This window comes from Salvelinus fontinalis, chromosome 18, assembly GCF_029448725.1.
Source record: "Salvelinus fontinalis isolate EN_2023a chromosome 18, ASM2944872v1, whole genome shotgun sequence".
NCBI classification, from domain to species: domain Eukaryota; kingdom Metazoa; phylum Chordata; class Actinopteri; order Salmoniformes; family Salmonidae; genus Salvelinus; species Salvelinus fontinalis.
In genome coordinates, this window is record NC_074682.1 from 42,183,775 (window position 1) to 42,244,722 (window position 60,948).

General features: G+C 43.6%; 4 protein-coding genes and 2 pseudogenes across 6 annotated transcripts; 4 read left to right on the forward strand and 2 right to left on the reverse strand.

The window, feature by feature from the left end:
- The first annotated feature begins 28,289 nt into the window (after positions 1-28,289).
- Positions 28,290-29,960, forward strand: LOC129816039 (olfactory receptor class A-like protein 4). The gene is made up of 4 exons (XM_055870224.1): positions 28,290-28,553; positions 28,918-29,181; positions 29,351-29,605; positions 29,748-29,960. Exons 1-4 carry the CDS (start codon positions 28,290-28,292, stop codon positions 29,958-29,960), a joined length of 996 nt encoding a protein of 331 aa, XP_055726199.1.
- A 1,137-nt stretch (positions 29,961-31,097) lies between these two features.
- Positions 31,098-32,245, reverse strand: LOC129815574 (olfactory receptor class A-like protein 4; annotated as a pseudogene).
- Positions 32,246-35,166: 2,921 nt separating this feature from the next.
- On the forward strand, positions 35,167-38,623 carry LOC129815573 (uncharacterized). The gene is made up of 2 exons (XM_055869510.1): positions 35,167-35,511; positions 35,761-38,623. The coding sequence occupies exon 2, from the start codon at positions 35,943-35,945 to the stop codon at positions 37,056-37,058; it is 1,116 nt and encodes a 371-aa protein (XP_055725485.1). The 5' UTR covers positions 35,167-35,511; positions 35,761-35,942; the 3' UTR covers positions 37,059-38,623.
- A 415-nt stretch (positions 38,624-39,038) lies between these two features.
- On the forward strand, positions 39,039-43,759 carry LOC129815575 (RNA polymerase II subunit A C-terminal domain phosphatase SSU72). Of its 2 annotated transcripts, none has more exons than XM_055869511.1 (5): positions 39,039-39,328; positions 40,366-40,509; positions 42,085-42,224; positions 42,393-42,511; positions 42,852-43,759. In XM_055869511.1, the coding sequence occupies exons 1-5, from the start codon at positions 39,249-39,251 to the stop codon at positions 42,951-42,953; spliced, it is 585 nt and encodes a 194-aa protein (XP_055725486.1). In that variant the 5' UTR covers positions 39,039-39,248; the 3' UTR covers positions 42,954-43,759. The 2 variants fall into 2 exon arrangements, with proteins under 2 accessions (XP_055725486.1, XP_055725487.1); XM_055869512.1 differs by lacking the exon at positions 39,039-39,328 and adding an exon at positions 39,335-39,832.
- A 1,078-nt stretch (positions 43,760-44,837) lies between these two features.
- On the forward strand, positions 44,838-52,989 carry LOC129815576 (transmembrane protein 240-like). 2 transcript variants are annotated; one of them, XM_055869513.1, is made up of 4 exons: positions 44,838-46,100; positions 48,002-50,562; positions 50,796-51,004; positions 52,151-52,989. In XM_055869513.1, the coding sequence occupies exons 2-4, from the start codon at positions 50,408-50,410 to the stop codon at positions 52,294-52,296; spliced, it is 510 nt and encodes a 169-aa protein (XP_055725488.1). In that variant the 5' UTR covers positions 44,838-46,100; positions 48,002-50,407; the 3' UTR covers positions 52,297-52,989. The 2 variants fall into 2 exon arrangements, with proteins under 2 accessions (XP_055725488.1, XP_055725489.1); XM_055869514.1 differs by lacking the exon at positions 48,002-50,562 and having other exon boundaries at positions 44,838-45,705; positions 45,994-46,100.
- A 102-nt stretch (positions 52,990-53,091) lies between these two features.
- LOC129816040 (ATPase family AAA domain-containing protein 3-like) lies at positions 53,092-59,060 on the reverse strand (annotated as a pseudogene).
- Positions 59,061-60,948: the final 1,888 nt, after the last annotated feature.

The window sequence follows — 60,948 nt, forward strand, 5'->3', positions numbered from 1 at the left end:
AATAATAAGTGGTGGCATTTTGAACACTAGAGCAAAAGTTTAAGAAACTTATTACTTAGGTTTGATAGGATTGGATATTAATCCAACTGGAAGACATTTGACTGATTACATGTTATTGTACAGCAGTTGATGTAGGGAACATCATTTGACTATCATTGAATATTTCTGTGACAGGAGGCCAGGTATTTGAGGCAGAATGGATACATAGGGCTGTTATTAAAAATTAAGATTTAGTGATCTTGCTAATGTTGTCAGGAAATAACCCATGTGTTAGTGTGTATGTCCTCAGGAAAAAACAGCCAGAAATGGAAGGGCTTGGGCTGCATTCTGGAGACTGAGTGTACATCAAGATACACCAGGCTGGTGGTATATTTCTTACAACACTGCAGTGGTAAAGTTCTTCATGTCTCTCTTTGGTGGGTGCATAAGTCTCACGAGAAGTAAGGTCCAGCTGAATAATGGGTGAGCTTGAAAACACCATGACAGAGGATGTGGAATCAGAGAGAGAAAGAGAGAGAGACTAGATTCCACTATAGACATACTGGGTTGAGTTTGGAGGCTACTTGTTTTATTTTTAATACATCATGTGAAAGAGAATGGATGATAGGATATTATACTCTAAACAAACATGTTAAAGGGATTGATATGAAAGCATATACAGTGTTGAATTAATTCAAGAAGAGAGAATGTTAATTGTAGGTTATGCACATGATTATCAGTTGAAATGGAGTAGATGGGAAACTAAGTAAAAATGACATGATTTGGGAACACCTCTCAGAACCTGGGGCCGAAAGGGGAAGACTGGGTGGAAGCATGAGGAAGCTTTTTAGGGCTTTTATTTTTGTGGAGTCCAGCAGAAAAGTATCCTGGAGGCATAGAGTCAGGTAAAGAGAGAGTGGGAATTGTCATGGTCTCAGATTTCAGTTTGCATGAATATATTTATGCATAACACATAACATTGTCAATGCTGTTATGTTTTGTCTGTTGTTTTCCAAGTCTTATGTTTAGGAAACCAGAAGGAGAGGGGTTCGCCAGCTTCAGTTGGAATGTCTGTTTGTTGTGTGATGAGTGATGGAAGTAAGAGGATGTATGGTGCAATCATAGAACAGAGGCCATAAGTCTCTAAGTATGAATGCTTCACAGAAAGTAGGCAGAAACCTGAACCAGGATGAGAGGTTCTGCGTCTGATGATCCAAGGGGACCAGAAGGACCTCTCCCAGTGATACCAGGAGATCTAGTCCACGTTCGAGGGTTCCGGAGGAAGTGGGATCAACCGAGGAGAGATGGACCCTACGAGGTGGCAACAGCCACAAAAACAGCAGTCCTAGTGAAAGGAAGCCAGACGTGGTACCATCTGAACCACTGCACACGAGTCCCAACAGAGAGAAGGATACAACCACATAGAGATGAGGACACGGAGGATGCTGATTCACCAGGAGGGAGCCTGGAGGGAGCAGGAGCAGCGGAAACGATTGAGACGCCAGGGAGGAGCCAAGAAAACAGCAAATCAAGTGAAAGCCAAAATACGACAAGTGCACCGACTAATGCACCCAGAAGAGGAGAAGAGGCCTCACAAGGAACAGAATAAGAACGTTTCTTTCCTAAAATTGAAAGCCTTCCAGATGGAAGCTAAGTCCGGCCTGAGGAGGGAGCCTCAGGTGAAGAAAGAGGAGGAAAAGTCCCGCAAGCTGAAGAAAATGGAGATTACCCTACAATTGACTTTTAAACTTTTGAATGGCCTCCTTTACAGACAATTGATGTTAGAACAACAAAAGAATAATGACATTGACATAACAGAAGTAACAGTGAATGCTAGTATAGAAACAACAGACTAATGCACAATCAAGATGTATTGTGGGAGCAGGAAGAGAAGAATGGAATCAGCCAAACAATCCAAAAAGACTGACAAGGTTAGAATCTATGTTCCACCTCAATTTATAACAGAAGCAGGAGAACTGAAGTCCATCTCAATCATAAGGATCAAACCCTTATCGGAGATTGCACTCTGTGGATGGACACATCACCAAACAAAGGGAGAAGTCGTTTGGGACCCGAAAGGATGTGACCTGACATTAATCAAAGAAAAAGACGAGTAGGTGCTCATCATGAACAAGATTGAACCAGTGGAAGGTGAAGACCTACCCCTGCACCTGAACAGGAAGAACCTGTGACAACAACAAGGGTGGCGGCTGCTGTGACGACCACAGTAGCTACCACTAGATGACATCGACTGCCCTTACCAAGCAGACCACCGTACCAACAAAGCAACCTGAGACATCAGAGTCAGGAGAGTTTTTACTGATATTTGAAACTTTCTGATAAACTTTAATGATCTACCTCAAGATAAGAACATTGAAAAAGCAACAGAATTAGATATATCAGAATCAGAACCACTCAAGGACACCACATGAGAAGAAGTAGTGAAGAAGGAGTGATACGAATGGGCTAAGTATATGGCAAACAGACACAGAATGGACAATTGTATTTTGTGAAGAAAATCACCTTTGTCTGATCTTTTAATAGTTTCTGAACCAGCATCATTTAAAACCTGTGTAAGTTGGAAAAATGACTATTGTACCAATAGAAAGTATTCTATTCCCTTGTGTGACAAAATGTAGGATTACTCTGGGTAAGCACTAGGGGTAAAACTATGTTGAATGAGACCATGATGGGAGACAATGATTGTGTTGCCTATAACATTAGAACTGAATTAAATGTACCTTAATTAGATAGAGGTACCGTGGTTAAAGGAAAATATGAATGTTGTTACAGACACCACACCGAAGGAATTGATGTAGGAAACACCACTGTAGAATGTGATACTATTTGGGTGTTAGAGAATGCGGGAGTTCGTAAAAGTAATGATAAAGGGTTGATTATGAATAGAAAAGGGTTGTGTGGTCACATAACTCAGGTTGCGCCATCTCTTACTATGTTGAAAATTCAAGACAGAAGTATTGCTGATAGTTTCTGGATGTGTGAAAGAAAAAAAAACTAACTGTTGAATGTATTGTCTGATGGATGGATTGGTCTTTGTGCCTTAGAGCAATTAAATAGGTTACGATTATTAAATCACCCCATGATGACTATGTAAAACCTAGAGTTAAAAGGGCTTATGAGAAGGATCCTGAGGTATACCTTAATGCAATTGGACTGCTTAGAGGTCTACCTAGGGATTTCAAGGCCAGAGATGAGGTTAAATCAGGATTTGAATCTATATTTTTGTGGATAACACCAAATTAGAACTTAGAGTGGATTAATTTTATTGGCTATAACCAACAGGGATTCATTAACTATACTTAATTGGCTCTTAGTGGAGAAGGGTGGAGTTTGTGTCATGTTTGGGGATGACTGTTGCACCTTTATTCACAGTATTGCTATGGCCAAATTCAAAGGATTATGAGCAGAAGTAAAGGCTAATGCTGATGAAAATGTAATGAAAATGTTTAGACTCTCATGTATGAATTTGGTTGGATCTAGCGTTAAGAAAGTGGGAAGTCCAGGTAATTATACCAATAAGTATGGAAAGCCTTGCAATGCGGTTGGAGGACCTCTTGTCTGCCCTTTGGTAACCCTAACTGTCTCTATGAAGTGATTGGGGGTGGGGGAGGGGGGGTCATGCGTGTCATGGTTTCCATGTATATGTTCAATTACCCAGTTCAGATGAATGTTTACTCATACATGTCCACAAAAAGTGTAATTTGCGTCACAATTGCAAGTGGTGTACAAAAATTCATGAGGATGGTCATTATCATCACCTAGAACCTTTTTTCTGTCAAAATGTCAGAGGAGATTGTCTTATATGTAAGGATGAGGACTGTGGTCTTATGTAAAGGGGTTTTAGCATATCTATTTTGCCTAATGCTTTGTGTTCTTTGTAACCTCAGGCAGGGCTTCATACTACATGCTCATGCTTCATCAAAATATAATGGTTGATTATAAGTGTTTTTTATTTTTACTAACTAGATCTTTCACTCCTATTTTATGTTATTAATTGGAGATGTTTGGTCTAGTTGGGTTTTGTAAGTGTATTATGTTTCAATTGGATCTTTTTCTTCCTGTCTGTGTTTATGTATTGGAGATGTTTGGTACAAGTGATTTGTAAGCTTTATTTTGATGATGTATTAGTCAATTGTTGGTATTGATATCTACTCGCTATATGTCATTTTAGTATAGTTTTTGAGGCTAATTACCCTCAAGAGGAGGGATTATGTAGGAGTAATTGATACATATGTAGTTAGATATCACACTATTAAAACAATAGACAGGTGTACACTAGAAAATAGGAGAAGAAGGCAGACGTGAGTGCATTTGCCATTCGGATAAATATAGGAAACCAAAGATTAGCAGATGGCCAATGTCATACGTGCTTTAAAGTGCATGTATGGAAAAAGCAGGACACCATTATGAAGATAAAATTGACAGGAACAGCCATAAGTGCTTAGGGTAAAAGGCCATAAGTGCTTAGGGCAAGATAGACATATATTAATTTTAGGGGACAAGGGGGTCCTGCCCCCATTATAATCTAATCAAGAGCGGATACAGGCGTTATTGGGCGTAGACAAGCAGGAAGCCTGAAATGAAGGATAATGGTGGCAGATGACCATAGGAGAAGTAATTTAATTAATGTATGTAATGATCTCATGTGTGTGGATGTGTATAAAGAGCGAACCAGTGCTCTGGGAAGGGGTGGGATCCGCGGATCGTTCCGGCTTGTGATACATGGTATTAAAAGTCTATTTTGATTTCACAAAGTTCTTAAGAGTGTTATATTTCTGAGACGATTTTCCACGACAAAACGCAGTATAACCAGGCGTTGCGTCACCTTGAAATTGACAAAAATTGACATTTTTGGGTAAACAGTGTTTACCCAAAAACATGACACAATCAATGAGTTTTCAATATTTCCCTATTTTTTTCACCTTTTCATTGTGCAGCTCCGTTGCCCTGCGCTCTTGTTCGTTGAGCTGTAGATCCACTCTGATGTCTCGTTGCTGCCTTGGTTAGACAACTCAAGTTTGCAAAGCCAGTGTGGCTCCAAACACCAAATCGATCACTTGCAAATAATAGGCATTCCCAGCAGTACAGTTTGCAGTGCTTCTCGGAGCCTGTGAGCCATTGATAGCGTTCGTAGTTGGAACTTTGAAAGTGGCGGACGAACCCCTTTCCCGCCTGTGACAGGCTTTGTAGCGTCGGCGTCGGGCAACCTCTCCTTACAATGTCTAACTTTTCTTGAAAAGTTCGTCTTGAGAATGGCGTTATAATTATATCCTCGACCAAATCGATATCTTCTCCTCCTTCCGCCATTGTGGGTTGAAAAAACAGCTTAGTAGTACGTGAATTAATTCATTTATCAAATTCAGTTTCCTAGTTCTGAAGTTCTGCATAGACCTGCCCATAGGACCTGCCTCTCAATATTGGTAATCCAATCAAAAGACGTGCACGCACTACGCCTACTAGCTGGCTCCTGTGTAACACTGGAGCCAGCCAGCAGGTGTACAATAGCCAACTCTAAAGCTGATTGGTTGACACTAAATTTTCATTTCAATTCACTTTAAGCTACAAGCGCCCGCACTGTTGATTCTGAAGGCCTGAGGGAAGATTTTAGACCCCTGGCAACACATGATGGCTAAATATGATTGGATAAAAGATCTAATAAAAAGACCAGCCCTCCAAATCTCAACCTGGGGCTGGAAGCAGTGCAACCAAGAGGAAAGCTATGAAATGAAGAGTATAACTCTTACTCTGGGGAATAATTTAATACATATTTGTGGGAAAATATGTTTAAAAAAAATATATATTCTGATGATGTTTAGTCCAGCAGAGAAGGCCTTTCTGGCCCTGACGGCCCACCACTGGATCGTTGTATAATTGCTTCTTGCATCTACGCGCTCTTCTCAGTGTAACGGTGTAATTAAATTGTTAAATTCCTGCATAAAATGGTTATTATGCCACCTCCTGGTAGATTAGTGGGTCTACATTGGCTAATACACACAAATGTCCAGACAGAGGATTGCGTTCACGAATTCCCGGTGTATAAACCTAACTCAACATAGGCTACTGTTTGGCCGTAGCCCACGCCAAATAAACCAAGGAAAACAGTATCTAACAACGGTGACCATTCTCTTGTTAAGACCAGACATAAAGAGGGAGAACAATGGCTAAGCATGGTCTTAAACTTGTGGTGCTCCACCCCCTTCCAAATATAATACACATGGAAACTATGTTTTTATTTTTATTATAGTAAATTAGTTAAATCCACTATACGATCACAATGACTTTGATAGACATTTTGATAGTTTTTTTTGTTAGTATAATATATAGCAGATTTATGGACAATTGCTGTGGGAGTGCTATTTATATCCCGTCACCTACTGACCATCATTGCAGCTTTGGAAATAAATTAACTCTCCATCCATTGCTCCTTCCTGTGTTGACTCACTAACTTGAGGGACGGGACCAGGAAGGTCACATTGGTGCCATGACCCGGATCATCAATCAAGATTGGTGTTCCTCATCAAACTGGGAGCTGTCCTATCTTCTCAGAGTCTACAGGCAACGAGAAGAAATGTAACAAGCTGTAATGTTGATGCAACACTGTCCTCTGTCTCAGTTATTTCTGTCATTCTATACGTTGTTTTTTTACTTTCATTTTGAGCTACTACAATGAGTTTCAACCGTATTGGTCGTTCAGATCTGCTTACACCTGTCAATGTTGGTAGGGGAAGGGGTGTGTTGGGGTTACCTATTCCTTTCCCAACTGGTAGTCCTAGCATGTGTGGTGATGTCAATGGTAGTGGAAATTGCAGGGGAAGTTCCTTTAGTCATGGGGACAATGCAGCATCTCATGGTCATCATGCAGTCAACTCACCTAGGCCCCAGGTTGTTAGCACCTCCACTCCTAACACAATAAAGATGCAATGCTAATAGGCCAGATGGGTACCATAGGTCCAACAGATAGGACAGCAGCTAGCTGATAGCATTACCATGCACTTCAGCTCTAGTAGTCCAACAGGAGCTACAGCCACTAGCCAAAGTGAACCAAGACATAGACCTGACCCTCCAGTTAGCCAAGTTCTATACTTCTCCCAAGTCCAAGTAGTCACCCAAAGAAAAGTCAAAGAACCAGCTTACTTTAGCGGGGAGAGATCAGACAACTACCTTTGATAAATGGGAAGAGGCCAGGAGAAACTTTATTAAAAAGGGACACATGAAAATAGAGGAACAGGCCGAAGAGATTCTCATCCATCTCAAGGGAAGAGCAAAAGATGTAGTCAAAATCAGAATCAGGAATAGTGACATTGACATCCTAGCTAACCCAGATGCCATCTATAACCTCCTCAGGAAGCATTCCAGCTGCAGTCAATACTTAAATATCTCACTCCAAGATATCTACATGACTCTACCCAAAGAACAGGAGGACCCAAATTAAAACTGGCAAATTAAAATTAAAGACTGAACAGTGCAGCAGACACTGCTACAGAAGGCCTGAAGGAACAGGATCTTAGCACGGATATCACACGCATGTTCATCAGGAACTGCCCAAACAAAGAACTAGCCTTCACGTTCAGAGCCAAAAAATAATCTGTCTGTAAACTATTGTTGGAAAAATGACTTGTGTCATGCACAAAGTAGATGTCCTAACCGACTTGCCAAAACTATAGTTTGTTATCAAGAAATTTGTGGAGTGGTTGAAAAACGAGTTTAATGGACTCCAACCTAAGTGTTTGTGAACTTCCGACTTCAACTTTATATATATATATATATATATATATATATATATATATATATATATATATATATATATATATATATATATATATATATATATATATATATATATATATATATATATGTATATATATATGTATGTGGGTATGTGTATGTATGTATATGGATAAATATATTTACCAAAAAAACATTTGGGGATTTGAAATGATGCAGACAATTACAATGATGGAAGCAACAATCTATCCCAATATTAAAGCTGATCCACCCACAAATAAAAAGAAAGAAAATAAATAAACAAAAAGAGGACAAGACACATACTGCGTTTTCATTCTCGTTTGGACTCCATGAATACAATAGGTTACCGCAGGGCCTATCGAACAGTCCAGCAATGTTCATGCGCATGATGATGTTTATATTTGGTGATGAGAACTTCACAAGCCTACTGTGCTATCTTGATGACGTAATGGTCTTTGCACCTACTGAGCAGTTAGCAATTGAATGCCTCCAGATGGTGTTTCTCGTCTGTCAAAACACAAACTGAAACTATCTCCCAAGAAGTGCCACTTCTTAAGAAGATCTGTCAGATTTCTTGGTCACATCATCTGTGAAAATGGTGTGCAAACAGACCCAGAGAAAGTTGAGGCCATCAAAAACATTCAGAAAGCTGAACTAATGGACTCTGATGGAATAACACCGTGTCATAAGAAGATCCGCTCGTTCCTAGGAATGGTTCTCTACTATGGACACTTCATAGAGACCTGTTCAGCCAAGGCCAAGATGCTTTTCAAACTCAAAGCCAAGCCAACCAAACATAACACAGCGAGAAGAGGATGAAAACCTAAACAGAAAACAGCATATGTCATGCTCTCACCTTCTGACTGGACTACAGAGTGCCAAGAAGTGTTCGAGACCTTGAAACTTGACCTGGTGACTAGTGTGACCTTAGCTCACCCAAACTTCAATGAGCCGTTCATTCTTGCTGTTGATGCTTAATTTGATGGAATTGGAGGAGTGCTTTCTCAAACACCCAAGGGTGAAAAGATAGCCAAACCCGTGGCTTTTGCCAGTAGAACACTCTCCCGTTCTCAGATGAACTAGTGGGCAGTCTGTGACTAGTTTTGCTACTGGCTAAAGGGACGACACTTCACAGCCTGGACTGACACCAACTCGCTAACATACATACTGACAAAACCCAGACTCAACGCATGTGAGCAAGGTTGGGTGTCTAAGCTTGCGTCGTACAGCTTGTCATGTATGAGCCACCGCCACAGCCACCACAGCCATATTTGTCTCTCCTAGATCGAGTCAATGGAGTGACCAATAGGACTGTACAAGACACCTTCAGAGCAATCAACAACTGCCAAGCAGTGGTGGGCCCACCAGACGGAGACTCACCTGTAGGGAACACTGATAAAGTCCCTTCACCTTCAACACATGGTTCCATTATCGCTCAAGAAATCTCAGCTATCTTGGATGCTCACTGCACTGGTAGCCTGAGTCAAGTACTGGGAAAAGGGGCAGCCATTCCTCTGCTACAACAGAAAGACCACACCGCTGCTCTCCCTCAGAGTAAGCTCTTAAGCCTACAGGAGCAAGACGGTACTGTGAGTAGAGTCCTATACTACGTTCAGAGACATCAAAGACAACAGGCGTGAGCGTGCATCTGAACCCTGCAGCGTGATCAAACTACTGAAGCACCTGAACAGGCTCACCATTCACAATGGTATACTGTACAAGGAGAAGATACCCCATCACATGAACAAAAAGCTCTTCCAATATGTTGTACCTGATTTACTGAAGCAGCAAGTTCTCCATGGCCTTCATGATACAGCGGGTCACCAAGGGCGCTCTCGAACACTATCTCTTGCAAGACAATGATTATTTTGGACTGTAATGGAGCGTGACATTGAGAATCATGTGAAGAACTGCCATCGACGCATTGTTGGAAAGACTCCGGAGCCCCATGCTCGAGCTCCACTTGAAAACAATTGCACCTCAGAAGTAATGGAATTGGTTTGTATCAACTTTTGGACTGCAGAACAGAATGACAATAAGTCCATAGTTGTTTTAGTTGTAACTGACCACTTCACAAAAACCGCCCATGCATTCCCATGCAAGAAACAGTCTGCAAAGCAATTAGCTCGTCGCCTGTGGAATGACTTCTTCTGCATATATGGATTTCCGAGGTGTATTCACTCTGACCAGGGAGGCAATTTAGAAAGCAGGCTGATAAAAGAAGTGTTGGAGTTAGCTGGTGTGGAGGAATCACACACTACTCCCTACCATCCTATGGGGAATGGGATTACAGAACGCTTCAATAGAACCCTTGGTGGTATGATCAGAGCTCTGCCTCCAAAGTCCAAAGCCAAGTGGCCCCAAATGCTACAGATGTTGACCTTCTGCTACAACTGTACAGAGCACGAGACAACTGGCTTCGCACCATTTATCTCATGTTTGGGAGGATCCCACGACTTCCTGTTGATGTTATGTTTCAGAATGTCCTCGCAGACAACAGTGTAATCAACCATCTGGAGTTTGTATCACACTTGAAGAAAGACCTGAATGAAGCAACTCAAATAGCTCAGAAGCACAGCCTTTATGAACATACACGCCATGAAAAGCTCTAGAACCGCAAGGTAAAAGGAATCAACATTGATGGTAGGAGACAGAGTGGTACTAGCCAACAGGGGTGAAAGAGGAAAAAGGAAGATTGCAGATAGATGGGACAGCCCTATATGAAGTGACATCAGTGAAACCAGACATCAACGTGTACAGGATCAAGGATCTACAGACAGCCAAAGAGAAAGTTGCTCACAGGAATCTCCTCCGCTCTGTAACGTTCCTTCCACTGGACAGGGGAATTGACGAAAACTCTGAGGACAATGTGAAGCCATCTGTGGAAGTGTACCTGAGATACCTGATGAAGAAGAGGACTGTGATACACGGACAGTAAACTGGCTCATGCAAACCGCTGAAAGCGATGAACGAGACTTACCTGATGTCTTAACTGATGCAGTTGAGAATACTCCTCATCCAGTTGAAGAAATGGCAAGCCACCTCAGTGATGTAGTGATTTACCAAGATAGTGATGACCCCAGTAGTGACATTACCCACTCATCTGTGGACAGTGTGAATAACTTTCACATCTCTGAGCCCGCCCAAGATAATGACCACTCAGAAGCATCCATTGACAAACCAGAGCCTGTAGTTTGCATTCAGCCTGCTACAGCCAAAACAAGAGTTGGCAGATCTATTAGACCTCCAAAAATGCTTATCTGTGAAATCAATGACGAAGTTATAGATGATTCAGATTCGTCAGTTAGCACTTTGCTTTCCTTCGTCATAAGCGTGTTTGCAGTGTAGAGGAGTAGAGAATGTGTCAAGAGGATAAGCAGAAGCCAAGCTAACACAAATAAAGTGTTTTCCAAGTACTTAAAGTATTGTAGTACGTCATAGTGTGAGAGGTGTACAAGGCATCTCTTTAGTCAAGCCAGCAGCATACCACCCTGCATACCACTGCTGGCTTGCTTCTGAAGCTAAGCATGGTTGGTCCTGGTTAGTCCCTGGATGGGAGACCAGATGCTGCTGGAAGTGGAGGGCCAGTAGGAGGCACTCTTTCCTCTGGTCTTAAAAATATCCCAATGTCACAGGGCAGTGATTGGGGACACGGCCCTGTGTAGGGTGCTGTCTTTTGGATGGGATGTTGTCCGCAGCCGGACAACTTTCTCATGGCTTCTGGAGGGAAATGCTGTTGGAATGCTCAACCGGTGTCGCTCATTCAGCCGACAGAAACTTTCAACCGGTTTTCCCCATTATGTAGCGAGTCTGAGTCTGAGTCTTCTCTTGTCTCTACTCCTCCCGTTACGGGGTCTGAGACGCCGAAGGCTCCCACCGTTAGCTCTGACAAATTGAAAACCCTAGTCATTGGCGACTCCATTACCCGCAGTATTAGACTTAAAACGAATCACCCAGCGATCATACACTGTTTACCAGGGGGCAGGGCTACCGACGTTAAGGCTAATCTTAAGATGGTGCTGGCTAAAGCTAAATCTGGCGAGTGTAGAGAGTATAGAGATATTGTTATCCACGTCGGCACCAACGATGTTAGGATGAAACAGTCAGAGGTCACCAAGTGCAACATAGCTTCAGCGTGTAAATCAGCTAGAAAGATGTGTCGGCATTGAGTAATTGTCTCTGGCCCCCTCCCAGTTAGGGGGAGTGACGAGCTCTACAGCAGAGTCTCAGCACTCAATCGCTGGTTGAAAACTGTTTTCTGCCCCTCCCAAAAGATAGAATTTGTAGATAATTGGCCCTCTTTCTGGGACTCACCCACAAACAGGACCAAGCCTGACCTGCTAAGGAGTGACGGACTCCATCCTACCTGGAGGGGTGCTCTCATCTTATCTACCAACATAGATAGGGCTCTAACTCCTTTAGCCCCACAATGAAATAGGGTGCAGGCCAGGCAGCAGGCTGTTAGCCAACCTGCCAGCTTAGTGGAGTCTGCCAATAGCACAGTCAGTGTAGTCAGCTCAGCCATACCCATTGAGACTGTGTCTGTGCCTCGACCTAGGTTGGGCAAAACTAAACATGGCGGTGTTCGCCTTAGCAATCTTATTAGGATAAAGACCTCCTCCATTCCTGCCATTATTGAAAGAGATCGTGATACCTCACATCTCAAAATAGGGTTACTTAATGTTAGATCCCTCACTTCAAAGGCAGTCATAGTCAATGAACTAATCACTGATCATAATCTTGATGTGATTGGCCTGACTGAAACATGGCTTAAGCCTGATGAATTTACTGTGTTAAATGAGGCCTCACCTCCTGGTTACACTAGTGACCATATCCCCCGTGCATCCCGCAAAGGCGGAGGTGTTGCTAACATCTACGATAGCAAATTTCAATTTACAAAAAAAAATAAATGGCGTTTTCGTCTTTTGAGCTTCTAGTCATGAAATCTATGCAGCCTACTCAATCACTTTTTATAGCTACTGTTTACAGGCCTCCTGGGCCATATACAGCGTTCCTCTCTGAGTTTCCTGAATTCCTATCAGACCTTGTAGTCATAGCAGATCATATTCTAATTTTTGGTGATTTTAATATTCACATGGAGAAGTCCACAGACCCACTCCAAAAGTCTTTCGGAGCCATCATCGACTCAGTGGGTTTTGTCCAACATGTCTCTGGACCTACTCACTGCCACAGTCATACTCTGGACCTAGTTTTGTCCCATGGAATAAATGTTGTAGATCTTAATGTTTTTCCACATAATCCTGGACTATCGGACCACCATTTTATTACGTTTGCAATTGCAACAAATAATCTGCTCAGACCCCAACCAAGGAGCATCAAAAGTCGTGCTATAAATTCTCAGACAACACAAAAATTCCTTGATGCCCTTCCAGACTCCTTCTGCCTACCCAAGGACGTCAGAGGACAAAAATCAGTTAACCACTTAACTGAGGAACTCAATTTAACCTTGCGCAATACCCTAGATGCAGTTGCACCCCTAAAAACGAAAAACATTTGTCATAAGAAACTAGCTCCCTGGTATACAGAAAATACCCGAGCTTTGAAGCAAGCTTCCAGGAAATTGGAACGGAAATGGCGCCACACAAAACTGGAAGTCTTCCGACTAGCTTGGAAAGACAGTACCGTGCAGTACCGAAGAGCCCTCACTGCTGCTCGATCATCCTACTTTTCCAACTTAATCGAGGAAAATAAGAACAATCCAAAATTTCTTTTTGATACTGTTGCAAAGCTAACTAAAAAGCAGCATTCCCCAAGAGAGGATGGCTTTCACTTCAGCAGTAATAAATTCATGAACTTCTTTGAGGAAAAGATCATGACCATTAGAAAGTAAATTACGGACTCCTCTTTGAATCTGCGTATTCCTCCAGGGCTTAGCTGTCCTGGATCTGCACAGCTCTGCGAGGGCCTGGGATCGGGAGAGACACTTAAGTGTTTTAGTACTATATCTCTTGACACAATGATGAAAATAATCATGGCCTCTAAACCTTCAAGCTGCATACTGGATCCTATTCCTACTAAACTGCTGAAGGAGCTGCTTCCTGTGCTTGGCCCTCCTATGTTGAACATAATAAACAGCTCTCTATCCACCGGATGTGTACCAAACTCACTAAAAGTGGCAGTGATAAAGCCTCTCTTGAAAAAGCCAAACCTTGACCCGGAAAATATAAAAAACTATCGGCCTATATCGAATCTTCCATTCCTCTCAAATATTTTTGAAAAAGCTGTTGCGCAGCAACTCACTGCCTTTCTGAAGACAAACAATGTATACGAAATGCTTCAGTCTGGTTTTAGACCCCATCATAGCACTGAGACTGCACTTGTGAAGGTGGTAAATGACCTTTTAATGGCGTCAGACCGAGGCTCTGCATCTGTCCTCGTGCTACTAGACCTTAGTGCTGCCTTTGACACCATCGATCACCACATTCTTTTGGAGAGACTGGAAACCCAAATTGGTCTACACGGACAAGTTCTGGCCTGGTTTAGATCTTACCTGTCGGAAAGATATCAGTTTGTCTCTGTGAATAGTCTGTCCTCTGACAAATCAACTGTACATTTCGGTGTTCCTCAAGGTTCCGTTTTAGGACCACTATTGTTTTCACTATATATTTTACCTCTTGGGGATGTTATTCGAAAACATAATGTTAACTTTCACTGCTATGCGGATGACACACAGCTGTACATTTCAATGAAACATGGTGAAGCCCCAAAATTGCCCTCGCTAGAAGCCTGTGTTTCAGACATAAGGAAGTGGATGGCTGAAAACTTTCTACTTTTAAACTCGGACAAAACAGAGATGCTTGTTCTAGGTCCCAAGAAACAAAGAGATCTTCTGTTAAATCTGACAATTCATCTTGATGGTTGTAAAGTCGTCTCAAATAAAACTGTGAAGGACCTCGGCGTTACTCTTGACCCTGATCTCTCTTTTGACGAACATATCAAGACTGTTTCAAGGACAGCTTTTTTCCATCTACGTATCATTGCAAAAATCAGAAATTTTCTGTCCAAAAATGATGCAGAAAAATTAATCCATGCATTTGTTACTTCTAGGTTAGACTACTGCAATGCTCTACTTTCCGGCTACCCGGATAAAGCACTAAATAAACTTCAGTTAGTGCTAAATACGGCTGCTAGAATCCTGACTAGAACCAAGAAATTTGATCATATTACTCCAGTGCTAGCTTCCCTACACTGGCTTCCCGTTAAGGCAAGGGCTGATTTCAAGGTTTTACTGTTAACCTATAAAGCGTTACATGGGCTTGCTCCTACCTATCTTTCCGAGTTGGTCCTGCCGTACATACCTACAGGTACGCTACGGTCACAAGACGCAGGCCTCCTAATTGTCCCTAAAATTTCTAAGCAAACAGCTGGAGGCAGGGCTTTCTCCTATAGATCTCCATTTTTATGGAACAGTCTGCCTACCCATGTGAGAGACGCAGACTCGGTCTCAACCTTTAAGTCTTTACTGAAGACTTATCTCTTCAGTAGGTCATATGATTGAGTGTAGTCTGGCCCAGGAGTGTGAAGGTGAACGGAAAGGCTCTGGAGCAACGAACCGCCCTTGCTGTCTCTCCAGGGCCGGTTCCCCTCTCTCCACTGGGATTCTCTGCCTCTAACCCTGTTACTGGGGCTGAGTCACTGGCTTGCTGGTGCTCTTTCATGCCGTCCCTAGGAGGGGTGCGTCACTTGAGTGGGTTGAGTTACTGACGTGAACTTCCTGTCTGGGTTGGCGCCCCCCCCTTGGTTGTGCTGTGGTGGAGACCTTTGTGGGCTATACTCGGCCTTGTCTCAGGATTGTAAGTTGGTGGTTGAGGATATCCCTCTAGTGGTGTGGGGGCTGTGCTTTGGCAGAGTGGGTGGGGTTATATCCTTCCTGTTTGGCCCTGTCCGGGGGTTTCTTCGGATGGGGCCACAGTGTCTCCTGACTGCTCCTGTCTCAGCCTCCAGTATTTATGCTGCAGTAGTTTATGTGTCGGGGGGCTAGGGTCAGTTGGTTATACCTGGAGTACTTCTCCTGTCTTATCCAGTGTCCTGTGTGAATTTAAGTATGCTCTCTCTAATTCTCTCGTTCTCTCTGAGAACCTGAGCCCTAGGACCATACGTCAGGACTACCGGGCATGCTGACACCTTGCTGTCCCCAGTCCGCCCGGCCTTGCTGCTATTCCAGTTTCAACTGTTTCTGCCTGCGGTTACGAAACCCCTACCTGTCCTAGACCTGCTGTTTTCAACTCTTAATGATCGGCTATGAAAAGCCAACTGAGATTTATTCCTGATTATTATTTGACCATGCTTGTCATTTATGAACATTTTGAAAATCTTGGCTCTCTCTAATTTTCTCCTTCTCTCTTTCTCTCGGAGGACCTGAGCCCTAGGACCATACGTCGGGACTACCGGCCGTGGTGACTCCTTGCTGCCCCCAGTCCGCCTGGCCTTGCTGCTATTCCAGTTTCAACTCTTCTGCCTGCGGTTATGGAACCCCTACCTGTCCCAGACCTGCTGTTTTCAACTCTTAATGATCGGCTATGAAAAGCCAACTGAGATTTATTCCTGATTATTATTTGACCATGCTTGTCACTTATGAACATTTTTGAACATCTTGGCATAGTTCTGTTATAATCTCCACCCGGCACAGCCAGAAGAGGACTGGCCACCCCTTATAGCCTGGTTCCTCTCTAGGTTTCTTCCTAGGTTTTGGCCTTTCTAGGGAGTTTTTCCTAGCCACCGTGCTTCTACACCTGCATTCTAGCTGTTTGGGGTTTTAGGCTGGGTTTCTGTACAGCACTTCGAGATATTATCTGATGTACGAAGGGCTATATAAAATAAAATTGATTGATTGATTGATGTTAAACAGGTGTCCTGACTCTGAGGTCATTGATGATCCCATGGCACTTATCCTGAGACTAGGGGTGTAAACCCCAGTGTCCTGGCTAAATTCCCAATCTGGCCCTCAAAGTCACCTAATAATCCCCAGTTTACAATTGGCTCATTCATCCCCCTCCTCTCACCTGTAAATATTCCCCAGGTCATTGCTGTAAATGAGAATGTGTTCTCAGTCAACTTACTGTAACGCTGTTAGGAATTTTGTTAATAAATAGTTAAAACAAATTCTAGCTTTAGATAAACTATAACTAATTGAACTCTGCATGCCTGGTGAAAAGAGATTTGTGTTGTGGGTCATAAAATAAGCAGAAAGGGTCGTTAAACTATGGTTGAACTGACCCAACTTAGCCCTGAGGTGTTTAGATAAGGCTGTGGGTAACTTTTTAGGTCTTCCATTATCTTGAGTTGTCTGCTAAAGTGGTAATAAATTATAGTGAGCCATCAGGATAAATGATTATATTGTGTGTCATGTGAGTGCCCTGTGAAGTTGGAATGAACTTTTGAAACTGTTTTCTATTTGTCAGGACAATGAGACTTATTCTGTAACCTATGACGTCATATCTTGTATGTAAACCTGTGTTTATGATCAAATGGCAGCGTGCTCCGAGAATAAACACTATTATCTAATTTTAATAAGACTGTATCCTGTCTATTTTATGTTAATAAGTATCTTACAAATTCTTATAAATAGAAAGATTAAATTTAATGAATGAGTATATTGGAGGAATTATTTAATTCCACTAACAATTGGTCCTTCGAGTGGATTTCCAAACTTTGCCTCTGTCATCCGAAGATATTAGCCGAAAACCGCGCACGGGCGTGTCTAGACCCGTTATTTAAAGTCCTGGCCTCTGAATTGAGGTTAAAAAACAGGCCGGTATATAGATATCTGAGGTCGACAGAGACGGTGACGGAATCAAACCGGCATTGCTTTTCCCAGTCTGCAAGACGAAGGTAAATAGTCTTTATTCTCGAATGTGGGGGGTATGATGTAAGTTATCTTTGATTTTAAGTTCTAAACGTGTTTAGCATTTATCAATTATAGTAGCTTCGGATATTCCAAACAGATTGTGGGTTACTTGTATGACCGAAATACAAGATGGATGGATGAAAAGGTCCGAAAAGACCTTGGTAGGTGCATTACCGTAAAAAAAATAATGAACTTAAATGATCCGGGCCTTGCAAGCTGTGAGGATTATTACGGGTGGGATATAGTAAGTGTTGTTAGGACGGTCATTTTGTACAAATAGGACAGCCATTAATTCAAAAGACATACCTAAATAAAGTTTTAACCTAAGTTGTCTATCTGTATATGGGAAGTAGTCTGACTATGAAAAATAGCGGATAGATATATTAAAACAGGTGAGGATAAATTTGGTTTGGTGAGAAGGCAGGGTAATCCTAGGCGAACGGAATAACTGAACCTATTAATACTGAAAGAAATTAATATCCAAAAGAGTGGGAGGGAAACTTAATATAGCGAAGTGAGATTGGATAAATACAACCAGAGTTTGACCAGGGAAGTGTGTCCCCTGGGTAATAACTGATAGTTTAAAGTGAGATCTAATGTCCGATCAATAACAACTGTCATGTTTTGTCATTTGATTATCATGTCTTGTCCCTGTGCTTCCCTTCCATTTGTCTCCCTCTGCTGGTCTTAGTAGGTTCTTTCCCTCTTTCTATCCCTCTCTCTTCCCCTCCCTCTCTTCCTCTCTCGCTCTCTCTCTATCGTTCCGTTCCTGCTCCCAGCTGTTCCTCATTCTCCTAACTACCTCATTTAATCTTTCACACCTGTCCCCTATTTTGCCCTCTGATTAGAGTTCCTATTTCTCCCTCTGTTTTCCGCTTCTGTCCTTGTCGGATCTTTGTTTGATGTTTGCTGTTCTGTGTCCTGGTTCCGCCCTGTCGTGTTTTTGCCTTCAACAGATGCTGCGTGTGAGCAGGTGTCATCTAAGATATATCCTGGAGTACCGTTTTGTTTAAGACTGGAATAAAGACTCTGTTTTTGTTAAGTCGCTTTTGGGTCCTCATTCACCAGCATAACAGAAAGATCCGACCACAATGGACCCAGCGACTACGGATTCTCGCAACACTGCCATCGAGATCCAGGGAGCAATGCTCGGCAGACACGAGCAGGAATTGTCTGCTGCTCGTCATGCCGTTGAGACCCTGGCCGCTCAGGTTTCCAACCTCTCAGGACAGTTTCAGAGTCTTCGTCTCGTGCCACCTGTTACTTCCTGGTCTTCCGAGTCTTCGGAACCTAGGGTTAATAACCCACCATGTTACTCTGGGCAACCCACTGAGTGCCGCTCCTTTCTCACCCAGTGTGATATTGTGTTTTCTCTCCAGCCCAACACATACTCACGAGAGAGAGCTCGGATCGCCTACGTCATATCACTCCTTACTGGTCGGGCTCGGGAGTGGGGCACAGCTATCTGGGAGGCAAGGGCTGAGTGTACTAACGATTATCAGAGCTTTAAAGAGGAGATGATACGGGTTTTTGATCGTTCAGTTTTTGGGAAGGAGGCTTCCAGGGTCCTGGCTTCCCTATGTCAAGGTGATCGATCCATAACGGATTACTCTATAGAGTTTCGCACTCTTGCTGCATCCAGTGACTGGAACGAGCCGGCGTTGCTCGCTCGTTTTCTGGAGGGACTTCACGCTGAGGTTAAGGATGAGATTCTCTCCCGGGAGGTTCCTTCCAGCGTGGACTCTTTGATTGCACTCGCCATCCGCATAGAACGACGGGTAGATCTTCGTCACCGAGCTCGTGGAAGAGAGCTCGCGTTAACGGTGTTTCCCCTCTCCGCATCTCAACCATCTTCTCCCATCAGCTCAGAGACTGAGCCCATGCAGCTGGGAGGTATTCGCATCTCGACTAAGGAGAGGGAACGGAGAATCACCAACCGCCTTTGTCTCTATTGCGGTTCTGCTGGACATTTTGTCATGTCATGTCCAGTAAAAGCCAGAGCTCATCAGTAAGCGGAGGGCTACTGGTGAGCGCTACTACTCAGGTCTCTCCATCAAGATCCTGTACTACCTTGTCGGTCCATCTACGCTGGACCGGTTCGGCTGCTTCCTGCAGTGCCTTGATAGACTCTGGGGCTGAGGGTTGTTTTATGGACGAAGCATGGGCTCGGAAACATGACATTCCTCTCAGACAGTTAGGGAGGCCCACGCCCATGTTCGCCTTAGATGGTAGTTCTCTCCCCAGTATCAGATGTGAGACACTACCTTTAACCCTCACAGTATCTGGTAACCACAGTGAGACCATTTCCTTTTTGATTTTTCGTTCACCTTTTACACCTGTTGTTTTGGGTCATCCCTGGCTAGTATGTCATAATCCTTCTATTAATTGGTCTAGTAATTCTATCCTATCCTGGAACGTTTCTTGTCATGTGAAGTGTTTAATGTCTGCTATCCCTCCTGTTTCTTGTGTCCCCTCTACTCAGGAGGAACCTGGGGATTTGACAGGAGTGCCGGAGGAATATCATGATCTACGCACGGTCTTCAGTCGGTCCAGAGCCAACTCTCTTCCTCCTCACCGGTCGTATGATTGTTGTATTGATCTCCTTCCGGGGACCACTCCCCCTCGGGGTAGACTATACTCTCTGTCGGCTCCCGAACGTAAGGCTCTCGAGGATTATCTGTCTGTTTCTCTCGACGCCGGTACCGTGGTGCCTTCTTCCTCTCCCGCCGGAGCGGGGTTTTTCTTTGTTAAGAAGAAGGACGGTACTCTGCGCCCCTGCGTGGATTATCGAGGGCTGAATGACATAACGGTTAAGAATCGTTATCCGCTTCCCCTTATGTCGTCAGCCTTTGAGATGCTGCAGGGAGCCAGGTTCTTTACTAAGTTGGACCTTCGTAACGCTTACCATCTCGTACGCATCAGAGAGGGGGACGAGTGGAAAACGGCGTTTAACACTCCGTTAGGGCATTTTGAATACCGGGTTCTGCCAAACGACTTAATGCACGTCAAGCTCGTTGGGCGTTGTTTTTCGCTCGTTTCGAGTTCGTGATTTCCTATCGCCCGGGAAATAAGAACACCAAGCCTGATGCCTTATCCCGTCTCTTTAGTTCTTCTGTGGTTTCTACCGACCCCGAGGGGATTCTCCCTGAAGGGCGTGTTGTCGGGTTGACTGTCTGGGGAATTGAGAGACAGGTAAAGCAAGCGCTCACTCACACTGCGTCGCCGCGCGCTTGTCCTAGTAACCTTCTGTTTGTTCCTGTCTCTACTCGTCTGGCTGTTCTTCAGTGGGCTCATTCTGCCAAGTTAGCTGGCCACCCCGGTGTTCGGGGTACGCTTGCTTCTATTCGCCAGCGGTTTTGGTGGCCTACTCAGGAGCGGGACACGCGCCGTTTCGTGGCTGCTTGTTCGGACTGCGCGCAGACTAAGTCAGGTAACTCTCCTCCTGCCGGTCGTCTCAGACCGCTTCCCATTCCTTCTCGACCATGGTCTCACATCGCCTTAGACTTTATTACCGGTCTGCCTTCGTCTGCGGGGAAGACTGTGATTCTTACGGTTATCGATAGGTTCTCTAAGGCGGCACATTTCATTCCCCTCGCTAAGCTTCCTTCCGCTAAGGAGACGGCACAAATCATCATTGAGAATGTGTTCAGAATTCATGGCCTCCCGTTAGACGCCGTTTCAGACAGAGGTCCGCAATTCACGTCACAGTTTTGGAGGGAGTTCTGTCGTTTGATCGGTGCTTCCGTCAGTCTCTCTTCCGGGTTTCATCCCCAGTCTAACGGTCAAGCAGAAAGGGCCAATCAGTCGATTGGTCGCATTTTACGCAGCCTTTCGTTTCGAAACCCTGCGTCTTGGGCAGAACAGCTCCCCTGGGCTGAGTACGCTCACAACTCGCTTCCTTCGTCTGCTACCGGGCTATCTCCGTTTCAGAGTAGTCTTGGTTACCAGCCTCCTCTGTTCTCGTCCCAGCTCGCCGAGTCCAGCGTTCCCTCCGCTCAGGCTTTTGTCCAACGTTGTGAGCGCACTTGGAGGAGGGTCAGGTCTGCACTTTGCCGTTACAGGGCGCAGACTGTGAGAGCCGCCAATAAACGTAGGATTAAGAGTCCTAGGTATTGTCGCGGTCAGAGAGTGTGGCTTTCCACTCGTAACCTTCCCCTTACGACAGCTTCTCGCAAGTTGACTCCGCGGTTCATTGGTCCGTTCCGTGTCTCTCAGGTCGTCAATCCTGTCGCTGTGCGACTGCTTCTTCCGCGACATCTTCGTCGCGTCCACCCTGTCTTCCATGTCTCTTGTGTCAAGCCTTTTCTTCGCGCTCCCGTTCGTCTTCCCTCCCCCCCTCCCGTCCTTGTCGAGGGCGCACCTATTTACAAGGTACGGAAGATCATGGACATGCGTTCTCGGGGACGTGGTCACCAGTACTTAGTGGATTGGGAGGGTTACGGTCCTGAGGAGAGGAGTTGGGTTCCATCTCGGGACGTTCTGGACCGTTCGTTGATTGATGATTTCCTCCGTTGCCGCCAGGGTTCCTCCTCGAGTGCGCCAGGAGGCGCTCGGTGAGTGGGGGGGTACTGTCATGTTTTGTCATTTGATTATCATGTCTTGTCCCTGTGCTTCCCTTCCATTTGTCTCCCTCTGCTGGTCTTAGTAGGTTCTTTCCCTCTTTCTATCCCTCTCTCTTCCCCTCCCTCTCTTCCTCTCTCGCTCTCTCTCTATCGTTCCGTTCCTGCTTCCAGCTGTTCCTCATTCTCCTAACTACCTCATTTAATCTTTCACACCTGTCCCCTATTTTGCCCTCTGATTAGAGTTCCTATTTCTCCCTCTGTTTTCCGCTTCTGTCCTTGTCGGATCTTTGTTTGATGTTTGCTGTTCTGTGTCCTGGTTCCGCCCTGTCGTGTTTTTGCCTTCAACAGATGCTGCGTGTGAGCAGGTGTCATCTAAGATATATCCTGGAGTACCGTTTTGTTTAAGACTGGAATAAAGACTCTGTTTTTGTTAAGTCGCTTTTGGGTCCTCATTCACCAGCATAACAACAACGCTATAGATAAAGTTTCCAGGGAAGAGAATCATATAAATTCATACACATAGATTATAACTAGGTAATGGTAAAACGCACATAACATAGAAATATATTCACCTAGATTGTGAGAGCGGTAGGAAGTGGTAACACACACATAGAGAAATAAATAAATAAATAAAGACATAGATAGGTGATAAATACCATAACTACTAGTAACGGCAAGGATTTATCAAACATGGGTAGTAAATCCTCCAAGGAGGTCCAGGTATTAACGGGAGACCAGCGTTTTATGGAATTGAAAGATAAGAGGAATTTAGAATTCTGTCCAAAATGGAGTAAGTATTATGGATTTGATGGTAGGCTGAATGTTGAAAAACTAGAATTACTTATCAAACAGATACATAAGGAGTGTGGTAAGGATGAGAAGAAGCAGAATAAACAGGGGTTAGCCACAGCTAGAGTCTGGCTTTCGGAGGCTAGGAAAAGAGTAGAGGGTGACAACAGGAGGAAACACATAGAGAGCCAGAATACGTTCCCCTCCGCTCCCATAGATGAAAAAGTTGGCCAAATGGGCGGGGGTGGGAGTAAAAAAATATATCCTTCTCAAGCAGAGCAAGCATACAGCGGGAATTCAGATGATGAGGTGGTGTTAACTCGTAAGAGAGAGAAATTGCCGCTCCATGGTGGGCCTCCTCCAGCTTATAATCTGGGAGCGGATGGTGAGAGGTTAGAGGTACAGAGAGGCACGGAGGGGGAGCAGGTGTTGGAGAAGGCATGGACAGAGGCTCAGGCAGTGAAGGAGAAAGATAGATCGGGGAGGAGAGAAAATAAGATACATTCACCGAATCAGAACCGATCAGGGCTAATCACAAAAACCTCCGAGATAGGAGAGAAAAATAGACCAAGGCCTAGAAGAGATTTCCAGAATTATGAAGGGGAAAATGACAGTGTAGAAAGAGAGGATCAGTATCCCCTAATAGAATTACCCAATCCTCAGGCGGGGGAGGGTGATCATGAACCTATTGTCCGGGTCTATAGGCCTTGGAGTGAGAGTAGAGTTGGGGAAGGATATCTCAGTTGTGTTTTATGTGGACCAATTGGGGTCCTTCACTCCTTGGCAGTCTAGAACCATGGGTCACTGGGGAAGGTATTTGTGTAAATCACCGTGTAATTCTTGGAATCATGTCATAGCTCACACTGAAAAGGGTGGCTATGCAAACACACACACTCAATACGGAAACAGATGGAGTTTAGTAAAGGTGGGAGTTTTGGGCTGTTTTCCGGAGCAGGGGTGGTATTGTATAAAGGTACGAATTACCATTAAAACTGTAAAGGTCCAGGATCTTGGGTTATGGTATATTGGTTTTGATCAGTCTTTAACGGATACTATAGTACCATTCCAGGTGACAGAGGTAAAAGCTGGTAAGGATACTATGGGCAGCCAGAGTTTAATTAGTCTTCCTAACACAACAACAGGTATTCCTAGTATAATCATCCAGGGCCAAGGACCGGTGCAAATAGTTCAAGCAAAAGATTTTAAAGAAGTGATAGAGTTGGAGACTGGGTTTAGTGACTCCAACATTTGGTTAGAATGGATTCAATATACAGTTAGATCAGTAGCCAAAGAAGAATGCTATGCATGCGCCACAGCGAAACCGCAGTTGACAACCATCCCTTTTCCACTCAATGGAATTAATTCACCTAGGGGAATGGCCTGTATTGTAAAGCTATTCATGGAGGCAGGGATGCCAGATAATGACAGTTGTACGGATTTGCACTATCTATATCCACATGTTCCTCTGAAATCTAGGCTTCCTCCCTTTACAGTGGCAAGAGGAGACTATTACTGTTTGGTCAGGTATAGTACTTATGGGACATACGTAGGGGAAGTTAGTACCTGCAATAGGACAGAGGATGTTACCACTGATGAGAATATAGAGGGATATGGCAGGATGGTTGAGGTCTGAGGATTTCAGTAAAATAAGGAGGCCCAGGGCTGACATCTGGTGGTTGTGTGGGGGAATGACGTTATGGCCGAGTGTACCTGTTAATTGGACAGGAAAATGTGCACTAGTACATTTGGGAATGCCTTTTACACTTATTCGACACCATGAACTTAACTTTGTCAAACGGGGGAAAAGAAGTACTCCGTCTGGGTCTTTTGATGATAAAGTTTATATTGATTACATTGGGGTTCCACGGGGGGTGCCAGACGAGTTTAAAGCTAGAAACCAGATCCTGGCAGGATTAGAGTCAAGCATTTTCTGGTGGTCCACAAAATAACTAAAGTAAAAGTGAAAGATACCCAGTAAAATACTAATAAAACTCTTATCCCAGGGTTAGATTTTCAGAAGACTACTGCATGTTTTCTACTGTACTGTTTGTTGATGACAAATGTACCCAAGCATGATGCTGCCACCACAATAGTTGAAAAGACTGCAAGGGTTGTGTAGACTTTCACTAGGCACTGTATGATCATTAGCACATGGTTGTGGGCTATCAGATATGAATCTTAATATATAGTCTAGAATTAGCTGCAATATGTAACTTTTTGGACCTACCAAATTCACCTGGGGCGGCAGGTGGTTAGAGTGGTTAGAGCATTGGGCCAGTAACCAAAAGGTTGTTAGATCAAATCCTGAGCTGACAAGGAAATAATCTGTCTTTCTACCCCTGAACAAGGCAGTTAACCTACTGTTCCTAGGCTGCCATTGTAAATAAGAATTTGTTTATAACTGAAATGCCTAGTTAAATAGAGGTTAAATAAAAAAACATGGAAATGTGAGTTACAGATCTGTCATTATCATTGAAAACAAGTCTGAGAAGCAATAGATCTGTTCTATGTGCTCTGTTTCTATGCTTCCTGGTCTTGTTTTCTACACCAGCTTCAAACAGCTGAAAATACAATATAGTCGTTTAATGAAATATATTTCACAGCAGTTTAGGTTGTACAATGATTGTCTACACTATACTTGCACGTTTTGTCATATGAACTGAAATTAGGAGAACTATTAGAATTTTAGCAACCAGGAAATGGCGGAGCGATTTCTGCACAGTGCATCTTTAAATATGCTTTGTCGAAAGTAACAATTTTTTGGGGCAACAAATAGTGACTTTGGAACTGACTACAACTATTTCAATACAGATCCCCAAAAATGTCTAATTGTTTTAACTATTTTAATACAGATCTCAGAAAGTAACTACATTTTTAAAACTATTTGAAAACAGATCTGAAAAAGCAACTACTTAAAAAAATACATTTGAACACAGATCTCAGGAGATTACTTATTTTCAGAAACTATTGGATTGGCTGCTTTCAACTAATGGCAGGGCTGTATCTGGAATTGCAAAAAGAATGCACACACAATTTTCTATACTATTCCAATCTATCTGACAGTAGATCATATTTGATCTACACAATACATTTCTAGCTGAACATTCTGTAAATGCCCATTCTCCCGAATGTCCATTGCCCCAGATGTAGATAATAATTTTAAACCAAACATATTTTGTACAGATAAGTATTAATAAGTTGTAATGCTCCATTACTGTATGACTCTTTCAACATGCCACTGAAAAGGTCGAAAGCTGCAATTCATTATAGTAAAATATTAAAAATACTACAGACAAATTCATAGCCATGCTTAGCAAAAACAACTTTGAACCTCTTTGTCCATCTTAGGGTAAGTGTTCTTGTTTCAAAGACACACTGTACCATCTTTAAATGGATAGTTTACTCAGGATATAAACTAACATGATTTTCCACCAAACCCAGGTTCGTCCATCGGACTGCCAGATGGTGAAGTGTGATTTATCACTTTACACCACTCCAGCTGACGCTTGGCATTGCGCATGGGGATCTTAGACTTGTGTGTGGCTGCTAATGAAGCTCCAGACGAACAGTTCTTGTGCTCATGTTGCTTCCAGAGGCAGGAACTCGGTAGTGAGTGTTGCAACTCAGGACAGACAATGTTAACGCACCACGTGCTTCAGCACTCTGCGGTCTAGTTCTGTGAGCTCGTGTGGCCTACCACTTCGTGGCTGAGCTGTTGTTGCTCCTAGATGTTGCTCCTGGTCTTCTTAGTTCATTGACTTTCTTTGAACCAGAAAAAAAGTGTCTTGCTTCCTCTTCTGTCTCTGACTCCACTCCTTTTTTGGGACAGAAGAGGAAGCGAGAAATCAGACCAGACATAGTTGCTAATTCATTGGTGCCTATGGAAGAACCGGAACTGTGACATTTTTTTTCAATCGTAAATGGACCGAGTAGGACGTTTAATTTATCCACCATATTTGGTTGGGACACTTTTTCCGGCTATCAGGGAGTTTTCATTCAGTTCGTTTTTCAGTTAATTTATCTAAACCAATCTCTTTAAATATTGTGTACCTTTAATTAGAATTTGATTGGCACAACACTAGTATAGCCTATGGAGAATGCTTTCAGAATATGGAGATCAATGAAAGATAGCCATCAAAACATATACATATTCGTGTCCGTTTCAGAACCCATGCATAGATTTAAGAACACTATGATATTGCACACCTCTGCCACTCCTCCGTTATTGGGATCTCCAACCCAAAAGCATAACTGGTTGGCACATGCGTTTCCCCATGCTTAAAATCCGTGCGGAGAGAGAAAAGTCTGAATTCCCCCCAAAGATCATAGTCCAACATTTTTGTTCAAACAATCTGTGAAATGCTTTTTAGATGATCTCTTGTCTTGTTTTATGAATGGAATCATCAAGTGAGGACTTCGTATTGAGCACCACAAACAAATACACCTCTCTATTTGTCCCTGGGGGAGCTAGTGTGGCATTATAATGAACCTAGATAGCTGTTAAGGCAGCATGTTTCAATTAGGCTAGTTGATTAATCTCTTGTGTTCCATTTATATGCACTCTCAGCTTGGTAGCTAACTCTGAGGTTGAAACACTGACATTCCCATGGGTATACCCACTGGGCAAAACTGATTGATTCAATGTTGTTTCCATGTAATTTCAACTCCAAAAATCAATGTGGTGATGTCGAATCAACTTGAAAAACTGATTGGATTTGCAAGAAGTCACCAACATAAGGGCATTTTTCACCAAACGTTTAACCTAAATCCAATGACATGGTGACATTTTATGTTGATTTCATGTTGAGTTCATGTTAGTTGACAACTCAACCAAATGTAAATCAAAACTAGACGTTGTACTGACGTCTGTGCCCGGTGGGTACAGTGCACCTGACCTAGCACAGGTTGGTTGAGTAACTAGGGAAAGACCCCTTTGCTGTGATTTTAGGTGGATGGGTATGGCAGGAACTACTTTGTATTTATCTGGTGTCCATGGTGATTTTACATTGGTAGTTCTGTGGGAGGTTGGGCTTGTGTTCAATGCTACAGAAATAGGGAGTGTCTATACAGGTGTAGCTATAATAGATGGGAAGCAATCAATATATGTGTTTTGCACATTTGTATTTATGATCTATGACCAACAGGGTGTTCATATTTGGAATAAAAACATCTATCAGTGGATTAGAGGCTAGAGACAGTTACTGGAATATAGCTATTCTTAGAAGAAACTTTTGATAACAAACTGGGAAAACAGATTAAGATGCAGAGAAACTGAAGAGTATTCTACCCAGGACTCTAGCTCAGTAGCTGAGATGGAGAGCCCAATGGCAGAGTTGAGAGAGTTGGAGCCAGTGGGTGTGGTGCTCCGTGTCACCACGTCTCCCACGCAGACCGCATTCTACATCATCTTGGTCCTACTGGGCATTGTGGGTAACACCACGGTGATTGGCGTGATCTTGGACAGCGTGTTCAAAGACCCCAGTGGAGTACGTAACTCAGACATCATCCTGATGAACATGGCCTTGTCCAACCTGCTGGTGTCTGTTCTGAGGAACGTCCTGCTGGTCATCTCTGACCTGGGGCTGGAGGTAAGGAGCTGGATGGGAATGTGACAGGAGTCGGGCACTGTGGTAGGGGGTGCCATGAAGAATGAGGGCTGTATGTGGGTGCTTGAGACAAGGGGAAAAGAGGTATGCTGATTGTGTGTGGTTTGGGCTCTAAGTAAAATGGTTGTGATATTTGAGATATGGGAGAGATTTGGGCTAGTCTTTGAGTAATGGTAGTTTAAAATGCAAGGGTTATGGAGGGTGGTGTGGCTGTAACTAGAGATATGCCATGTGAAAAGAAAGCAATCTGACAATATACCATGCCATACTTACTGATAAGAGCACTGTTCAGGTCGGCACTATAGTGTACACACACATAAAACCTCACACTCAGCTCTCTCTCTAGCTGAACTCTTCCAGAGACGGGTGTCACGTCCTGATGGGGGTGTGGGTGTGGCTTCGCTCAGTCAACGTGTGGTCAACACTCTTCCTCAGTGCTTTCCACTTCCAGACACTGAGGCGCGTGGCCCCTCCCCCTGGGACTGTTCACGGACCCCGCAGGCCCCCCAAGACAATCCTGATTAGCCTGGGCCTCATCTGGTTCCTAAACCTGATCTATGCTATACCTGCACACATCTACTCTACCAACGGGAATAAGAACAGCACAGAGGTAGGACCCTGATTCAATATAAGCAGAGAGATAGACAATTGTGATGTGTATTCCTCTTTGAATTGTGGGAAAATGTTTTACACCCCTTCTCTACCTTCTCTTCCCTCCCCATCCCATCTCGTCTCCTCGTCTCCTCTTCCCTCCACGCCTCCTCTCTCCACCCTTCCAGACCCTGATGTTGGTCAGCAGCACCACGCGCCCCCTGCTGGGCTGTGTGTGGAACTTTCCCTCCAGCTACAACGGCCTGGCATACGCCACCACCTCCATGGTGATCCATGAGATCCTGCCTATCATCCTGATGGCCATCACCAACCTGGGCTCCCTCTACACACTCTACACCCACGGCAGGACCCACAACCCAGCACACATGACCCAGGACGCGCCCGTCATCAAGAGGATACCGGCTGAGAGACGGGCTGCCAAGGTGAGAGAGGCTGGAATGATTCAGAATGATGGCTTGTTGTGTGTGGCCTGCCGCCTGGTTATTGTGGATGGAAAGAAGTACAACACGTGATTTGGACCTGTAACATTGTTATTGTTGTTAAAATGAGGAATTTTCTCTCCAGGTGATTCTAGCCCTCATCGTGCTCTTCATTGGGTCTTGGGGAACCAGCATAATTTCAATAAACTACTTCAACTACAACCGAGGTTTGTCAGCCGGGTTCCTCCTGGTTATAGCCCGCTTTGCCAACACCATCTTCATCGCCTTTTCGCCCATCGTGCTGGCAGTGGGTCACCGGCGGCTGCGTGCTGTCATTAAGTCTTTTCTTACTCACTGACAGATCCCACACCCTGAATCACACTGCAACTGACATTATGGGGAAGTCAGTGGAATAATAATAGTACACTTGCCTTAACATAGCCTAACAATACATTAGAATTACATGGTTGTTGGCATTCCCCTCTATACGTTGGCAACCATTTGATTCTCTTCCAGAGGCAGACTGTTTTAACATGGCACCTATGAGAGACATTCATTTATTTTTTATCACAATTTCTATTGATTCATCAGTACTGAGGAATAGCACTGTCAGTTGTTCGGAGGAGTTTAATAGAAAAGGTTGTAGAGTTCATCATTGGAATGAAATGTGTTCATCTACATGTCAGTGAGACTACGTTAACACAATTTATTTCTGTCAACCTGCTCTTTTGTGAGCGACAGAATGTTTTTGATGTATAGACTGTACGTGAGAGGGCACTCCTATCTATGGATAGTTGTTGTTACATGTTCTTGTTTGTTCTTTAAAAAACGGGTCAAAATAAAGGCCTTTATTTGTACCATCTCTGTCACGCCCTGGCCATAGAGAGGTTTTTATTCTCTATTTTGGTTGGGCCAGGGTTGTGACTAGGGTGGGCATTCTAGTTTCTTTATTTCTATGTTGGTGTGGTTCCCAATCAGAGGCAGCTGTCTATCGTTGTCTCTGATTGGGGATCATATATAAGTTGTCCTTTTTCGTTTGGGTTTTGTGGGTAGTTATTTTCTGTTTAGTGCCTGCACATGACAGAACAGTTTTTTTTCTTCTCTTTGTTATTTTGTTTGAGTGTTTTTTGATTAATAAAACATCATGAACACTTACCACGCTACGTTTTGGTCCATGCATTCCGACAAGAGCCGTGACAATCTCTCAACCTCTGAGACAGTTGATGCCAGAGGCTCATCTACATGAAGCTCATTGAGAGAGTGAACAGTCCAACAGGATCTGTCTTTGCATAATGTGAGAGCTTATCACAATATTTCAACACTCCAGATCTTAAACATTCCATTACTTTAAATGTACTTAGGTAATAATTGGATGGGTTATTACTTATAACAGGGTTTGTATATATATGTGGACATTTAAACACAGAATGAGGGGAAGGCAAGCACTGGTTATTTAATTATTCCATACAAAGTCGTACTCATTTATTCAGTCACATTTTTTTTTTTATAATTTTTTATTTGCTTCAACTCTCTCCTGTACTTTGATTACCTCTCTCCTACTGAATAGTGAAAACAGTTTTTATTTTACCTTCTTTCCCATTGTCTGGAGCTTTGCATTCCTCCACTATTTCCTCCTGTTGACATTTGACACTGTCAGCACAGCCAACAATAATCCACGGTGATCCTCCTCCTCAGCTTGTCATTTCCCAGAGCCACCCCCATAGGGCTGAAGCCCACCAACAGAGAGGTAGAGAAGTGGGACTCAGTCAGCGGCCCCTCCGCATGGTGCCCCCCGTTATGGTTGTAGTACGTCACCATCGCAACCTGCAGGACCCAGCACACCACAAACAGCGTCATCATGATCACATGACTACCCTTGCGTTCACTGACCACATGACTGTCCAGCTCTCCCTGCATCCCTCCCCCTGCCTTGCCCATCGTGCTTGGCCAGTGTAGCCAGGTTGGTGCCCACCATCAGCACCAGTGGAGTCACCTTGTTGAGGGCAAGGGAGGAGGAGGAGGAGGCTGAGCCCTGCTCCTCAGAGGGGAAATCCCACACACAGCCCAGCAGGGGCCTAGTGGTGCAGCTAATGACCATCAGCTCCACCATGGTGTTGCCGTGTACCTGGGTGGTGTTGACCAGCACCAGCAGGGAGAAGGCCAGGTTGACCCTGTAGACCAGCTCCGGGCCCACCGACACCCTCTTCCTTTCACGTTGCTGTGCTAGGGACCCCACAGCTCCTGGCGTGGGCTGCAGAGTCACTCAGCAGCCCACGGCCCGCCACCAAGAGGTGGCACCAGTCCAGGGCCAGGGACACTCCAGACACAAAGATGGGCACCGTGCGGAACAGAGACGTCAGCAGGTTGGCCAGCGACAGGTTCACCAGGATTGTGTCAGCGGGAGGGAGTCGACAAGACAGACTTTTAATGGCCGACGAACACCTGAGAGAGAGGGAGAGAGAAAGAGTATAATGAACTATTATACTAATTATGTGATGTTATCTCAGGCGGAGATATTTCATGACTATTGACAGTTAGGGTTCTATTTCTCCTCACCTCATGGATGATCAGTATGTTCCACAGGATGCCAGAAAAGACCAGCAACCCAAACAGAATAGCATCTACAGTGAGAACCTTTGACATAGTATCCTCCTCAGCATGGCGCCACAATTTCTTTGTTATTCATTGCCTAAATGTATTATTACTATTCTAGGGTCTCAATTCTACCTCTGCCTCTATCCTGTTAATTGTGAACTATTTATATAGACATCTACACGCACTCATGCACAAACAAAGCCATCCCAAAAACAAACTCAGCATCTTCAGTGTTGCTGACCAGGCTCAGGGTAAATTTACTCCAATCATTTGTCGCCTAGATAGGCCTTCCATGCCCTTGCCTGCTGCTTAGGTATGCAGATTTGTCACTGCATTGGCTAGCAGCGAACACACACCACTTACACACCACTGGTTCCCCTTTTGCTGCTATAACAGCCTCCACTCTTCTGGGAAGGCTTTCCACTAGATGTTGGAACAGTGCTGTGGGGACTTGCTTCCATTCAGCCACAAGAGTATTAGGGTGGTTGAGCACTGATGTTGGGCGATTAGGCCTGGCTCGCAGTCGGTGTTCCAATTCATCCCAAAGGTGTTCGATGGGGTTGAGGTCAGGGCTCTGTGCAGGCCAGTCAAGTTTTTCCACACTGATCTCGACAAATCATTTCTGTATGGTCCTCGCATTGTGCACGGGGGCATTGTCATGCTGAAACAGAAAAGGGCCTTCCCAAACTGCTGCCACAAAGTTGGAAGCACAGAATCATCTATAACCTTATTGATTAAGATTTCCCTTCACTGGAACTAAGAGGCCTAGCCCAATCCATGAAAAACAGCCCCAGACCATTATTCCTCCTCCACAAAACGTTACAGTTGGCACTATGCATTGTGGCAGGTAGCGTTCTCCTGGCATCTACCAAACCCAAATTCCGGAGTCCAATGGTGGCGAGCTTTACACCACTCCAGCCGACGCTTGGCATGGCGATCTTAGGCTTGTATGTGGCTGCTTGACCATAGAAACCCATTTCATGAAGCTTCCTACGAATAGTTATTGTGCTGAAGTTGCTTCCAGAGGCAGTCAAACTCGGTAGTGAGTGTTGGAACCGAGTACAGCTATACAGCTAATAGCTAAATCCACTAATTTGCAGGGGTGTCCACGTACTTTTGTATATATAGTGTATCAACTCATACCACACAGACAGGTCACATCAACAAGACATGTGAGGCTGACTAATACCTGAGACCATCTATACTATAAAGATATACAAATGGTTTCATGCCAATCTTAGCTCATTTGAGAGAGCGTTCAGGCATGTATTTCTTTGTTGCCCTTTAACAAACCTGGCTGTAAGTTGCCAATTCAAACAAATAAAACATGGCTAAATCGACCCATTTTAAAAGGGGTATGTGACTGTGGCAGATATCTGTTGGCCCACACGTGTATGTTTAGATGTTTGTGTGTTATGTCATCATCCCGCACATTGTTATCTCCCATTGCTCAGAGGGGCGGATTGTAGAGAGTCATCATTAGACTCATTTACCCAGCATCCCCCGGGAGCTTCCCAGCGGTCTTATTAAAATCATCCCCTCCACTGATGCTGCACACTGTTCCTGTCCTCTCCCTTGGCACTACTACCTTGCTGGCTTGCCAATTTTTTCCTTTTGGGAATGGACATATAATCATTACCTCCAATAACCTCCACATAGAACTGCTGAGTCAAAATTGATCAAAGATTAAATGTTCTCAAATTAAAGATCGTCAGAGAAAGATATGAAGCTTTTTGTGACCATTATAACTGCCAGTAGGTGTTGTTAAACTGTGAGTTGTATTACCTATATGATGATTAGCAATGAATATGTATTTAGATTGATGTAATCCAGCTGATTATCCTTGTTATAATTCTCCATAATTATTCCAAAGATGAAATACTATTTAAAGAAGTTATCAGGAGGTTGTTTATCTAACCAGACATTAATGTTTCAGCAAAAACTTCAGAAGTGTTTGAATGTGTACAAAAGAAACCCAGGCTTGTTGTAGAATGTTGTAGACCGACTATCAATTATTACCACTTGAGGTCACTGTACACTTTAAAAAGAAAAGGTTCCTGGAGTATCCTTTAGGGGTTCTTCAAATTGAAACTGTGGGGGAACCTCTAGAAGTTCTTCAAAGAACTCATTTTAATGGATCCTCGAAGAACCCTTTGAATAACCTTTTGGGGTTAATTTTTTAACTACCCCACTCCCCTACTATTATTATTATTAATAATAATAATAATATGCATAACAACAAGAACAATAACATAATATTTGAGTTGTCAGTGTTTATTATGATTTTAGTGGCAATGCAGAATAAAAAATCTAAATATGAGGTAATAGGTGATCAGTTCAGTCATCTGCACCCAATACAGCTAGCCTTCAACATATTCTTATAGCCTAAATATTCTTAACTCTTTGTTGATTGATATCCATCGAATTGTGTCCAATTTCTGTTTTAGAAAGATTTGCACAAATATGAAAAGATAGAGAGTATAATCGTAAAACAATATGAATATAGATCATACAAGGGACAACCCTTGCACCTGCTGTCCTTTCAAATTCAAATCCAAGTTGGGCAGTTAGGTTCCTGCAAGAACCCCCACCAACTAAGGAGGTTCATTGATTAATTTTCAGTGCCAAGAACCCTAAGGGTCTTCGAAGAACCCTTGTTGACCCCCTGATTTTTAGAGTCTAGGTTTGGAAATCGCATCACATCAAAACAAACTATAGTCCTAGATTTCAGCTTTATATTATAGCCTCTACTGACAATATCCAGATGTTCGTTAGTATTGGTAACATCTACCTATAGCATGACGAATGTGTTATAAACTCTTATCAGAGTTGTTTTTGCTACAATTTTGAATAAGTATGAATATATCATGCTTAGGCTATTACAAGACAATTATGCCTGAAAATAAGAAACAATTTTTTGGGGCACAAAACAATCTCATTATATTGCATTTCCAACACTCTGCCTGACTTGATAGTATAGACAAAAGACTACACACAACAGCATTGAAGACTACAGCCTAGCACCCAATGTGGGAGTAAGGAGTGGGAGTTAACTGGAGGAAGGTCGCTTGGGTGGAAGGATGGAAAGGCACAAAAAAACAGAAAGGGTGGCAGGGAAATTAAGATTGGAGTAGGGACTTGAAATGATGACTCATGTAATTGACTGCTGATGACTACGCTGCAAACATTCTGACAGACACAAAAACACACTCTTCCTCGCGACAACCATCACAGACAGCCAGACAGGACAAGACTGAGACAAATGTACCTGAAAAGATAATTGCCGTCGTCTTCGTTCTCGAAAACCTAGAAATGTAAGTTCTCTTCTCAATAGCCAAATTGCATCTTATATTTATTGCCGTTTACATTAACCATTCTAATAAGCGGTGTGACCTATTTATTGGTCTGTTGAGTTGCGTGCGTAACCAACATGTGGTGTATGGCTTAAAACAGAGCATTCGTAAGTGATATCAGTCTGGCTCATTCTATAAAAGTGTGGTCTGTATCAATCAGACATGGTATATAATATGGTATATAATTTTTATTGTCCGATTTTATCGCAGATTGTTCTCGTGCTGGCCATCGGGGGAATACAGCGCTTTGATGGTGGTGTAGGACTGTGTTATGGAAGCCACCTGCCCCCATAACTCTCTTTCTCGCCTCGGATCTCCGCCGACAGTAACGGTGCTGTCCACTATGCATTTGCACTAAATACAGTGAAAGTGAACTGGTAAGAAGAGAAGAAATGAGAAGAAAATCGCTGGTTGCCTTCTCGGCAGTACTGTTCTGTCTGTGCCGCGCGACAATCGTCTCCAACCGGACGCGCGGCGGCCGCTACGCGCAAACATCATCCACATCATCAGACAAGGGAAGCGAGAAGGACGTGGGTGTCTCCCCAATCTCTGGCCAACAACATATCTACAATGTTGATTATTTCAGTAAGAATGAAACAATGGGCTCACCAAGGCGGCAGGGGGACTTCAGCCATAGGAATGGCACTTCCTCCATCAAAACCAGCAGAGGCAATACAGGCACCACTATGATATTTGGCAGGCCAGACCATGTTCAAGGTGGAACAGGGTGGGCCATGGACAGAGGAGTGGCACCAATATGTGCCTACCGGGTGATGGAGGAGGGAATCGGGGGGCGACTGTGTTTTCGACACACACAGCTGGGGTTCAGGTGTCATCGTGGAGACTGCCGGACTGTTCCATCTGCAGGAGGGTCCCTGGTGGCCAACGTTTTGACCAACGGCAGCGTGCTACTACAGTGGACATATGAAGATCTGAGGGAAGAGGCTCAACGGACAAATAAAGGAAACACAGCTGGACATGACCTAGATAAACAAGAGACAGAGACTAGAGGATCAAGTGTAGAGGGACAGACAGGGGCCCCTGGAACAGGGCTTAGGGAAGAGGGCAGGTTTGTAACTGCCCCACCAAAGAGGGTATTCGGTGGACGACGTGTCAGAAGGGGTGGGTTTGGGCTAAGCTGCTGGTGGAACGGGAGCTACACCCAGTTTGAGTGCGCTAACACCCATCTTGGCTCTGGTTGCAGGGACTTCTTGCTGACTGAGCTGCATGAGAGCGTCCCTTACCGCATCTGCCTGCATCCGCTTGCCTCTACCCTGACCCCACCGCTCCACTCAGAAGGAGCAGGCCAGAGGGAGGACCTGGGGGACTGTGTGGAGTTCACTGTCTCACCCTTGGGCATGCAGGACATTGTGATTGCCATGACAACAGTGGGAGGAGCCATCTGTGTGATGCTGGTCATCATCTGCCTGCTGGTGGCGTACATCACTGAGAACATCATGAGCCCCACGACACAGCACTCACACTCCACATACCACTCTCACCACTAATGTCACTCACACAAACATGCACGCATGTGTGTGCACACACACGTAACCTTATTCAGCAATATCGCAGTCATTTATTTTAATCCCACATCTAAATCAACACACTAAAAACACAATTATGTAACATACTGTGGTTGAACACCCACAATAAAAATCTCACTCGGATTCAGGGCATTGCACCTTACACACTACTAGATCTGTAAGCTTGTGGAAGAATGATGAACTAAGCCTCAAAACAGACCACCACACTTTCAAATACTATGAAATACTTTTCAAATGATAGGGCTCAGAGAATTCCCTCTTTGTGTGAGCATTAATTTGTGTGTTTATTTTCCTCTTGTGTATTTATCTCATTACTAGCCTTTATGCTAGTAATCAAAGTGCTCTGTATTAGAGATAGTAAGCTGCTAGTCAGTAGGCCTACCTAAGAGTGAAACATGTTCTATAGTTGAGCAATGTTATGAACCAGTATTTAGCACAAATCCTCTTTTTTGGAGTCCAGTTCTATATTTGCAGTAATTACATATGTTCAGTGGTAAGTAATAAGTGCAAGCACAGTAGGTAATTGAATTAATGATTTCTTACTTTTCACCTCAGAGAGGGTTAATTTAATAACTGTCAACAATGCACCCTCAGGCACCCAAGAATGATTCCTATTTGCCTTACCTTCTCCTGGATGTAGAGATCTATGTATACTGAACATCCCTGTTAGTGAGCATTAATCCATCCACCTGACAGGTGAGGCATATCAAGAAGCTGATTAAACAGCATGATCATTACACAGGTGCACCTTGTGCTGGGGACAATAAAAGACCACTCTAAAATGTGCAGTTTTGTCACACAACACAATGCCACATATGTCTCAAGTTTTGAAGGAGCGTGCAATTTACCTGCTGACTGCAGAAATGTCCACCAGAGTTGTTGCCAGAGAATTGAATGTTAATTTCTCTACCATAAGCCAACTCCAACATTGTTTTAGAGAATTTGCCAGAACATCCAACTGGCCTCACAACCACAGACCACGTGTAACCACACCAGCCCAGGACCTCCTCATCCAACTTCTTCGCCTGCGGGATCGTCTGAGACCAGCCACCCAGACAGCTGATGAAACTGAGGAGTATTTCTGTCTGTAATAAAACCCCTTTGTTAGGAAAAACTAATTCTGATTGGCTGGGCCTGGCTCCCCAGTGGGTGGGCCTATGTCCTTCCATGTCCACTCATGGCTGCGCCCCTGCCCAGTCATGTGAAATCCATAGATTAGGGCCTAATGAATTTATTTCAATTTACTGATTTCCTTATATGAACTGTAACTCAGTAAAATCTTTGAAATTGTTGTATGTTGTGTTTATATTTTTGTTCAATATATGTTGTAGACCTTCGACAGGCTGGTCTGCTCTGCAGTCTGCCAAATATACTGTGCCCAACCTCTAGTTTAGGAGGCCCTGTGGAATCAATAAAACACTGCGAGCATATGATTTTTGTATGTGTAAATGGGTACAGAAAAATATTATTTGTGTCTATCTGTCTATCTATCCATCCATCGTACAAATAAAATATAGATGGCTATGCCTAGGCTTTTTGTACAATTAATGTAGGCACAGTGGGGGCTCCCAAGTGGCACAGTGACCTAAGGCACTGCATCTCAGTGCTAGAGGCATCACTACAGACACCCTGGTTCGAATCCAGGCTGTATCACAACCAGCCATGATTGGGAGTTGATTAGTACAGTGCACAATTGGCCCAGCGTCGTCTGGGTTTGGCTGGTGTAGGCAGTCATTGTAAATAAGTATTTGTTCTTAACTGACTTGCCTAGTTAAATAAAGGTAAAATAAAAAGTGGCAGTCTTTTCCAGCATCATCAGGGCTTGAGGACACTTGAGAAGTTTCTGTTTGGATGACGTCATGCATGCACAGGAAGGAAAAAATCGATTTGGTACGAAGCCCTGCCCCTTATGACATCGACTGTAAAACCTTGGTTAAAAGTCCCCGCCGCCATTTTAACAGGCAGGCTCACAGAAAGAAGATTGTCACATCGCCTTGAAACGTTTATACCCCGTTGTATTTGCTTAGTTAGCTAGATCGAAGGCCTTCCCAGCAGTCTTTTTGTGATAGTTAGATTTCTACCACATTTTAACTAGTTGTGTGTTGTACTTAACATTCGATTGCTAGTTATTTCAGAAAAATAGCATTCGCAATGCCGAGCCACCCGCTGCGCGTGGCGGTTGTGTGCTCGAGCAACCAGAACCGCAGCATGGAAGCGCACAACATCCTCAGGTAACATTACTGGAAGAAAACTAAACAACGACGACATGCCAAGAAGCAAGGACCTTTGATTTTCATCGGTCTGGGTCTTTTACCTGGCTGAGAGCTCACCCTCCTCGACACAACAATGGGCTCACTACGTAGACCGCATTCTGTTTCCGGCAAACGACGCATTTTATTACAATACACAATGGCTAACTTCCATATGTACACGACAGAGACGTATACTTATTTACTTTTGTATCAAGCTCAACTAGTTCCCAGTGGCACACATGGAGATAAAGCAAATTTATTTTTCTTCGCCGGTGTTACGACTACCGGAAGTAGGGAATTTTTTTGTTCAGTGTAGTGGCCATCCGCATAGCCTCCGTCAGTCACTAACTGGAGGTAGCTAGATCAAACTCTTGCTAGAACTAGGCAACCAACCAGTGAACTACCTGAAATTGTAAAAAGATGGTGAAATATATTTTTTTAAATAGGGAGACCTGCCATGCATCACCTACAACGTACTTTCAGGTTCGGGATTATTCCAAGAAAGCGTCATAAAGTAGTTGTCACTCAACAGCCTTTACATTCAAAATTTTAAAACTTTTTAGGTAGGGTAAAGGTCAAATCAAACGCGATCGGGCGTTGCTTTGCTTAGACGCGAGAGAAATAGACTTGCTGTCTAATTTGTAGCGCATGAAGCTTTTAACGGCGTTGTCGTTCGCGACCAGTCTTTTCTCGCGTCTACGCGAAACAATGCTTGTTCGCGTTTCGTTTAATGTGTCATTAACACTAAACAAATGTATCTTAGACTAATTTGTCATTTTACTGAGTGCATAAATAATAAAAGTTGGAAAATCTCCATGCGTGGAGAGAAAGGTAAGGAGAGTCTGCCTATTGGGGAATGACGCCTGTGATATGGCTCTTGAGATGAGATTACTTTATTGATGATGACTGATCCACAAATTTCCCCTTCTGTGGCCTGTATGCTTTTTGTCTTGCATGTGCTGGTCTGTAAGTAACCGTCCCCCCCCCCCCCCCCATCATTCTCTTTGTTTATACAGCAAGCGAGGCTTTGACGTTCGCTCTTTTGGGACAGGGTCCCATGTGAAGCTACCTGGTCCCGCACCGGACAAGCCCAATGTGTACGACTTCAAAACCACTTATGAACAGATGTACAACGACCTGGTCCGCAAGGACAAGGAGCTGTATCCCCTGCACTCTTGCATTCACACACAGACACAACATAAACACAGCCCTACCTCTTCATGTTTATTTTCTCCAGTGAGTTATTCTCTTTATCTTCACAGGAAAATATACAGAGTTAGAAGTATGAATTTGTTAAGGGTGATTGAACAGGGAAGTATTTCATAGTGTTTATTGTTGGGTGATTTTGTAGGTAAGGATGTCCTTCACTAACCTGATCTCAGATCTGTTTGTGCTCTTGCGAACACCATTGCTGCCCATGTTAATCCAAACATTGGCATGACAGAATGACGAGAAGCTGGCATGATAGCACATACAGACTGCCACGCAGGCTAGTCCATTACATCTATTTTTGAGATTTCTCACATGCTGTCATAGTGCTTTTTTTAACAATAGTGATGTGCTTGGAATATTTTACTTTCAGCAGGTTTCAACATGTAAACAAGTAGCCATTTACCCTCTATAACCAGGTAGGTTGATTCTGTGCCAAGAAACCAACACTTCTAGGGAACATATCCCAGTCTTTCCATATCAGGACCTGGATGTAGACTTTAAACAAAAGAGAAGGGCTGGTTTGTATAACACTATGTATTTGACCCAACTAGTCAGTGTAGTTTTTAATCTTGCATATTGTTTAGGCAAGGGCACTACTTTTGAATGTGAACATTCTTTCCTTATGTGCTGTGTTAGTATGTGCTTTCAAAGAATTGGAGCCCCTCCCCCCATTACAGGGCTCTCAACCATATGCTCTTCAGAAAATAAATTAGCCGTTGGACCCAACTTCTTTGAATAGGCATACATTCATACGACAACTCTGGAACCCACATGGACCAACCTTAAATGGACTCCTACTCCCTTTACACCTAAGATCTGAGAAAATGTGATATGTTTAAGCACTAAGGTGAAAAGGTGGAGCTATTACCATATTGTAGATGCCTATTAAATCCTCTCAGATCTACTGAAGTACATGGTGGGGTAGGAGCTAGCGATCCATTTAGGATTCAGTGTATTTAAAACATTTCAGTGTTGGAAGACATGCTCAGTAGTGTTTTGGGGTGGGGATGGTTAAAGAGGTATGTTTAAATGTACAAAAAAGTTTATTTTTGTGCAAGGAGATATCTGCATGCTAGTAAAAAGAATGTATAATATTAAATGTTAGTGGGAACACCATAGCACTCCTTTCACTGGCCAAGTCCCTATTTGGGAGTATACAGGAGTGGGACCTTATCCTTACAATGCAGACAAGGATTGGAGATCATTTCAGTAATATTTTCTTGACTATTAATCTTGGTCTTTGCTCTAAAAAATAAAATCAATTTAAATTGAGTAGATAAGGCAGGTGACTTCCTAGAATATTGCACTGGTAGTTCAAGTTATTCGAGGCCAGTTACAATAAGAGTTATTAGTTACATTTATTAGAAGCTTCCAAAGATCAAATACATTTTGAGTGTGTTTTGGCCTCTAGGGGGCATTGTGTCTTGAGTATTCACAGTGACTGACACCTTAAGTTTCATATGTTTGAGGTCTTGTGTGTTGGTCCTTCGTCTTGCTGTGTTCCTTGACCCTGAGCACCTCAGATACACACAGAATGGAATCCTGCACATGCTGGACCGCAACAAGCGGATCAAGTCCCGACCGGAACGCTTCCAGAGCTGTAAGGACCAGTTTGACCTGGTCATCACCTGTGAGGAGAGGGTCTACGACCAAGTGCTAGAGGGTGAGAGGGGACCTGGGACAGAAGGTGGGGTTGTGGGCTTCTCATGTCAAGTTGTGAAATATCAATTAGGAATTGTGAATACACTTTGAATAAAGTTACAGTCTCGGGCTAGGTCACTGGATTCATGTTGATCAACGATCACTATTCTCCCCAATTTCTCTCACTCAGACCTGAGCTCTCGGGAGCAGGAGACTTTCACGCCGGTTCATGTCATCAACGTGGACATCCAGGACAACCACGAGGAGGCCACACTGGGGGCTTTCCTCATCTGTGAGCTGTGTCAGTGTGTGAGTGTATCTGCCTGCCTGGCCACCAGCAACCATTATCACAGGCTTACACTGTTACATTGTCATAGCATGAATATCAGGGATATATGGTAGTATGAGTACATAGTGTCACATTGTTGCTACAGTGGGATATGTGTTTCTGCAAGATACATGGTGTATCTGACCATTATGATTTGGAACGTAGGTGTGCAACTTATATTGGCGATAAATACATGCGTAATGTTGTATGAGTAAGTGGTATGTCACTGTAATTATATTACACTGAGCCCTAAAGTGTATGGCTGTCTTGCCTTGACCCATGTAGCAGGTGTTGTATGTCTGACCCTCCCTTCCCTCTCAGATCCAGCACACGGATGATATGGAAAACGAGATGGACGAGCTGCTGCAGGAGTTTGAGGACAAGAGCAACAGACCTTTCCTCCACACTGTCTGCTTCTACTGATGCCCATGCTACCAAACCTGCAATATCATACGCCCCCTGACCAAACATGCACGTTTATACACAAACTCATGCACACTTCCATATACACTTACTGATTACCTTTCACACACACACCCTCTGCTGTTGGTCAGGGCTGAGGGGACAGGGATGAATGCTCTCTGCGCTCAAGTAGGCAGGCTCATCCCTCCTGCTCTGCCTTTCCTCCTCAGGGCCAAGGTGGGCCCAAGGTCCTCCCCCATCCTACAGTGAAACCACTGACCCGCCTTCCCACAAAGAGAAATGCCCCTTTTGTCAAACACGTCCTCCTCTACCTCTAAAGGAGGATACTTTTCTAAGTCTTGCACAGTGATGCTGATTGCTGAGCAACAATTAATTTAATTCATTTTTAAGAATGATGAATAGATATTGTTTTTATGAAGTATGATTTGTCACATTTACTCTTGATGGAGAGTAGTATTGTTGACACGGATGGGATAGAGTGGAGACTGGTTAGGCATGAATGTGTTTCAGTGTGTGAGTGAGTGTATACCAGTAGTTAATTAGGAATTCATCAAAATAGGGGGATAATGAACCAAATAGAGACCACGAGGTTCTCTTTTGCCCTCGTTTCCATTATGTTTTGATTCATGTTTAAAAACTCAGAAGATCTGCTACCTTTCAGGGTGTAATATTTCTTTTCTTTTGAAAACTGAAAAGAATGAAAATGTTGTAATTATTTGCAAGCTGAGAGTTCAGTCCAGAGTGCCTGAATATTTCTGTATGTACATATGAATCCATTAAATGAATAAACATCTCTAGAAAAACTTGATGAATTGACTTTTTAGTGCATTGCACAGATCCTGGATACAGTATTCTGCATGCATAGAAGATTTTAATCAACAAATGTACCTTGTAAAGGTTCTATAGCCCAATGACTGCATTCATAAAGATGGCAAAAAATGTCCTCTTCCATCTGCTGATGTTCATGTCCATGGCAACATGATACTGTGTTTACCATTTCAAATGTGTTTTATCCCAGGACTTTTTATGCAGTTACCCATGGCGTTAACAGCATGCCCAATAAAAATGTTCAGTCACGAGCTTACTCCAATTTCACTGACTAATGATGAGCAATACAGTTGTTAAATTCGGTGCACAGAAACAATTGAGTGGCAGGAACACAGTAGCCTGGCTCACCTTGAGTTGCACATGGACTATAATAATGTCAGAGAATATTATTTAACTGATGCAGCAGTTTGTTCATACTGGGAGAGAAGAGGAAAGGATGGGAGGGCTGCAAGGTCTCTGATTTATGGGTAATGCAAAAAGAAAATCACCGGAGACAGAACTAGGGTTGAAGTGACATTCCCATATCCTAACCTCCCTCTGTCATCTCTAGTGACATAAATGGATAAATGACATTGTCCTTGCCTTACAATAGGCCTATAAGACCAGGGTGGTTTGGTTTGTCATGGCAATATAATAAGGCAAAACCTGATTCTGTGACATTTTAGATTTCAGGTGACTAGTGTAGACCTACGCTCGTCATGGTGCTGTTCATGGTGCTATATCGTTAGCTGGCACGCGTTGCGGCGCTGTCCATGGTGCTGCATTGTTTATGTGTACGACCTTATAAGGAGACACTGGTTCAACGCAGGTTAGAGAGTCAGGACAACATTAAGAAAAAGCCTTTCAATATGTGACATTCTATTATTAACCATTATTAATCTATTATTCCCGGGGCCCCAATCCACTCAGGCCCAGTTAATCTTCCGCTTGTTTGCTTTTCCCTGATAGACGTCGGCAAAAAAGTGAATGTGTTGTCACAAACGAAGCCCAGCCCAACAGAACGGTGTAGAATACATATTTGAACTGCTGATTGTCAGAGAGAGAGAGAGAGAGAGAGAGAGAGAGAGAGAAAGAGAGAGAGAGAGTATGCATATCAGTTATGTTAATTCGTTGTTAATTTATGTTGAAGCATGCTATCATCATTTTCATACACTAAACCCTTGCCATATGAATAGGCGGGCCTACTATGCTTTTGGGGGCAAATTTGGGGTGGAAATTGATTCAGCCTATAATTTGTTTCTCTGAAGGAGTCTAAAAATGCCTCCGCTATTATCGACTGGAATGCACAGTGGGAGGCTCCGTATTCTCTTTCAGCTGCGCCAAAGTAGCCTATCCTGTCGGACTATGAGAAATGATAGATAGCCTGACAATGAACAAACACCTGCTAGAGGGAGCTAACACGGAAAACGACCTGATTGGAGAAGAAAATACGAATCGATGATTCCTTGCCTAATGCCAGTGGATGCGTCCAGGTAAATAGGCTACACCAGGAACTGTGCAGTGGCTGGCATCACAACAACGCATGGATCGCGACTTCGTCCTGATATCAACTGTGTTGCCGTGCTCTGGAATAGCCTAACAATTCTGACATACGCTACAGCTTTCACACCACGCCTCCCCGTTGCACGCAGCTCGATTAACCATCGTCGCTGGTGCACAGAGTGCTTTTCAAAAGGGAGCGAAAATGAGACTGGTCTTCATCTCCTCATGTCGCGGAGAAAGGAACATCGGATAGACGATGCAATGATGGGTAGTTGGACACTGATGCTGCATCCATGAGCGCCTTCACTTCAGGGTGTTGTTTTTGGCACAGGTACCACAGGATAGTTCTGGAGGGAGAGCAAAAAACTGCTGTTGGGAAGTTTTGACTCAAACGTGCACAACCGCCACGATCTTTATGATTTTGGGGGATTTATTTGTGATGGTAAGAAGAACACCGTTATCCCCATTCCCCACACTCCCTTATGTGTAACAATTTAATCTGTTCAAAGCTGTCAAATGGATATTTCAAACGACCTAGACATCAACGTGGCCTACATGAGGCGAAACAATCAATAAACTGCCAAGGAAAAAAAAAAATCTGGAGTAACGACACTTAATTATTTTTAGAATTTACATTTTTGTGTGTCATCTACCTGAGAAGTTGGGCAACATATGCTGTTATGGGAATGCGGCTTGTTTTGTCCCAGTTGACTTCAGTGGTTCTTTTCAGGCTGTTGCGTGTCTAACGGACATGAACGCGCTACTGGACCGCTTTCACAACTATATTTTACCACATTTACGAGGGGAGGACCACGTCTGCCATTGCAACTGTGGAAGGTAAAACAAACTTTCCAAAATAATGTGATTTAATGTTATGCAAAACAAGAGCATACGGAAACCGTTTGTTTAAAACTACACTGTAAAACCAAGTGTTTAGGATCTGAGCACATAACTAAACCCTTTTCTGTAACACTTTTTAAACGCATCATTCACTGTAACCCTTTTAAACACATGAACACGTTTATTCAGCACAGGGCGTTTAGGTTTTAAACACTAAACACTGGGGATGTTATTTTAACACTGTAGGGTAAAGTCATATTTGCATTCTTCCCAGCATGCCTTTCAAGTGAATGTGAGAGATACCCACCAATGACTGTATTTGATAGTGACAGAGGCATGGTTGTTGCATTTAATAACTTATATTCCTGAAGCCTTCACCTAGTGACTGCCTATGTGAATGTGTTAAAATGAAAAGTAAACCCTTTATGAAGACAAATTATACATTTAATCCCATTAGACCTTTAGTTATGACCTAGTTATTGACATTGTGGTTTGAAAATCCTGGCTCATGGGCCACATCAGACCTGCAAGTCACAATATGCTGGTTTGTGAAGTGATTAGTAATTCCTATCGGAATCCAGCCAGAGGGAGGATACCCAAGAATTGTACTATTTTATCACACACAACCTGCACTCAGAATGACTGCTATGGTGAAGGACTAAACAAACACGACTACCTAAAATATCTAAACTGGAACAACCATCTCAGTAATGGGTGCAATAAATCCAAGTAACAGATTGGATTAGTTTAGAAAATGTAAGTTATTTATCTCAAAACAAATCGTTTTTTGTCATAGGTGCCGAATACAACTGATCTGGACTTTATCGTGAAATGCTTGCTTAGGAGCCCTTCCCAACAATGCAGAGTTTAAAGATAACAAATAAAATAGTAACACAAGAGGAATACAATAAAATACACAGGAATGGAGCTATGTACAGGCAGTACCAGTACCAGATCAGTACCAGAGGTATTTGAGGTAGATATGTACATAAAGACAAGGTAAAGTGATAGATAATAATAAGAGTAACCTAAAGACCAGAGAAGCAGCAGCAAATTATGGGTGTAAAAGTGTGTGTATGTATGTGTGTTTGTGTTGTGTCGATCTGCATGTGCGTGTTATGTGTGTGTGCGTATGCGTTTGCAGTGTATGTGAATGTGTGTGGGTTTTGTGTGGGAGTGTCAATGTAATGTGTGTGAGTGAGTGTGTATATGGTTTGTATACAGTATATAGTCTAGTGAGTGTGCTTAGGGTCAGTGCAAGATAGAATCAGTACAACTAGTTTGGGTACCATTCACTAACTATTTAGCAGTCTGGCTATTTAGCAGTCTTATGGCTTGGGGGTAGAAGCTGTCTTGGAGCCTGTTGGTCTGAGTACCGATGCTCCGGTACCGTTTGTCAGACGGTAGCAGAGTGAACAGTCTATGGCTTGGATGGCTGGAGTCTTTGGCAATTTCTCAGGCCTTCCTCTGACACCGCCTGATATAAAGGTCCCAGATGGCAGGGAGCTCGGCCCCAGTGATGTACTGGGCTATCCGCACCACCCTCTGTAGCGCTTTGGGGTCAATGGCGGTGCATTTGCCATACCAAGTGGTGATGCAGCCAGTCAATATGCTGCTGTATAACTTTTTGAGGATCTGAGGGCCTATGCCAAATCTTTTCAGCCTCTTGATGGGGAAGAGGCGCTGCTGTGACTTCATGACTGTGCGGGGGTGTGTGGACCATGTTATGTCCTTAGTAATGTGGACGCCAAGGAACTTGAAGTTCTCAACCCATTCCACAACAGCCCAGTCCCCTCTTTCTCCTATAGTCCACAATCAGCTCCTTGGTTTTACTAACGTTGAGGGACAGGTTGTTGTCCTGGCACCACACTGCTAAGTCTCTGACCTCCTCCCTTTAGGCTGACTCATCGCCGTCGGTGATCAGGCCTACCACCATCGTCTCGTCAGAAAATCTTAATGGTATTGGAGTCGTGTGTGGCCACGCAGTCGTGGGTGAACAGGGATCACAAGAGGGGACTAAGCACACACACCTGAAGGGCCCCCGTGTTGAGGGTCAGCGTGGCGGAGGTGTTATTGTCTACCCTCATCACCTGGGGCCGGCCCGTCAGGAAGTCCAGGATCCAGTTGCGGAGGGAGGGGTTCAGTCCCAGGGTCCCTAACTTGGTGATAAACTTGGAGGGGACTATGGTGTTCAACGCTGAGCTGTAGTCTATGAACAGCATTCTCACATAGTTATTTCCCCTCTTGTCCAGGTGGGAGAGGGTGGGTTTAAGTGCAATTGAGATTGTGTCATCTTTGGATCTGTTGGGGCAGTATACAAATTGGAGTGGGTCTAGGGTGTCTGGGATGATGGTATTGATGTGTGACATGACCATCCTTTCAAAGCACTTCATAAGTACAGATGTGAGTGCTACAGGGTGATAGTCATTTAGGCAGGTTACATTGGAGTTTATGGGAACAGTGGTGGTCAGTATGAAACATGTTGGGATTACAGACAAGGATAGATTGAACATGTCAGTGAAGACACTTGCCAGCTGTTCTGCGCATGCGTTGAGAACACGCCCTGGTATTCCGTCTGGCTCCGCGGCCTTGTGATTGTTAGCCTATTTAAACATTTTGCTCACATCAGCCACGAAGAGCGAGGTCACACAGTCATCTGGAAAAACAGGAGCTTTTTTCCCAGAAAAACAAAAGCCATGTAGTTCGTTTGGGAGTCCTGCATCGCTGGGGAACTCATGGCTGGGATTCCCTTTGTAATCCGTTATTGTCTGCAAGCCCTGCCACGTACGATGAACGTCTGAGCGGGTGTAATATGATTCCACCTTCCTCCTATATTGTTTTTTCTCATGTTTGATGGCTCATCGGATGTCGTAGCAGGTTTTCTTGTATGCGTCCGTTTTCCGTCCCTAGCCTTTAGCCCAGCGCGGATATTGCTTGTAATCAATGGTTTTTGGTTTGGATACGTTCTTATAGTCACTATGTATAGTATACAATCAATATAGTATAAGATCAATTAATCAATCAATGTACATGAGGAAAGAGAGATATTAAAACAAACTATTCTTAAAATCAACCTGAAACAAAGCATGCTGGGAAATATAATAATAATGAAGCCACTCCTACATCTTTTTTTCTATCTGAGAAAGTAAACAGAAATTAACTCAACCCAGTTGAGTAACAAAAAACCACGCGATTGTAAAGATTTCTTGAATCAAATGTCCTGTCACTTCAACTTCTAATGACTAAATGCACTCTAAACAGGACAATGGGAAAGTAATCACTACTGTTTCAAATCTGAACACTTAGGAGATATACTGTAGGTGTTTTCCTGGTTGGAAACAAACTGGAAAAAGCTGACTCACGTTTAATCTTGCATTCTAACACCTATGTTCTAGATGAGAAAACTTATTGGCAAATCTAAATTACTTATGCTTAAGTTTTTAACACTGACCTTTATGTTAATAACTTATCACGTTTCATGGTTTTACAGTGTGCAGGTGATAGTGCACTGTTTATGGTGGATGGTCCATCAATATTTTGTTGTTATTTATAAGACAAAGAATGTTGACAGTTCTGTTTAGGTCGACTCACCTCAGAGATCACTGGTGAACTAGTGATGTAAAGCATCTGCAATAATGCATTATCTGCATGTAGCCTACATCATCTCCTATCACTTTTATCATCTCATTACAGTCTGTACATCAACGATGTATGAAACAGCTGTTGAACTATGTTGAACTATGCTCTTGTACATGATGGAAATGACTGGGTCTACATTCCCACAGTGTGACATGTCACTTAAGAATAGTTTGTTTTAATGTCTCTGCTTTCTCATGCACATTGATTGATTAATTGATATTATACTATATTGATTGACTTGTTTGTGCTCTCCACATCCTCCTTTTTTTGTTGGCACATACAGTACCTTTCTCCCTTGCAACTCTCTGTCCACTGGGGACAGACGCCGTTTTAATGTCTAGTTTTTGGTTGAGTTGTCAAATAACGAGAATTCAACATTCACATCATTGGATTTAGGTTAAAAGTTGGGTGAAAAAAAGACTAAATTCCCTTACGTTGATTACTTTTTGAAAATCCAATCAGTTTTCCACGTTGATTCAACGTCATCACATTGTAGTTGTGGTTGAAATTATGTGGAAACCACATTGATCCAACAAGTTTTTCTCCAGTGGTTGCCCACGTCAACACTCTTCTTGCTGCTATGGTTTCTCTCTACTGGGAGTGATTCCTGCAGCCCAGTGGTAGAGGGGGCTGGTCCACATGCACCACCCCAAGCCCCACCTCTCATGGGGCAGCGAGGCCAGCTGTTAGTGATGCGTCGACTGTGCTGCCCTCCAGCTGCAGCTGTTCACCGCTCAATGATGGGGCTGACAGCAGCACGCCCACTCAACCTCATCTATCCATCCAGCCATCCCACTCACCCACACAGCGCTACAGCAAAGTATATAGAACCACACATAGCCTAACCATATACAGTCTTTGTATGGTAGATTTAATTACTCCCTTATGTCATTGTATCTTCCTCAATGCACTTTTTACTCCCCCCCGTCCTCCTCTCTTCTCTCGCTCTACTCCCTCCCCTTTTCCTCCCTCCCCGCTCCACGTGTCCTTCTCTCTTCTCCTTGTCTCCTCACCTCACCCCCTCTCCCTCTGTCGCCTCCCTCTGGGCTTCAGGCACCATGTACACTATGTGATCCCGTATGATGGGGACCAGTCTCTGGTGGACTCTGCAGATAACTACTTTGTGAGTGACAGTGTGACCAAGCAGGAGCTGGACCTGATGCTGGGGCTGCTGCTGGGCTTCCTCCTCAGCTGGCTGCTGCTGTGTCTGGATGGGGTGCTGCACGCTGCCCTCAGACGTTGGAGGGCCAAACAGCACCATGGTGAGTCAGCAGGGGGCCACAACCCCACAGGCAGGCTCTAAGATGCAGAGAGACAATGTATGGGGAGCTGGTCTCAAAAGCCTGATACAGCTCTGAGTTTTAAAAATAGCAGCAGTAGAAAGTTGGTAAGGAATACAGATTTTTTGCTCATTGGGTGGGGGTAAAAATAGGATGTTCTTTGGATGAGTGATGGAATGTACAGGAGAACAAATGTCTAAAGGTGCAGAGGTGTGATGTCTCAACTTTGGATTTGCCTTGTTTGATGAAAACTGCAGTATCGTGGGCAGCTTCCATTCCGGAGACTACAGTACAGTGTGTAAACCTGTCTACAGTTCAATGACTTTTATAAGTGTGACTCAGCCATCGACCCATTTTATCACAATATTCCCCAGCTTGCTGCTGTTTCTCTTTGATTTCCTAAAATTCATTTTGGATCAGTGTTTTTCAGGCTTATATATGACAGTGGGAGTCCCCCCCCCCTCAGATTTCTACATTAAACTGTTGGCACTGATAAAGTCATCATACATTCTTCCCCTTTAGTCTAGACACAGTTTTTCCTGTGTGTAAAGTTTTCTCTTCATATTTCTCTATCCAGTCGTGGGATTAGTATAATTTCCAGCCAGAGCTGCTTGCCGTGTATGAAGTGATGGAGTTGGTTGGTGTATAAATTAGTCATGTATAGCTTCATGTCTTTTCAAACTGATGTTTTCTCTGATGCACACACACACAGCGTTTATTTGAGTGTCTGTGGTTTTAAAACTGTGAGTTCAGAGTTGAATTACTGCAAAGTTTCAGTGTCTTGTGATTTCTCTTTCTCCTCTCTCTGTACAGATTTGTAATCTCTCTCCCTTGCTTAAAATTCAGTATTTATCTCTCCCTCCCATCTCACCAATTAAATTAATGTTATTTAATTCTGTCTATCCTGTGAAAAGTCTGTGGGCTTTAGTAGTTTGGTGGAGTGGTCTCCTCCTCAATCTCCCCCTCCCACCAGTAACCGAAAGGTGGCTAACGTGAATCTCAGAGCCAGCAAGTGAAAAAATGCATGCCCCACTTGCACACAAACTAAATGGAGGACACATTCTTAATCTTTCAATCAATGTCGTACAGCTTCACCAACCCCCATCTTTTTTTCTTTACTGTGTTCAGATGCGTTCTCCTGGTCATGGGTTCCCCGCTTCTGTAACCTGGGGAGAAGGGTGCACATGAGAAAGCTAGAGGACTCAAGTGGAAACATGGTGCACATTAAGCAGAAGATGTACCACAACGGACACCCCAGCCCACGCCACCTCTGAAAGCCATGGACAACGGACACCCCAGCCCACACCACCTGAGAGCATTAGACTGGCTGAGACCATAGACTGAGACCTGCTGACAACTGACCAACAGACACAAGGGCAGCTAAACAAAGACTATCCAAGATATACCCTTCAAACCATACTGTTTCTTATTGCCACTGGATAGAGCACTTTAACTGGCCCAATGGCCTTCACACACAGTGCAAAACTCCTCACCGTCCATATCTGTCTTGACTGGAAATGATTTCATGTTAAAGGATGTAGGTAATGGAGGGTCCAGTTAGTAGTGGGGTAAGCAATTTGATAAAAGCGTGTCAGTTTTTCAAAATAGTATATATATATACATTTGGTTTAGAATGTCAATTTTGCTAGAAGTGGGGATAGGGTGTATATTTTGCTTGGGGTTTGTCCGTTTGAAGAACAGTTTGTTTATTTTGCCTGAATATGCCCGTTATAAAATAAAAATATTTATTTTGCTTGAGGGTGGTCAAATTTTGAGAGAGATTTGTGTATTGGTAGTACTTTGTCTATTTTAAAAACTTGGCATGTGAAAGCTGTACTGAAAGCTGTACTGAAATTACACATTATTTGGGGTGGGAACGAGAACATAAATGCTGCCTGCTCATCTAACTGTGTGGTGTGTACAGTATATGCAGTGTGCCAACATTAAAGAACCATTAGTTATGGCAATGTTGTATGTGTGTGTTGTTAAGAGGTTATTAAAGGTTTTATTTGATATTTGGTCCAGAGGGTCATCACCATGGAAACCTGGAGATGAAATTCCAAAGAGGGTTAAACTCAGGAACTCTTTATAGTTGACAAAATACTTCACACTGAACAGCCAGATGTAGAGTGCCTCCATAATAGTAGCTGTGAAAGGGACTGCCTGTGGTGTATTAACTCATACAGGTGCAAAATGCTCTTGTTATGGCATTGAAGAGTGATACTGTATGAGGATTGTGACCCATTGGGATCCTGAGTGTTCCTCCCTTATGAATTAGTCTCTAGGGAGTGGGATGTAGCACCCTTTCACTTCAACTCCCCATCCTCCCTAGACCACCCCCGTCTCTCTGTGCAGACATCGGTGTTGTAAAAATTAAATGTTTGTTTCATTAAAACAGACCACTGGAGGTTAACAGTGACAGAGTCCTGGTGTGTCATTACACAGGTTGAAGATATAGTTAATCACCATCTGTTGGTCACATTGTTTAAGTCTATGAAACCATCCATTACAAATCATATCATAAGTGCAGCCATTGTAAGAAACCTGGATTATTTTCATCCACACCATCTGAATAATAGCGTATCATCTCTTACAGTCCACATCAACATTAATATTATTAGACAGTGTTTCCATATAAAGTACACTTTTTATACAAATAATATATTATCACAGCTCTCCAACCTCTCCAGGATTGCTTCATGATCTGTTAGTGCCTCCACCCCGTCCCCCATCTCTTTCAGTCAGACAGACGTATACAGACAGTCAGGAGGAACAGGAGGCGTCCTCCTGTAAACCCATTAATCCCAAAAAGCAGCCCCCTTCCTTCCTTCCCCCCCAAATGTCAAACTGGAGTCCCATCCTTGGGAGGAGTTTCTGTCCCACCCTCACGACTAGGGGCTGCATCAGTTTGGGCTACACACTCTACCCCTCCCCCTGAGGTGTTACCACTGCTTTGACACTCTCCCCTTTGGCCGGGAAAGTCCCCTCCTCCGCAGATAGGGTGGTACTGTCTGAGGAAGGTGGGGCTGATTCTGCAGGTAGAGGCACCTCCAATTTCAGCTCCTCCCAATTGACAGGGGTCTCCGGTCTGCTGTCCATCTCCAGGACCGGGTTGAGTACTCATGAGGCTGTGGTGGCTCCCATAGAAGTAGAGCATATATTGCTGCTGTCTACTGGTCCAGTGCTGGGAGAGGCTGTGCTCTTGGCCCCAGCCTCCCCGTGCAGCCAGTCCATCTTCTGGAGGTGCTGCCGCACAGCGTCATCCACCCAAGCATCAATCATGGCCTCCGTTAGAACACCATCCTCTGAGGAGTATGCTGCCACCTACAGGAGGACATGTAATACATGGATTAGTACATTACATTTAATCTAAATAAAATATATCATTACAGTTCTTGTCCACAGAATGAGTCTCACAGGAGAGATGAACATGACACAGCAGATAGGGAGGAACAGTGACATACATAGTGATCCACTTCCCAGCTCTGCTTCTATTAATAGTTGGAGAATAAATGGGTCTGGACTTCCTTGGTAACCAAATCACCTTCCCTGCAACTCCCCACTGTGGCCATCCATCTATGACCCTCTACACAGGCTCTCCATCCAACAAATAATTTATGTCAAATTGGCGTAATTGGATAATTCTGGTTGTTATCTTTCCAAAAAGCTCAGCAGAAAGCATTGACCTATGAACAACAGGGGAAACGCATCACATACCTGCCAGGCCACGCCCAGTTTAGAGATCTCTCTGCCCGACATGCCCTCTGAGCAATGTCCGAGCACTTCTGACCATAGGCAACTTGAGCCAGCTTCATTCTCCTGCAGGGACAAACAGAGACAGAGGAACATGGAGACAGAGGGATTACAGACAGACACAGGTCTGAATGACATCCTGTCCGGCAGAATGGAAACAGGTCTGCGTTATGAGGTCTTGTCTGACTCTTATCTGGGGAGCCACTACTTAAGTGGCCAAGCTCCCTCCACCAGCTGGTTCGGTTGTCTGAGTGTTGTTGAGCCTGGTCCAGCTTCCTGTGCCCTGTGTAAATCGCCCCCTGCCCCTCTGCCTCTCAGGCTCCAAGCCCTCAAAGCCCCACTGTAATTGGTGACTCAGTATGGCTGCTGCTTACTGCTGGGGCACCTGCTCTTAAAGACCTGCCCCTGACACACTCCACAGCCAGAGCTTATTTTGATGGAACAATACAGAGAGGGGCCTCCCTCCACCCAGGCACTCAAGAGTTAATTCCTGTCCACATGTGTGCGTGGGTAGGTGTGTGTGTGTCACGGAATGCAGATGACTCCAAGTATGTCTGGGAGTAGATAATTACTTGGCATTAGAACTTGTTCCATTATACATCCCAGTGTGTGTGCTTGTGAGAGATTGCCCCATTTAAACCTGTGCTGCTGTGCGGGCAAAACACTGTATGACTCACTGTCTCCCCTCTGTGGCAGGCTCAAGCACGTACCTGTCAAAGTACAGGCGCACTAGCCTCTCATCAGGACAAAGTTGACTATCTCATCTATGCGGTCGTTGATGGCCCAGTCAAACTGCTTCGGCTGGATACTAGCCAGCACCATCATGAACCTGGAGGAAGACATCACACCAGTGGGCTATTAGGGTTAGAATGCTGTGGTATTTGAGGAAGTTTGTACATCAGAATTCAGGGTGTTGGGCATAGATATGGTGAATTTAGAGTGAATGAGGACTGACTTGTTGCTCTGCTCACCAGTGCGGTACAGGAATGTGTTCAAAGTTGCTCTTCACTGATCTTCTCCTGCAAACAAAAAGACAAACATTGAATTTTATTTTCCAATATTGACAATAGTTGTTTTTGCTATCATTTCAATACAGGAAGGTACAAATACCTGGGTTCAAATAGTATTTGAAATATCTCAATTACTTTCACATACATTCGAAGTACTCAGATATCTTATATATTTGAAAAGGCAAGTAGTTGAATATTTTACTTTATTTGGAAATACACCTGGAAAGTATTTGAAAATACTCAAATACACCCCCAAGCATTTAATCCAGATATTTGAAAATAGTATTTAAGATAAGTATTTGAAAATAAAATTTGGTAGAGTATTATGTTATTTTTTTTTTTTTATTATTATTTTTTTTTACAAATAAGCATTCAAATACTCTAATAAAAGTTCTTGTTTTGGCCTGTGTATTATAAAATACTCAAACACACAGAAAGGTATTTTAAAATACCAGATACTGAAATACATATGCATTTAATCCCAGGTTGTACACAACACACTTACAATAGATCTCTTGAAGCCGATTGCATTCCTTCGCATCAACAAACAGCAACAGGCTGTGTCAGACAGGACACAGTAGAGTAGCAGAGCTGCACTGGTCTTAATTCATTCTCTGTATATCATTTCAAGTGCATGTCTATTTGTGGCAAGTTAAAATGTATATTATGAAAATACTTAAGTTCCAGGGTTATATCATGTTTACATTAAGTTCTATCATTAGTATGATAGTACTGCAAGTGAGGGTAGCATACCCACGGCGACTGGTGTTGGCAGAGTCAAAGACTTTGTGCATGGCGGTGACGCCCTCACGGCCCAGGGGCGCCACATCTCCACCCGTCATGATGGCATAGTCCATCCCAGAGTGCACGGCTAGATTCTACTCCAACCACAGATATACAGTTACCAACATAACGCCTCGTCAAAGTGATTCTGTAAGGGGCCTACCTTAGCAAAGAGGGTCTTTCCAGTACCTGGGGGGCCGTACATGAGGATGTTCATGTAGAGCCCATTGTTCTGCCGTGTGTTCCTAGTTGCTATGGCGACGTCACGTACACGCTCTTCTAAGTTAGGCTGTGGTGAGGGGAGGGAATAATTCATATCAGGGAGAGCAACATTTTGATTCAAAGCAGGGCTGCAAAAACATATATTCACTCTACACAGCATTCTCTATTAATGTCTCTTTAATACATGTGCTGGGTATAATATCTCCCAGGTATAGTTGTGTTGAGACTGTATAAGGTATGACTCTCTGGTGCTCAGGTGTGTGTGTGAGTGTTGGTACTCACACTGAGCACTACTCCCTCCAGGGCATTCTGAGGTTTGCTTGTCAAGCGCTTTGAAATCTATAAGAGAGGAAAAATAAGAAAATGCACCTCACCATCACTTCGACATAAGTGTTTAGCAAACTTAATTTACTTGCAATAAAATTAACACAAAAAGCATCAGACACAGGACTTATACAATGCACAGCAGGGCCGCGCTACCTTGATGGGGTGCTTGATCGCCTCCGCCACAGTGATGCGAGACGTCTCTCTGACCAATGAGGGCTTCCCGAGCCGGGCCTCAATGTAGCCCCCTGCCACAGCTGTGGCGTTCCGGGCAGAATATACACCCAAAGCCAGCAGGGTCAGTCCTGCGACCTAGTGGTGTGAGGGAACAAATACACTACATTTAGAGACGCTCCAACAACAGTTTAGATCAGATATAAATAAACCTTTAAGATATCAGGTACGTATTTAGGAGTCATTGGCAGTTTGCTTAATGAACATAAATGAGGAAGTAGAGTAGAAGGCAGGTCTCACAGTAGCTGTGACTTTATCCCAGTCTGACACTAAGGCCTGGAATCCTTCCCCAAACACAGCACCTGCAGTCCTGAAATTACAGAAATATACAAAGACAGTCAGGTATCCAATATAGTATCTTTCTGTATGGTCTGTAATGTAATACACTAAGTCTGTCTCACCGTATAGTCTCTAGTACAGTCTGTCTGTGCTCTGCTGCCTTCAAGCGGATCTGCTCGCGGATGAGGTCTGCGTTTTCCCGTTCCAACACGTGCACATGCTTTAGACTATGCCTCTACACATAGCAGCTCATTCTTGTGCCTCAGCTGCATCTCGTGCTCGATTGTTGCTATGTGGAGCGGATAAATCAGTGGATATAATATCATTATACCATAGCAATGTTGAATACGCGTTTCTTATTGGCTTGAAGGGCATTCTAGAGCGTGCATTATTTCTCTATAGAACACACACCCCCTCGTTGATCATCCCTTACACATTTTGTGATTGCCAGACCCCATATGGCTATAATGACCAGTGAAAATCAAAGCAGAACCATATTCCTGGAGGCTGTGTGACTGTATTATACGGGGTCAGTACCTTTCCTCATAGCCTCCTGTTTAAGCACAGAGTCCTCCTGTTTGCAAATGTTGTCCTCATTCAGGGCTTGCTGAGGACACAGGAGAGTCGACACTCAGTCAACTGGACACAGCATTTTCACTCAACTTTTTCCTAGCCTAAACAGGACTGAGTAGATATTGCAGCTAATGGCAGTTGGTCTTACCTGTTGCTTGAGTTGATCATCATACCTCTGTCTGGCAAGTCTGTCTTGGAACTGTGCTCTCTAAAGGGATAAGAGGAGACTGTAACCATAGTAACACGTTAGTCGCCCTCTGGTGGACAGATATGTAACCCCTATATGTAAGCTCCTCTCCATCTCTCATTATAGCCTGTTTCAGAATTAAAGCTAATTGTGCAGACAATTTCAAGCTCTAAACTTTCCGACACAATTGTACTCTACAAACTCAAAGACATCTAACTACAAAGCAAATGCTTGCTTCTACAGTTTACCCATACCTCTGCATTATGATCCATGCTATGAGCCCATCATTGACCCCATACTCTGCAGTACAATGAATACTACTGCACAATCACTCCTTCTGCAGTATCACTAAACCCTCCCAGTACCAGCTCTCTCACCGTTTAATGCTGCTTGGTCTCCTCGCAGACAGTTTTCCTTCTCTCTTCCCCTTGAATACGCAGCCGATTCCCCTTCAGCTGCTCCACTGCTGCCTCATACTCCTGCCACCATCACACACAGAGGGAACACGAATAGCATGATCAGATATTGGATTAATCGTATAATGTATTTGGTATCCTACACATTACTCTGCATGTGCCTTGTTTAGTGCAACAGTACCTTGATTTTGGTCTGGTGTTCCATCTGAACAGACTGCTCCTGCATGCAGCCAGATCCAGGGCCTCTTTGGCATGACCTGAAATAACGTCAAGGGAAAGGGACATTCATCTTCAAGAGACATACATTTAATTTAATGACAGTAGACTACATTCAAACGAATTAGAAGTACCACAAAAATCAACATAATGTTCTGGAAAATAATGTAATACAAGGTTTAAAACCTGGCTGAATTAAGTTATACTAAATGTAATGTAACTAGAGCCATCTGGCAAACTGAACTGTATGAAGGAATACTCTCGATCAACTTCCAACATGAATGAAACTGTGCAACACAACGTTCAATGTGAAACATGTCATTCTCGTTTACTATAGTGTTGTCCTACTGATAGCTGCCATGAAGACTAATTAACTAGATAGCGTAATCTCCTAGCTAGTTTCCACCGGTATGTAAAGACACCCGCCTGTGTTGCATCAGCATCACTGCTGAGTTTGTAAAGCATGCTGCGGGTGCATCGCTCTTTCTTTAATGATTACCAATATGTCTCCAGCTAGTTACGCAGTCCTATATAATCTAGTTATCATGCAAGACACTTACGAGACTTGTCGAGCTCCTTTACCGCCTGGGCCGCTCGCTCAAGCCCGGTTGGGTCGAAATTGCTCCATTTGTCCTTGGGTTTATCGCCACCACCACCCGAGCTGCCAACCCGTGGAGGGGATGGCGGTGGAACTGGGAATTCCGAGGGCGCCTCTGGATGCCCCTTATTCAGGACGAACAGCCAGTAAAACAGAAAATAAACTGTTGGCCCAGGCAGGTGGAAGTGATCAAGCTTGGCAGTCTATCACCACACTTCCTCCACACGCGTGTCATGCTGCCGTCTTTGAACAAGCGCAATAAAAATAAAAAATTCGCCCATGCTGATTGGTTTGGGAAAATACTACTCCTCTAGTTGGTTGTCCTTTTGAGATCAAACATATTGCCCACCCATAAGAGGCTTGGTTTGGGAAAATACTACTCCTCTGATTGGTTGTCCTTTTGAGATCAAACATATTGCCCACCCATAAGAGGCTATGGTAGCCGCAGTGGTCCAAAACGTAAGTCTTATAATAACCCTGAATAACCACACTGGAAGGCCATTTGAGACAATGAATGTGATAGTTGCATCACTTGCGGAGTTTTTTTTGTACTTCGGTCAACAGAACGCATTTTAAATTCATTGCATTTTTTACAAGCTTACAATGACAACTGTTTAGATTTAAGTAATACATTGCAGTAGCATTTCAGGGAAACCTGAATCTTTTCAAAACGTTCTCCTTGAACAAATTCATTGACAGGAACTAAATACTTATTAACAGTCTATGTAACATTACCACAATTACTTGGGACAGTAACTTAAAATGATCTTGCTTAGGTGAAGTCCTTTAGTAGTCCGTCTTGAAAACCCTAAATTGAGTCATCTCTCGGGGAGAAAGTGCATCATTTTTTTGGTAAATTTGTAATATTAGCAACAACATCTGAACACTGAATAAGTAGCCAAATGTTTTATTTACTAGACGATTTTCCACATGTTTTACAGGAAAACAGGCAAACACACAATCACACATATGTACATAGACACAAGGCATTACAAATGAAGGGCAACTATTCCCCCCCATCAGTCAAACCTCTCCTATGAATACTATCATATTGAGTGATTACGTCAGCATCTCTCCAGCAGCCATGATTCAGAAAGGGAAAGGGACTAGAATAGTGGCAGGGCAGCACTGTGTTGGTCGTATTGCCAGTAAGGAAACTGGGTTATTGGATGTGTGAGCCCTTGGTGAGATCAGCAAATAGGTGGTATGGAGTCAATTGCAATTGCCTATGGAGGAGGTGGCTAGATCACTGTAGTGTGACGATGCGTGAGACGACACCAGGAGGCTCTTTGGTATCGCCTAACGCTGCACAGAATCCCTCCTGTTGCCTC

Coding starts and splice junctions, on each gene's coding strand:
- LOC129815575 (XM_055869511.1), top strand. CDS start 39,249: ATGCCGAGCCACCCGCTGCGCGTGGCGGTTGTGTGCTCGAGCAACCAG. Junction 42,225..42,392: donor CTACGACCAAGTGCTAGAGG/GTGAGAGGGGAC, acceptor TCTCTCACTCAG/ACCTGAGCTCTCGGGAGCAG. Junction 42,512..42,851: donor TCTGTGAGCTGTGTCAGTGT/GTGAGTGTATCT, acceptor CTTCCCTCTCAG/ATCCAGCACACGGATGATAT.
- LOC129816039 (XM_055870224.1), top strand. CDS start 28,290: ATGGCAGAGTTGAGAGAGTTGGAGCCAGTGGGTGTGGTGCTCCGTGTC. Junction 28,554..28,917: donor TCTCTGACCTGGGGCTGGAG/GTAAGGAGCTGG, acceptor CTCTCTCTCTAG/CTGAACTCTTCCAGAGACGG. Junction 29,606..29,747: donor CTGAGAGACGGGCTGCCAAG/GTGAGAGAGGCT, acceptor TTTTCTCTCCAG/GTGATTCTAGCCCTCATCGT.
- LOC129815573 (XM_055869510.1), top strand. CDS start 35,943: ATGAGAAGAAAATCGCTGGTTGCCTTCTCGGCAGTACTGTTCTGTCTG.
- LOC129815576 (XM_055869513.1), top strand. CDS start 50,408: ATGGGGCAGCGAGGCCAGCTGTTAGTGATGCGTCGACTGTGCTGCCCT. Junction 50,563..50,795: donor CCACACAGCGCTACAGCAAA/GTATATAGAACC, acceptor TCTGGGCTTCAG/GCACCATGTACACTATGTGA. Junction 51,005..52,150: donor GAGGGCCAAACAGCACCATG/GTGAGTCAGCAG, acceptor TACTGTGTTCAG/ATGCGTTCTCCTGGTCATGG.